The 72,089-nt window shown below is 36.9% G+C and overlaps 1 long non-coding RNA gene across 1 annotated transcript; it reads left to right on the top strand.

Annotated features, from left to right (window-relative positions):
- Window positions 1-29,778: 29,778 nt before the first annotated feature.
- Window positions 29,779-54,840, top strand: LOC144288369 (uncharacterized). The gene is made up of 4 exons (XR_013356312.1): window positions 29,779-29,844; window positions 32,047-32,104; window positions 46,962-47,041; window positions 54,789-54,840. It is a non-coding gene; the product is annotated as an uncharacterized LOC144288369 (long non-coding RNA).
- The last annotated feature ends 17,249 nt before the right edge of the window (window positions 54,841-72,089 follow it).

Here is a 72,089-nt window from a genome sequence, read left to right as displayed (position 1 = left end):
CTATTAAATTTAAGATGGTATTTTTTTTACTTTGATTTGGATTTAATTTTCACTAACAGCTGCTAAATATTTCATGTGTTTTTTAGCTAAATCACTTAGGTTTTCACATCTTTGAATTTCCTGTTGGCATCTTTGTCTAGCTTTCTATTCAATTATTTTTCATTGTCTTCAGGATTGATTTCTTGGGAGGAGATTGCATTCTTTAAAAATATCTCCAATTTTAACTCATTAAATCTCCACAAGGAGAATTTTTGCTACTCTATCAGTGGTATTTAGCCTCCTACATAAAAAATCTGTCTCTAAGATAGTTTTTTTTTCTTTTTAAAGAACTTAAAATGTTTATCACATATTAGGGGAAAACTTATTTACCAGGAAGAGAAAAATTGTTATTTTACAATATAAGCAAAAAAAAAAAAAAAAACAAACCCACCAAAGAGAATTTGGCACCATAACTTTGATTACTCCAGAGTTTCAGGACTCAAAACTTTCAGAAAAAAATACTGAATCCAGTCATCCCTGAAGTGATACATAACAGCACCAAGACTACTTTAATTTCTCCTATGTTCCCACATAGACACTAATATAGCTCATTAAACACAAATATTTCCTTTCTTATATACAGATTAATATATGAAACTAGTTTTTTGAAACAAGGTTATTAGTGCCAAAGAAGAGTAGACCACAAACGTTACTGATTTAACCAACAATTCCTTTTTTACTTAGGTTGAGATAAAATGTTCAACAATATTTTAAAGACTCTTGCATATAGGCTAACACATAGCCTATTTTTCTTTTGTGAGAGCAATGTATGAACAGTACCCTGTTCAAGTATTTAAAACATGATCAACTCTTCTAATTTTGCTTCTGTCATCTGTCTTTCGTAATCAAAGCATCCATCAGTGCAGTCTGTAAGGAATAATGCTAATAAAATTAGGGGAATCTCCCTCCCCACTTTTTATTTTTCTCCTGTGGCTGGTTGTAATGCAAGTTTCTCTTAAGGCTCTGGGGAATGGCTGACATAAAGATACAGGGATGCCCTAGTAGTAGGAGCAGGTCAATGAGGCAACCCCTGCTGTTCTTGCCTGTTGGCTGTTCTCTTAGCTCATTCTCCACTAGGTTCTCCTCCACAAGGGCCCTGGAGTGTTTCTAAGCCACATTTATTATTCATCAAATACTAGGGTTCACAGTCCCTGACTGGAATGAAATCAATCTACATGTATCTTCCTTTTACATTTTGCAAAGAGGTTTGATTTTATCCTTTAAAAAACATGTGGGTTTTGTAATGATAATAATTTACATGATTCAAAATTCAAAAGGTACAAAAGAAAGCACAAGAAAAAATTCTCCCTCTCACTTCTATGTCATCCATCTTCTGCAGGTAACCAATATCAATGGTTTTACATGTAATTCTAGCACTATTTTTATTTTTTGTCATATATATAATATCTTCATTTAAAAAAAGACATTAGCACTATATTTGCATGGATATGTACTGCAGTAAGTAGAATAATGGCCTGCAAAGATGTCCATCCCTTGGAACATCTGATGTCTAGGGACCTAGGGACCTTGGGACCGGCCCAGGTTAATTTACATGGTAAAAGGGACATTACAGATGTGCTTACAAGTCTGTACCTTGAAATCGGGAGACTTTTGGCATCATCCAGATGGGTCCAACCTGAACACTCGAATACTTAAAAGTGGAGAACCTTTCCCAGTTGCGATCAGAGAGAGAGAGAGAGAGGAGTGCCCACAGAGTAAGATTCAGAGGGTTTGATGTTTTTGCCTTTTAAGGTGAAGGAAAGGACCCATGGGGCAAGGAATGTGGGTGACCTCTACAAGTTGGCAAAAGCAAGGAAACAGATTCTCTCCTGGGCCTCCAAAAAGGAATACAATCCTGAAAATACTCAGAATTACTTGGGCAAGAACCCTACCTACAGTCTGACCAAAGAACTCTGAGATGATACATTTGTTTTGTTTTAAGCTTCTAGGTATTTGTTCATTTGTTACAGTACCAGCAATAGAAACCTCCCATAACACTTACCTTTTTCTTCCTAATTGTTCAAAGATGCATAATATCCCATCATATCAGTAAACCATCATCATATGAATTGAAGGCTAGAGAAGTCTTTTACCCTGCTATTCCAAATAGGACTGCATGGCATATCCTTGTACAAGAGCCTGTTCTTACACATATCAGTTAACATATAGAGCAGATCTTGAGAAATAAACCATTCAATGAGAATGTGCATTTTCCACTTTGATTATTATTTCCAAATTAGACTCCCTAGAAGTTGCTTCAATTTATATTCTATGTCTGAAAATCCTGTTACTACATACTTTTGCTAATTCAGTACATTATCGAATATTTATCTTGATCTACTTGATAGCAAATAAATAAAAACCTACTTTAAATTCTTATATCTCCAGGTGCCAGGGTAGTTCAGTCAAACTCTTCGTTTCAGCTCAGGTCATGATCTCAGGGTCATGAGCTGGAGCCCTGAGTTGGGCTCTGTGCTCAGCAGGGAATCTACTTAGAATTCTCTTCCTTTCTCCCTCTGCCCCTTGCTCCATTTGGGTGCATTTACCCTTTCTCTTTCAAATAAATAAATAAATCTTAAAAAATAAAATCATATATCTCTTGGAGTGAGGTAAGTTAAAAATCTTTTCATATTTTAAAAAATTATTTGTATTTCCTATTCTATGAATCCTCTCCCTTCCTTCTTTCTGTTTACCTATGTTTTTTTTTTTTTTTTCTTCTGGGTTGATGGACATTTTCTTATTGATATACCAATACTTTATGTCTCCTAAAGAAACAAATTATTTTTCTTTTGGCTTTGCTTTTGGAAGCTTGATCAATGCAGATTTTTAAAAAATGTATGTCATCAAATTTATCAAGGTCTATTTTTGGATTTAGAGTCTTATTCCATATTTATAAAGAATCTTCAACATAATTTTTTATACTTGGATTATTTGGTATTTTTATGATTTCAAAATTGGTATCACTGATCCATTTTCTTATGCTGAAAATTATGAAAAAAATTTACTTTCACTTTCTTCCAGAAGGGTATGTAATTGTTCTGACACCATTTACTGAATTCTACACATCTGGTGTTAATATAATTTTTAAAAAACAATTTCCTCTAAATCAGTTTTCAGGTTTAAAAATGGACATATTGCATATACTTAAAAGATTTTAGCCTCCATTTATTTTAGTTGCATTAATACTTATTACGCTCTTATAAAGGACTAATATAGTTTCTGTATTTTTATGAATGGATAGATAATTTAACATTTCTTAGAAAGAGATGTAGTAGACCTCAAGTGGGTTGACTATTCCTCTCACACAAGATTTATCCAGTGTCTATATCTGTCCTACAGATCTTTCTTTGGAGAGCCATTCTTATTCTCCCTGTTATTGTCCTGGTCTGATTGTACTGACAATCATAGTATCTTGTCACTCTAGACACAGAGCTGAAAATATAATTTATCTTGGCCTAGTCATTGACAGTAATTCATCGTCCTGGTAAACTATTCCTGAGCACACTCCTAGATGGTCTGAGATATCATAGGGATGAAAGCCAAGTATGTAAACTCCAGGACACAAATTTCTTTTCCCTGTCACTCCTTTTCAGTATATTATTAGAACAAGAGGGGAAGAAGGAACAATTTTCTTCCTTAATTTTGTTCCTTCCCTTCTCTTTCTTTAATTGGACTTGATGATTTGTCCAAAAAAGCTTGATCAACCTTCATAAGGAGACTTAAGCTTTTAGAGTACAAAACCTTAATCATCCAGTTTTGAGAGGTAGAAAGATTTTCTTCCCATCCTGGATGGGAGTAGGCATTATTTTATTACTTCCTGATACATTTCTCATGCCAGGAATGGGTAGAAGAGCTTCTTTCTAAAGTAACAAAAAGCAAAATAGGAGATGAATTATCAGCAATTCAAAAGCTAGCCACATCCATTTGTTGAAGCCTTTTTTTTTCTCTTCCTAAAAACTAGACCAATTTATCAACTTTGCTTCCTAAGGACCTAGGACAAGTACAGAGAAGATATCTAGTAAATGTTTATTTAATAAATTAATAAATGTTTATTTAATAAATTAATAAATGCATAGTAAATGTTTATTTAATAAATTAATAAATGCATAAATAATAAATAAATGCATAAATAAATCAAATGCAAATCCCCTAGTTGGAACTGTTTCCTCTGGGGGAACATAGCAGAGAAGACTGACTGCTTTTTGCTTAAGTAATTTATCATACCATCCTTTGCTATTAGCAGTATCCCTGGGAGATTTCAACTTCATGGCTCTCCTTATTGATGGCCGATGATTCACTGCATTCTCTATGCTGTGTCCTCCCTCCACTGCACAGGACATCAGTGGCCATCCTGAACCATGTTGTCCAAGCCATCCTGGGCTACTTTAATTAGAAGCCCTGAATGCAAAAAGAAACATGAGTTTAGCATTTTCTGATTTCCTGGAACTTTATTTAAGAAAATGACTTTTCTAATCTCTTTTGGGATTCTCCTTTTGCCTCACTATTTTCTTCCTAGATAGAACAAATAAAATTGGGTTCCAACCCTTTGGCCCTCCCCACTCCTCAGTGATAAAGGTAATAGCTCCTGAATATACACCCACCAGGCACAGAATTGCAATAAGTAGAACTCTAGCCAGAGGTCCTGTCACGTATCCTACATATGTATGCATGGCTGGGATTACTGCCTTCAGCATTATTTGTAAACAAGGACACTGGAGGGATGAGACTTGGATTCCTCACCTAGAGTGGAGGATTTTAGCTGTCCATGCAGCTTGTTCAAAGTCCTGGTACTAGCTCTGGCCAGAGCCTGAGCTAAGCATTTTGGAAAGCCTCTCATATGATTCTGATGGACATGCCTTTTAATCTTACTTTTGAGTGCTGTTTACCACAAATCAAACAGTTGATTTCAAGGGGTATCTTTGCCATCAAATTTTCTATTCACAGACAAGTTCCTTAACCATTATGATTCTCATTAATAAGCCGGAGAAAATACCAAATGTCTGTGAAGATTAAGTGATAGAATGTATCTACAGTGCGTAGCACATGGGAATTCAATAAATAAAAATATTATTGTTATATAACCAAGTGATGTGACTCTATTCCCAGAGAGAAGATGAAAAATGCATCTATTCATTATGGTAGTGAACAGGAATAAACGCCTTTTAGAGAAAGGTAGATCTGACGCTACTTTTAAAATATTTTATCCTGGAAAACCTCATTTGGTCAAAAGATGGTCTTAGAATGAAATCCAATAAAATACAGGCTAAGTCCATGGCAAGAGCTATCACAGAACCCAGTGAAATTCAATTTAATTCTTTACCTAAGCTTATAAATAAGTTCTGAAGTTGCCTTTCTCCATTTAAAGTGCTTTCAGCTAAGACAAACACCTCAAATCCTTTTATTTTCCTTTAGTCGCCCTTAAATGAACACCTTAGTTATTTCTGACATCTCTAACCCAACCTAGAGTCCTCCATACATTCTATAGCTGCTATTTATTTTCTCTAGAGTCTAATAGTTCCTGTCTTTCTAAAAGATGAATTCAGAAGTCTCTCCCAGATTTCTTTCTCTTACTTCAGGTCAGAGAATTTACTTCAAAACTCATGATGTTTCCAAGCAGTAGACCCAAGCCCCCTCATTCATAAAAGGGATATTAGGCTGGAGAAAAACTTGCCTCACTATTTTCTAAATAAGTGATGAAGCAACAATTATGGAGTCCATAGCTGGTGATTAATTGGAAGATCTTCATCTCACACTGTGACAGAGGAAGCATTATAGGAACAATAACTTCAGGGTGATTCAGACTTAGAAGTCTTCATGTCATAACCCAAGGAAGCCTTATATTCTCCACCTCATTACTGCATCTCAGAGCAGAAGCAAATAGGTAAGGAATGGCATTCACACACCAGAGCTGCAACTTAGAAAGATTCTTCTTACTTTGACAGATGCCTACACCAAATAATTCTTTTCTTTTTGAAGAATCATGGCTTTTTAAAAAGAACAGTAAGTAGTAGTATATCAATTGATTGGTAATAAATTAGAAGCAGAAGCAGTGTCAAACATACAGTTGGAAAAGATTATAATTTAAATGTGCTCTTTGAGCAATGGTAGATAGGACACTGATACTTCTATGAATAAATAGGAAGTTCTAACTCAATGGGACCACCTTGTTATAGATTAAATCATATAACAATAATATGATGCAGCGTTGAGGGGGGAAAAGAATGAGGATATACATTTCCTTTAGTCTTGTTTGGTTAAAGATTTCAGTAACTCTGTAATAATGAGAAATTCAATATATGCTATAATAACTATAATTTTATTATGTGTATGTGGGTGTATAGTAATTCTTTAACACATTCTATAGTATAGATATTCCCAACTAAATTCTCTTATTGCTTTAAAAATTCTCACCCCCAAATAACTTCCTTGATATTAGTCTGTATTTTAAAAATTGCATTAATATATACTCTAATTTAAAAATAACTCAAATTGTTACCTTAAACAAACAAATTATGTGTTGTCTTTAACAGCACTGTTTTTTAACCTTTTAATTTTTGTTTTTTTCCCTTAAAAAAACAAATCAAAGTAATACATCACTTGAATATTGCTTAAAATGTTAAATTTATTCAGTCTTTTGATAATTGAGTTCCTACTGTGAGCCAGCAATTTTTCTAGGCACTGAGAAATTCAATAATAATACAAAATCATTTTAAAAAACCCTATTCTGATGAAGCCTATATTCTAGTTGGGGGTTCAGATGCTACAGTTTTAAGAGCTATGGGAAAAATAAAATGAAAGAGGAAGCTGAGGGCTGTAGAGCACGGGAGGAAGGGGGAATATAGTAACAGGTACTATCCAGTAATTTAATTACATTTTTATTTAACAGACCAAGCCACAAGTATGCTTGGTCTTGAGCTCAGTTTGCTTTCATATTTCCCTCTTAATAAACCAATTCTGTATATTTTGTTGTAATTTGATTTCCTATATCCTTTCTAAAAAAGTGTCTGTAATATATAATGATGACTTAGTAACTGGCTTCTAATGAAATTAGCCTCTGTTTGTTTCTAGATAATATCTACCTTCCCATCTTTTCATTAAGATACCTAAAGCAAAGCAGAAAATGCTTCCTAAGGTTAATGGATTTCTTCAATCTCTTTTCTCACAGTATAACTGTCTAGTATGTACCAGACGTCAGGCTAAGCTATGATGAGTAAGGCCATAAAAAAACCTCCTGCATAGTTGGGAATATATCCTGGGTTACAATGCAGTATGATGAGAACCGTAATAAAAGCTGGAAATTCCACTAAAGTAAGAAGGCAGGAGTGACTTATTAACAGAAGTAACCACGGAAACAGATAATGCTTTAGAGAAGAGGGGAAATCTAAATTCTCTGGAATAATGAATAGTCGTCTAGGCTAGTATCAGAGGAGGATATTCTAATACATGCTGTGCACAAGGGCATAGAGCAATTAAATTGGTGGAGGCATCAGGACAATTCCAATAGTTCTACTGGCATTTGAAACAAAGAGTTTCTGAAAGCCATGAGTTGGTTGGGAGGGGAGCTAAGTGATAAAAAGCAACTATCTTGAAAACTTCAAAATTTCCAGGCTTTGACTCTAGTAGCATTGACCTTACCTGTATCCACTGTGTCTTGTCCACTGAAGGGGTGCTAACTTCCAGCACCTCTATTTCTTTGTTGAAGGGCTCTTCTGTCTCTGATGCCTGCTTAGCCATGAGTACAGCAGGTCAAAATGGCTGGGGAATTACTGCTCCCTGGGTTCACTGCTTAGCCAATACTCTCAGTAGCTGGTGTTAAAATACTCCTACTGCCTTGACTGTATAGTGAGACAACCCTGAGGAGCATATTCTACACTGGCTTCTAGAGTTCTTCCAGCTAGGTTAGGGTCTGGTTTCTCCCAGCAAAGTCCTCAGGATGAAGTGCCAGCACTAATGATGGTAAATGGGCATGTTGAGACCTCACAGTGATTAAGATGTTCACCTATGCTGAGCTGTGTTGGATATAGTTTAAGCAGATGCATTGCTTATACAATATCTCTAGTATTTGAGAAATATTGGGGTAACAGCAATTGTAAGATGTGTGAAGTCATGTGGTTGTTGCTAAAGTGTCACTAAAACAGTGAAAGTAAACAAATGACTGGCTTAAATCAGTCAACTCCCAACTCAAAGGCATAGTGGAAAAGCCAGAGGGTCTTTGAGCACCATTTAAAGAGAGTCTTATCTTTATAACCAGAGAGCAGAATGGATTGAAACCTGTATTTCAGATAGTATTATGAGATTAGTAGATTTTCAAGCAAGTCTGACTTCAGAGAGCCCTTGCTAGTCTTCTCTGCTCAACTCAGGACCCTGAAACCTGGGATGAGAACACTGGTTGGGTGTGGTTCAGAAAAGGCTACAGTCTCATGCTTAAATAACAAGAAATATTTTATGTTCCCTGTTAGAAGCATTTCCATCCCTGGAACTCTACAGTCTAGTGAAAACTAAAACTGTGGAAAAGGAAAGCACAAATCCCCCCCCAAAAGAATCAGTAGGAAAAATAATGAGATCTCCTATGCCTACCCTTCGGTTCCAAACTCATGTCTTCTGGTTTAAGGAACATAGGCCCTCCAAAGCAGGTTTTGTTCACAGTATATGTGCTGCATCTTGACCAGTCACATCCAATCCCAAAGCTAGCACTTCACCTGCACTTTTAAGGGGATATTTCAGTGTTCCACCAGCTGTCAACTTCTTGGACATAGGGTGGATTCATTGGATTCTCTGGTCATGCGCTCACTGTTGTATCCAAGCTCCAACATGAAGTGGGTTCATTAATCCAAGGCAACAGTATGGGAGATCAATCCCTTGCACCACTTCAGAATCAATTCTGACCCATGTTAAATTCAATCTGTTTTGTGAATGATGCTTTCAGTTGGCAGTCACTCACAATTTCTGGAAAAAAAAGGAAGGAAGAAAAGAAAAGAAAAGAAAAGAAAAGAAAAGAAAAGAAAAGAAAAGAAAAGAAAAGAAAAGAAAAGAAAAGAAAAGAAAGAAAAGAAAAGAAGAAAAGAAAAAAGAAAAAAAGAAAGGAAAGACTTATAAAATGAGTTGTAGTCAGGTAAGATATACCTGCAGCTACAGCTTCTTCTGAGGAAATGATGTTTACTCTCTTCCTTCTCTACCCATCATCATTGCCCACAAGTCCTCAGATCTTTATCCCTGAAGAGTCTAAGGCTTTGATTAGCATTCTTTGGTGAGATGTTGTTGCAGTTGGCCAGTCATGGTCATTACCAGTTATAGAAGCATCCAGGGCCTCTGAGGGAATCAATCCCTGAGTTCTATTCTCCACACAGCCTCCATTATATAGCAGCAAGTCTACCTCCTCATGGAAGTCAGGGTCAGCTTCTATTGGTGGTAATTCTGTTCTTTCTCTTCCTATCTGCTTGCAATACTAGAAATCATACTCTTTCTTTAAGGTGAATTTGCATACCTCTGCTCTTTTCCCTTGTGGTATAATTTATGATTTAACTATGAGAATGTATATTTTTTTAATTTCCAACTATTTGAGAAATGCCCTTCTGTCACCCCTATGTGCAGATCACAGTTCAGTATCACTGGAAGTATGTGTGGCTGGCAGGAAATAATTCTGGAGATGGAATTAGAAAACCAGTTTGCTAATTTAGAGTTTATAGAGCAGGCAATCAGATGCCATGGAAAGATTTTCAAGCAATGGAGAGATAGATCCACATATGTGATTCTGAAAGCTAATTACAATGGTTTGGTGGGCCAAGACTAGATGAAGTATTCAAGAGGATCTCAGTGGTTCCTTGAAGGGTAATGTGAACAGATAAAGGGGGTTGGGACAGATTTGGGAAATACATTCCAGAAAAAATGTTTAACTTTGGTAGCTAATTTCCATGGGGGCTAAGAAAGTAGGAAGAGTCCTAATGGAATCGGCTGCCTCTTTGAGGGTATGACATCTCTCAGCCTCTGCTGCTTGTCACTCAGTAAGCACTACAGAGAAGTCCCAGGACTCCAAAAAAATGGACAATTTGGCTATATAAAACAGGACATGGAAGGATGTTAAAGGAAAATATTTGCTGAGGTACCAGGATACAATAGAGAAATGCATCCAAAAAAAAAGGTGTGAAAGTCATACATTTTCTAATGCTTCAGCTAAAAAAGAAAAAAAAAAGTTTCATGGTTTTTTGATACATTTCCCACATCTTAGGAATAAAAGCTCCAGAAGTTGTTGAGAAACAACATTCCTAAGAATGAGTTTTGAAATTTGTTATAACCCTCATCACTACCACGGAGGAAGGAAATGTGCTGTATGCGGAGAGTTGCAGCTCCTCACCTCAAGACTGTGGAATGGTACTTCAGTGGACCACTTGGCAGAATTGCTAAGTGTCTCCTGAAGGTGGAGGTAGTACACTGACAGACTTGTCTTACATCCATGTAGAGATGAGGGATAAACTAGTTGACTGTAAACAACAGGGCAGAGGAGAAATTGCTGAGTTAGGGATGAGTCAACACTGCCTTCTAGGATTTGTTGGAGCAAATGGTTTGTTTCCTGTGGGCACAAAAGAGAGAGCCAGTGTGAGGCTGCCTTGAGACAGGCTGTTCCATTTGAGGGGTTTCTGAGACTTTTGTGTTTGGATGTAAAGAGGCAGTTGGAATTCAGTGTATGATTTAAAGATACGAATTCTTCAAAGCAATCAAAACAAGCAGAACTATTCGTTATGAGTCTCCAAATAAAGTATTGGGGTGCACTGACAACAACGCTGAGAGTGATGAGAGAAGACCTAGGTGAGAGTAGGGGGACAACAAACAACTCACCCTAATGGGGTTATATATCAACACTGATACAACTCCTTGTGGTTACCACCCTATTTTATTTTCTCTTCACAAGCAAACACATCTTGAAAGAGCTGCCTGTAGTTGCTACTCCTACTTATTTATCTATTAATCTCTTCTCAATCCACTCTGATCAGACTTTTCTCTGCACCACTCCACTGAAGATGTACTAATGAAGGCCATTAATGTATGTGCTAATGAAGACCACCAGGCTTATGAGTGTTGCCAGATCCAATGGTTACTTTTCTGTCATCCCTTATTTGAACTTTCGTTGGCCTTCAGCAACACTGACTACTTGTCTCTTCTCTTGGCTTTGGCAATCCACACTCTTATTTCTTTATCTCACTGCCTGCTCTTTGTCAGTCTTCTGACTGGAACCTCCTTCCTTTACTTGAAGTATGAATGCAGGAATGTACTGGGATTTGATCTTATCTAGTTTTCCATTTATGTTTACTCTTCATCCTTAGATCATATTACCTAGTACCCTGGATTTAGAGTGCCATTTATGTGCTGATGACTTGAAACTCTATCTAAATTTTTAAGAATGTAAAAAAACCCTGAATGCATCTGAACTTTATAGGGAAAGGACCAATGAAGCAAATATTAAACATAATAAAAGGATAAAGGATGACACATGATCCTAAATCACGAACTACTGGATCAGAGCTGCTGATTTTTATTAAAGGATTAGCCTCAGAAAAGGGAAAATGTGGAAGGTCCTGCCTTCTTTCCTATTTTCTTCCTTCCATTTCCCTCTCTAATCTTTCCTTCCTTCTTCCCTTTTTCTTTCTTTCATTTCTTTTTCTCCTTTCACAATTGCTGTTTTATTATTTCTATGGCAGCAGGTGCTGTGAAATAGATAGGAGCTTTAATGTGAATAAAACCAAAAAGCAAGATCTAACAATAGACAAGAGGGAAGAGAAATTGCCTTTGTGCCAAGGAAATTAGCAGCAGCATCCCTAATGGGTTTATTATTGCTACTCTATTAGTCACAAATAAGCAAAATGGACTCTGGTTGATTTAAATATAAAATGAGTGTGTTGGAATTGCAGGGGATATCTCGGAAAATCTACAAGGAGGCCAGATACAGGTTATAGCAAGAGCCAAACAAGACAGAGTCAAGACAATCCAGTCATCACCAATGGCTATCAACTGTGACTTCTGCAAGTGGCATCCACCTCTTATTATCCTTTTGTTGCTGGGCTGCAGTATTCTTAGCTCCTGTAACCACACCACAGGCCTCTAAACTCTATTTAGGAGCTGTAAAAAATCCTTCACTAACCTTTCCTTTTGCTTCAGTTCCTCAAGAATCAAACAAGGTACTGGTCATGCTCAGGTCACATAGAACCCGAGGAGGAAAGGAACACCTAAACTTTTCTTAGTTCTATATAGGGCAGTGGATCTGCCCCTATCTTTTTTGGATTTCCATACATATGATTATAGATCCTGGTCATCCCAAAAGTCAAATATACACTAGAAGCTGTTCCAAAGGAGGGAACTCATATGGTATGAAGGCAGAAGTGACTCTGGCTCCCCAGACTCTTGTTTATAGCTTTACCTGAATCACTATGTGACTTTGTCTAAATCACCCATACTCTCCAGGCCATTGTTCAGCTCCCTGTAAAATGTGGTTTCTGTTTCCAAATGTTTGCTAGCCCTTTCCAGTGCTGAGATTTCTAGATAGCTTCTTAAAGCTAAAGAAATACATCAGTAAAACAAGTCATATTCAGGTCTGCAGCATTTTATCACTTCTGACCCTTCTTGGCAAGCCCTTAGGGGGTAAGTAACATAGACTGGAATATCTTTACTGGGTATTACAAAGGTAGAAGAATACAAATGAGAAATGGTAAAGGTCAGGCACATACACACTGGTCAGATAAACTGAAGTGGGACTCAGAGAGACAAGGTGCCATTGCTGTGGTTATGTTTATGCTCCTGAACTAGGAGGAAAAAAAATGCCAAGGGAACCAGATTTCTCTCTTAAATAGTTCAATAGAAACAGGGAAAATAACACAAAATAAAAGGCAGGATATGTCAAGTCAACGCAAAACTCAGCTGGAGGTAACAGGCTAAACACAATTCAAGTTTCCATTCCACAGAGAGGTCTGAGCCTGGAAGTTCAGTTCAGACAGACACAGACTACAAATGATTCAAAATTCATCTCTGTGACATGATCATCAAAGGCCACAGAGGAAAACATCAGGAACGCTGAAAGTGCAGATTGCCCAGTATGTTTTTAATAAGTATTAGGAAAGCAGAAGACAATGCACTAGAATTATTTTTAGGCTTTTAGTGGTTTAATAAATACACTGGAGAAGTAAATTAAGTTAAACCTGAAAGGCAAAAGGAGACTATCTAGCATTTTATTTGTTCATAGCACCGGAGAATGTGATCACTCATGCTGGCCAACAGACGGGGTAGATAAATTCAAACTGTAACTTAGAATTTATCTGAGATATTATTGATATTTTCCAACATAAAACATGCAGATATCTAGAGGGAGAATCCTTTCTCCTTACATCAATTATTTGGAATAAGATATTCAATTTAAGAATTGATGAATAGTAAAAGAGAAAGCCAGTTAATGATGTACCAGGAGATGATCTTTTAGAAAATCACCTACAACCTCAGTTTTCTTACAAAATACTTATCTGATTTATAACTTTACAAGACTGCTTTCCTTTATATATGAAGACTAAAAAGAATAGTCTCAATAATTTCAGAGAGATAGCTATTTCAGTAGTATGTATTTTCTTGGCCTTGATTTATCCTTTCTTTTCATAATTTGAGAGTAGCTAATACATTGCATATTTTCACTCATGAATACATTCTGCAATACCAAATTCTTTTTTTTTTTCATTTGCATGACTCTTGTTTTTTTTTATAAATTTATTTTTTATTGGTGTTCAATTTACCAGCATATAGAATAACACCCAGTGCTCATCCCGTCAAGTGCCCCCCCTCAGTGCCCATCACCCAATCACCCCCCCCCCCCCGCCCACCTCCCCTTCTACTACACCTAGTTCATTTCCCAGAGTTAGGAGTCTTCCATGTTCTGTCTCCCTTTCTGATATTTCCCACTTATTTTTTCTCCTTTCCCCTTTATTCCCTTTCACTATTTTTTATATTCCCCAAATGAATGAGAACATATAATGTTTGTCCTTCTCCGATTGACTTATTTCACTCAGCATAATACCCTCCAGTTCCATCCACGTCGAAGCAAATGGTGGGTATTTGTCGTTTCTAATGGCTGAGTAATATTCCATTGTATACATAGACCACATCTTCTTTATTCATTCATCTTTCGATGGACACCGAGGCTCCTTCCACAGTTTGGATATTGTGGACATTGCTGCTAGAAACATCGGGGTGCAGGTGTCCCAGCGTTTCATTGCATCTGACAATACCAAATTCTAACAACAAAAAAGAAAGAGCTGTTTTTTTGTTTTTGTTTTTGTTTTTGGATAAAACAGTATTCTATAATTGATCTAAGGCAACGAAGGCTTTGGGAAATATCCTGTTATTCAAGAGAACACAAAGAGTAAAAAGAAAGTGCTAAATGCTATCATGGGCCTGGAACTTCCTGCTGGGGATCCAAACTTCAGCACAACCACATGCATCCTTCCATCATGATAGTCTAGTGGAAGAGCGTGAGGAGCTTCCAAAAATCATGGAGAAGTACTGGGAAGGAGTTTCCCTAGGGCAGGCTGGATACCACCATGGGAGGGAGACCCACCACAAAGGAAGCAGTCAACATGATCTTCCTAGAAGAGGTTACTCCACTAGGAGAACTTATTTTTAGCAATATGAAAAGAGACTATTGTTTCCTTTTTCATTATCTGTATTCCAGCATCAGCAGCTCTTATGGTTCTGGTCCCTGCATGTCTTTCCCATCAAATATCTTGTCACTGCTCGCTCATAGCCTACACTCCAGTCCCTTCTAACCCACCACACACTCTCATATCTCCTCACCTTTATATATTCCAGCCTCCTAACCTTGAATTCATTCCCCTGTCCCCACTGATCTGTGCCCCTTCTACGGCTACGAGCTCCCTGGACCAGGATGAAATACATCATTAGCACACATTGCAGTATCAGGTACACCGGAGGTTCTTGGCAAGGATTTGTGAAATACCTGAAAAGCTGAAAAAGGCAGTGTGGATAGTGGGCAAAATCAGGAGCTCCAGAGGTGGTGAGTTTGGATTCCTGTATATTTTACTTACTCTCTGGATGACATTGATCAAGTTATATAACCTCTCTGTTACTCAATCTCTGATTTTATGATAGGATTTACATGAAGATTAAATGAGATAATACATACAAGTCTCCTAGAACAGTATCAGACAAATGCTAATCCTAAATGTTAGGTATTCGTAACTAAAAAATTCTTGGATGGGTATTTGTGGCAAAGACAATAGTTATTCTCAAATACCTCAGTTGTTTTTTTAAATTTCCCACTACCTTTACAGTTAGGCAGGGACATACAATAAGTTTTAATCAACAGGCTATAATGAGAGAGCTAGCAGTAGATTCTCCAGGCAATCTGTTGCCCTGCCACAAAGACCACAAGGCATATGGTAAGATGCAAGAGCCTTGGAACTCAAGCAGCCTGAATGAATGTTGTGTTTTCTAACAATTGAAATTTTAGGGTTATTGTTCCTACAGTATAAAGTCACCTATCCTGACTAATTCAGGATCACCCTAAAGTAATACCAAAGAGATGATGGCCCACTTTATACGCTTACATTTACTTTGATGAAAACAAGTGAGTGAGTACAAACAGCACAAGCAGCACTGCCTGCAAAGACTGGAGGGATAAAATAAGAGGTTGTAAAAAGAGCTGTCACAGGGATGCGAAAAGAGAAAAGAGAGAGAAGAATGTTAATGATTCATTCTTGGTTCAGATATATTTGGGACAAGAAACACCAGGAACATAGTTCTCAAAATTAAAAAAAAAAAAAAAAAACTTTAAATAATAATCAAAGTAATGTCACATTCTTCCATTTGGGATGTGCTTTCTTTCTTTTTTTCTTACCAGGAGGACTAAAAAAATCAAGAATTTAGAAAAAGGAAATCTTACTTTCACTATTAGATTAAATTAGTAAAAAGAAATAAAACAAATAATTGTATTTCTTAAACTTTTTTCTGGAAATAGGTAGATTTTTGCAAGTATAGGTGGGAGTGGGTCACATAGTCCTTTGAAAATATAAAAAACTATGGACTTTTCCCTAGGGAAAAATGAAAGTGCCCAAATAAACATTTTCAAGTGCTCCTGAATCCAGAGTTAAAAAATTTTATGTTGTGGGTTTCACTTTCAAATTCTGATTTGAACTATCCAGAACTATCTCGAAAGAAATTCCCTAATGATTTTATTGGTTGGGCTACAGTTAATAACAGTATGAGCTTTGTGGGGAGTGTAGATGTACCATGAACTCTTTAGTATAAATGCTATGGAGGTCAAATAGTCAATATTCATCAAATTGAAAAAATTGTATGGTCTTAGCCAGCAATTCTGTGGCTAAGAATGATCTCCATAGACATGCTTACAAAATTATGTCATGATATACGTTCAAAGATCTTCAATATAGCTTTGTTTCCTATAGCAAAAATACTGGGAAATTAATGACCATTGACCAGGAACTGGTTAAATTAGATACAGTACACTGATATAGTTATACTCAGCAGCCATTAAATGAAATGAAATTGATATGTATGTAGTGATATGGGAAGATGCTCTATTTATTTAAATCAAGAAACATAGCTGATTTATGGTCTTGTTAGATAATTTTCTACAAGGATGTATGTGCATGCACATTCTCGCATATGTATATGTATTCTGAGAGAATACATAGGAAACCATTAAAAGTAGTTACTTAAAAAAAAGATTTTATTTATTCATTTGAGAGAGAGAGGTAACATGAGTAGGAAGCAGGGAGGAGCAGAGGGAGAGGGACAAGCAGACTCCTCCTGAACGGGGGCCTGACATGGGGCTTGACCCCAGGATCCTGAGATCAGGACCTGAGCTGAAGTCAGACACTCAAATGATTTAGCCCCAGGTGCCACAAAAGTAGCCATGTTTGATGAGGCCTATGCCCATATATGCCATATAAGAACACTTAATAAATATATTTGCATTTATTTATTATTTATTGAGTTCACAATTTCTCTGTGTGCAATACATTTTTCAATGCTTGGGAAATACAAAAGAATGTAGAAGACAGTCATTACCATTGACTTTTAATCTTGTTAATAGGAAAACCAGTTATTTGAAATAACTAGAGAAAATGTAAAAGACAATATAAGAACAAGTTCAAGTTGAAATGATAAAAACTGCATAATAAGTGCTAAACAATGTGTTCTTAAATTTGGGAGAAACTACCTTATCAAACAAAATATTTTCACCTTAGGCAGATGTTTGTGTGTTTGTGTGTGTGTTCACTTTGAAAAAAAAATGTGAATTATACAATTCACATAGAAAGAACTCAGGAAAGCACAACTTTAATTCCAAAGGGCTGAACACATGTGCGCGCACACGTGCATACACACACACACACACACACACACACACACTCACCCCTTACAAGGATATCACAAACTTCTTTCTCATAATTTTGATTATTGAGGGTAGAACAAGCATTGAAGATACTTACAACTTATTCATCAAGCATCAAAAAGGAAACAGTAAATCTGGAGTGCCTGGGTGGCTCAGGCAGTTAAGTATCTGACTCATCAGGTCATGTTATCATGAGATGTGAGACTGAGCCCCACATCAGGTTCAATGCTCAGCAGGGAGTCTGCTTGAGATTCTTTCCCTCTACGTTTTCCCACTGCTCGAGCACATGCACTCTCTCTCTATCCAATAAATAAATCTTCAAACAAACAAACAAACAAACAAACAAACAAACAAACAGCAAATCCAACTCGTATACCAGGTGGTATTTCTCTAGATTTGTGATATAAGTTCTTACATGACTTGAACATCTCAGACACCAACAAGCTATATTTGGCAATGTTGGCAGCTTCATTAAGATAGCTGTTAGCGATGCTAAGAAAATAAACTCATTTTCAACTAAGCCTGACATTTGATACATAGGCCATGTTGACAATTGCACCAGCTGGATCCTTCTGAATCCTTACAGTAGACAAATCTGTCAAAAAAAAGTCAACTAGTATGTGTGTGTACCTACACAGTCATAGGCATGACTGACATTTTTTCAGTGTTGCTAGGATCATACCTCTCTGGGAGAGAATACTGATTTTTATAGTACACTTAAAAAGAAGTGCTGGTCAAAACATTCTAAAATTCAGTAATATTTCTATGAAACAATGCACAGTTAAATTATTAGAACTACAATGAATAGTTAATTCACTTAATATTGTTTTGTTTCAAAAAAACACCCACTTTTTTTTTAAACACCCACTTTTAAACATTGGCTAATTGTGATAAATGTGGTATTTGTTTCATGTTGTTCTAAAATGATTCCAAAATTTCCTTAGTGAATAAAGTATTTCTAAGTAACACTGAGGAAGTCTGTTGGCTAGAGCTTACAGGCACAGAACTGAGAAAATACAATTACAGTAGTTTGGGACTGGCATTGGCCTATAATCCTACCAGCTATTGACAGAAGACAGGATGCTGGACTTTTGGTAAGATCCAAACACAGGCTCATATTTGCATATGAGGAGTAGGGAGGCCCACCCTCTTGACTATGACAGCAGAGTACCACTTCTGTAAAATTCCTCTCCATGGCTTCATTTGCTGTGCTAATTCGTGTGTAAATCTGCCTGGGAGGTGAGGACAGAATAAAGAATACTTTATTTCACTGGTGAGTGATTTGTTGGACTGCTGGTCTGTGACTGAGTTGACAGCTTTCTGTATTCCATCACTTGCTCGGGAAGTCTGAGAGAGAACTTGTGACAGTCAAGCCACTTGCTTTAGGATTGCCTTAATTACTCTACAAACCAAGCCAATATTATATCTTCTTTCTAAATTCTAGAGTCTCTTATTTAACAGTTCACCACTTCCATTCATCTTAGAAAATAAAGAACTACAATGTAGGTCATTAATTTAGATGATGCAGGATATCTGAGAGTTTCTGATAATTTATTGCTTATTTAGGAAAATGACTACTGTACTTGCCAGGAACTGCTGTGACCAAAAGGGATGGAATTTTTTAAGAAACAAAATACTATGCTATCTAAAATGCTATGGATTCTAAATGATAGTCCTCTCCTAGGATAAAGGGGAGGCTCTTCAGGAAGTACACAGATAAGCGAATCAGTGAACCACAGATTGCTCCTGGTGAGAGCAAAAGCATGCATTGTTGCTTCATAGAAAGATCACTCTTTGTTCTTGCACCTGGGGATGTCTATTAACGGGAGTTACCTAGATGTTGGTTATACATAATTTAAAAATAGGAATACAAATTACCGGGCTAGGTAGGTCTCCTGCAGAAATCAGCAGGTGATACAAGAGGACAGTTTTCTTAAATACAAATTCTTAGCGTCTATCCAGTGGAGAGTAAAATTGACAGAATTCAAGGATTAATTAAATCATTCCTAAAGTTCTTTCTTAGTTTCTAAATACAGGGAAAAAAAATCAACTTAATCATAGACAAACACTCTGAGAAATAGAGTTGTCTCATGCTAATTCACCTCTCTTACTTAACATCCAGCTACTACCTAGCAGCTGCCAAACATGTACTTTTTTTTTCCAAACATGTACTTTTTTAAAAAAATATTTTATTTATTTATTTGACAGAGAAAGAGAGAGAGAGAGCTAGCTCAAGCAGGGGGAGTGGCAGAGGGAGAAATAGGCATCCCTCTCCTCCCCAAGTAGGGAACCCAAAGTGGGACTTAATCCCAGGACCTGGGATCATGTTCTGAACTGAAGGCAGACACAATCAACTGAGCCTCCTAGGTGCCCCCCAAAACATGTAGTTTGAATAACAGATTCTGCCCTAAGTAAACAATTGTTTTCCCTAAGTAACTCATAATAGCTATACTTTAAAAAAATACAGGATTTCTCAAATTCAATGAATGGATGAGTGGTATGAGAAAGTCAAGAAGATTCTGGAGCTTGTTCTTAGTTTCGTTGAGATCTGAATTCAGATATTGCTAAGAGGTACTGGCAGATACTGCCTTATAAGCCTTTTGTGCAGCCTCATGAGGGAATGAAACCTCACCTTAAGCTAAGCTAAGAAGAAGATGCCTCAGAATGCAAAGAAGGATCCAGGGGCAGATAAGATATTGATTCCATGAGATAACATGAAATGGATGATAATAATGATATCAATAATAATAACAATAAAATGTATATATATCAAGTGCTACATATTTAGAATTGTATGTGCATTATCTCATTGATCTTAATAACACTCTTAGGAATTATATGATATTACAATTAATACCACCATTATTATTCATCCACTTTACAAGTGAGGAAACCAAGACTTTATACAAATTAAGAAAATTGCCTAAAGTCACTTTTCATTTAAATGCTAGAGCCCAGGTCTACACAGCTATGCTGCCCTGAGCTATCCACCTGTTGAAGGGAGCTTTGTAAAGGGACAAGAGACATCAAGAACCTGACTGAAGTCCCAAAGTAGGATCTGTTGTGGAGAGACTAAGTGAAGAACCATCAATAGTGAAAATCCCCTGATGGGAGCAATTGCTACTGTGCAACCTGCAAAGCATCACTGGGACATGATGCTAGTGACAAAGCCCCTAAACATCTTCTACTCAAAATGTGGTCTCCAGACAGCAATGCTGATGCTTGTTATAAACGCAGAATCTCAGGGCTCAGCCAGTTCCTGCTGAATCTGCATTATAACAGATCTTATGAATCTGCATAAGATCTCTAGATAATTTGTATACAAATTAAAGTTGGAGAAGCACTGCCAACATAGCATTCATAAAGTACTGTAGGGTGCCACCTAAGATAGAATGTTACAGCTTTACTTTCAATTTAACAAGATGAACTGGGGGGATGAGAATTACATATATGGGGATTTATTATTTATAGAAAGGTAATTACATTAGTATTAAGATAGTTCATTCAATTTAAGGACACGGCAGGCAGTACTATTCTCTATGACAGCCATCTATAAGGCTGCTTGTGTATTGCATGTGTGGAATTAGCTGCCAATCCCTGAGGTTCAATACTGTCTACTGAAAATCTTCTCTGAGGCAGCTGATACCATGGGGCTGTTTTAAGACAAGTCAGAGGTAAGATAAAGATGCACTTCCATATGTCTTCACGGAGCAGCATTCTAAAATGTAATTGATGAAAAATAATCTACCTACTTGGTAATTGTAGGTTGAAACATGGAATGGATAATGCTATAATAACAAATGCAGGGACGCCTGGGTGGCTCAGTGGTTGAGCGTCTGCCTTTGGCTCAGGGCGTGATCCCGGAGTCCCGGGATTGAGTCCGCATCAGGCTCCCTGCATGAAGCCTGCTTCTCCCTCTGCCTATCTCTGCCTCTCTGTATCTCATGAATAAATAAATAAATTCATAAAACAACAACAACAACAAAAAAATTCAGACTGAAAGTTGGTAGTCCCCATGGAATCTAGAAAAGTGAAAGTTAATTAAGAATCAGTCATTGTTTCTTTAGCACCATCCAGAGATGTCATCACCAGTCACCAGAAACACTCCCTCCATTGGACAGCTGTATCTATTTAGAACAGACAGTCTTACCAAACTTCCGGGGCTTGCCGAATGGCTGCTTAAGGCTGTTTTACTACCTATGTTCTGATTCCAAATTCATCAAGCAAAATTTTCTTATTCTAATTCACCTTCTCAGGTCAGTTCCCCAACTGCATTTACCAGATGGTATGTAAATCCAATCCTTGTTATAAATTATTTAAATGGCTTTCTGTTGCAAATCTCTTTAGGCAAATTTGGGTGGTGTTACTCTCTTTCATGTTGGTCTAAAGATTTGGCAGTTGCTAAAGGAAGACACTACCTTGGATGAGGAATAGCTGTGATCTAGTTCACCATTATGAAAGGGCTGATATAAAATAATCAACATTAATTGTTTAACCAACACAACTATTTTTTGGTCAGTAATAGTGTTGAGCTGAATTACTAACTACTGCACTTGATCCGTGCCTTCCTTTGGAGAGAAAATATGTTCCAGGTAAAACAGCTTCCTCTGCTTACCCCCCTGTCCTTGGCAACAACGGGGAGAGAGTTGGCAGCTCCAGATGTCATCATGTCTTAATACTAATGTAATTACAGTTCTATAAATAGTAAATCCCCATATACACAACTCCTCCCCCCAGTTCATCTTGTTAAATTGAAAGTAAAACTGTAGCATGCTATTCCATTTCCCCTACTGTTTCTATGGTGCCATAAGGAAATCCTCATGCTCTGGGATTAAGAAGAGAGTCAACACATGTTGTTTTCCTGATGAGACTATCCCCACCTCGGTCTCCCGTAATAGGAGACCATTAGAAGTTTGGAAAGGAGTGGCTATGCTTTCTACCTCATAACCGGCACCACTAAGCTGTGGAGGTGGAGTAGGTGTCTTCTTTGCTTCTGTCCTGGTTTACCTGGGACCTAAGAATTTTCTGGACTTGGGATTTTTGGTGCTAAAACCATGAAAGTCTGCAAATCTGGATGAGCTGACCATCCTATCTTGCTGCCACTTTTGGACCACCTAGTCTTCATATAGGCTACTGGCTTTCTCATGCCATCCTAGCATATTACTCATAACCCCTTGCTACAGTCAGCTATACCAGTGATTAGCAAACTTTTTGTGGGGAAGGACTAGTTTACTTTTTTTTCTTCCCAATCTATTTCAGATCAATAAATACAATAAAAATTAAATTACAGACAATGAAATAAAATGGGCATAAAACATAAGTTCAATTTATTATTATTATTAGATTTAATGGGTATTAAAAACAAACCTAATAATCTACTGAGAGAGTGTAAATGGCTACTCGCAATCTCTTCTCTTACCTCACTGGTTGCGTAGCCATTTGTGGACCACATTATGAGGAACACTTTTTCATGTAACCTCAGATTATTCTTCCTCATTCTTTAAAGATTTTACCTGCTGGTGTGCCGTTCTTTTCTCCAAAATTGCTTCTGTCAATGATTCTTGATGATTTTAATATCATGTGAGTGCTCTTCTCCTGGACGCTCAGATATTTGATCTCTAATAACCCTGTTCTTGCTGTTCCTGGGATTTCCAAGTCTGTGGACATATCTTAAAATTTGTCCTTACCAATATCTCTAATGAAGCCACTCTCTGAGTACCAGGAAATCCAGGCAACCAGGATAAGTTGCTTATCCTACTTAGATGCCATGTTTACCTCATCCACACTTGCTAAGAACAGAATCTAAGAGTAGCCATTTAGATGCTTTTTAACAAACTGATAGGTTTGTTTTACATATTCATTAAATCTAATAATAATAAAAATTTGAGTTTATGTTTTATGTCCTTCTCCAGGTCACTCACTCCCTCTATTACCTTTTACAAAAACTCCACTGAGATCCACAAGCCATTAATTACTACTACCTTTTGAAATTTTCATTAAACTTTATTTTTATTATAAAATATGGAGATAGATTTCTCAGGATGCCTGGGTGGCTCAGTGGTTGAGCGTCTGCCTTTGGCTCAGGACATGATTCTGGAGACCCGAGATCAAGTCCCACATCGGGCTCCCTGCATGGAGCCGCTTCTCCCTCTGCCTGTGTCTCTGCCTCTCTCTGTGTGTCACTCATGAATAAATAAATAAATAATCTAAAAAACAATCGATTTCTCAGTTCTGCAAATAAAACCTGAGTTGCTAAAATTGAAATGAAATACATATAATTTTATCATTATAAAATTGAAAATTTCTCTCTGTGACATGCTATATTCTCCACTTATTTCAGTTTTACAAAGTTCTGATATACTACATATTTCCTTCATTATTTTTTGATTGACAGTCATTTTTCCACTGGAGTGTGACATCAATGAAGGCAAGTAGTTTTGTGTGTTTTGTTCACTGTTGTATATACGGCACCTTAAATTGTGTATCTGATGCAAAACAGGCCTTTAATAATATTTAATCTTTACATTCATTCATCTGGTTGCCTAAACAAATTCATATGTACAGAATTCTAAGATAACTAAGAAACATAATCTGTTTTTAAAGATTTCATATATTTGGCTGACAACTGTTTAAACAAACAATTATAGTGTAAAGTGTAATATGAAATAGGTCTATACACAGTGATTTATGGGGAGCACTGAGGAAATGTATAAATACATTTCAGTGTGGGGCCAGACCAACTTTGAGGAAGATGTGCTGCTTACTCCAGGGGTGGGTGGTTGGATCTATTCAAGCAAAGGGAGAGATGATTAGGGGTATATCAAGGAAGTCCAAAGTACAGAGGCAGAAACCTTGGGGGGCCTGTTGGGGTGTTTACGGGGTATGAAATGTGAATTAGGAAGAGGAAGAGATGAGGACTGAGAGATATTGGTGCAAGTTTAAGAAGCCTGGATTTTTTTTCCTTTTTATGTATATTATAGGAAACCACTGAAGAGTTTTAAATAAGGAAGTAAAATATGTATATTCATACTGTAGTTAAAGGATGAGATGGAGCATGTCATAGTCCAGGGCATACACCATAACAAGTTTGAAGTTGAGCATGATTTATAGCAACAGAGAGGACAGAACAGATTTGAACGTTATCGGTACTTAGGAGGCATTAATGAGAGAACTTGACAAAGGCATGGATTTGGGTGGTAATGGGAAAGACTGAAGTTAGTGATGACCATTAGGTAAAAGCAATCAGTACAGTGACCAGGTCAAATTAAAAATGAACCAAAGAGCAGCTTTCCTATATAGAAAAGATGCCTTTCAAATGACAATAAAGCACAATACACCTAGGAAGAAACTTAACAAGAAATTTGCAGGATATGGGACTCCTGGGTGGCTCAGAGGTTGAGCTGCTGCTTTGGCCCAGGGCGAGATCCTGGAGTCCCATGATCGAGTCCCACATTGGGCTCCCTGCATAGAGCCTACTTCTCCCTCTGCCTGTGTCTCTGCCTCTCTATGTCTCTCATAAATAAATAAATAAAATCATTTTTTTAAAAAAGGACATTTGCAGAATATATGTAAACACAATTTAAATTTTTATCAGGACATGAAAGAAAATTCGAACAACCAGACAGTACTCCCTATGCTTGCATAGAAATAGTGGCATCAATTTACTGGAAAGTCAAATAGTAATGAAATATATCTAAATCAATTACTACTATGATTCTCATCTCCTCCCCTCCTCCTTCTCATTCTACTTTTCGATTTCAATCTTAAAGAAAAAACTTGCTAAAATTTAGATGTATAAATAAATGTGTTAGAATAAGAAGAAAAAGTCAAAGAATATTTTTTAATGGCAGAGAACTACTATGTTAAGTATATACTAAGCTGTACTAATTAAACAATGCAATAATGGCTTAGGGGTTGACAAATCAATGGAACAGAAAAGAGGACAAAAATAGAACCATCTGTATGGGATATTTAGTACATGATAAATATACGTTTCAAAACTCAGTGATGGAAAAACACAGTACTCAATAAACTGGATTAGGATAACTAGCTATGTTTTGAGGAAAAAGAGCTGAACTCTTACCTTTCTTAACAAAATAAATCCCAATTTATTCACTGTCAACAAAATTCAAAAACAAAACAATAAGCTCTGAAAAGTGTTTGCAATACATATGGCGTACTTTCCTTATTCTATAAATAAACAGTAATGGTTTATTTAAAATAAATAAGCAACTGCATAAAATGGGCAAAAGACCTGAAAAGCCATTTCTCTCTCTCTCTTTCTGTCTCGCACACACATTTCATATAAATGACTAATAATATACATAAAAGCTCACCTCACTTAATTAAAATATGCCAATTAAAACAAAATTTATCTGTTTTTCGCTGACTAGCAAGTATTGTAAACATTTATAAAATTCTGTTATTTAAACCATGGGGAAATCTGTACGATCATTTGCCTTTGCCAGAAGTTTACAGATGCTTCATACCAATTTTTGTAGGGAAACCACAAATATTAAAAATATAAAATATATATGTCATTTGGGATTTAGTCTGTGATAAGATTTACTCAAACAAGCTTCTTAAATGTACACTGCAATACAAAATGTGTTGAATTGGGTGCATATGGTGGCCTGATCCATCCAGCCAGTGCAATATTATGGAGCTATTAATGAAAAGTGAGTTATAGTTACAGCTATGGGTATTACTATAGGAAGATTATGCATAATTATATTTTTAAGTGAAAGAAGCAAGTTGGAGATCACTTTATGTTGTCTGATTACATTAAAAATAGTATATGCACATGCTTTTTTATTTGCATATGCATGCAAATATGTGCTGGAAAACTACATCCCAACCCGTTAACAGTAGTTACAGCTGAGAAAAAGAATGAAGGCAGCAAGCACTGTGTAGAGGAAGGAGATTTTCATTTTTTGTTTTGAATATTTCAATATTTTCTAAAGTGTTCTGTAATGAACATATACTGCTTTTAAATAAAGACCACTTAGTGCTGAATTAAATGCTGCAATATTCTACAGTTCTAACTGGATTTACTAGCAATATCAAATTTAGAATATTAGACATACTTCTTCCCAGTAAAGAATATCTTTTAGTAGACAGCTGAGCATATGTATTGTGGAGCCATTGAGAAACAGGATCAAGTGAGACAAATATTAACATGGCCCATGCATCCATCCATCCATCGTCCATCCATATGATTGCACAAGCACCCCCTCCCCCACCCCCTGCCATACGACTGACTTGCAAACTGCAAACTCAGTTAATTTTGTCAGGAATTTTTCTGGAGATGGCAGTAAGTGATTAACATAACCCAATATTGAATATTTAACAAAAAACTCCTCTTATATTCTACCTCTGGCTTCTTGTTCACCAGGCAAATTTCTTGTAAGTTGGCTTTCCAACTACTTCTGCTTGTGTTGTAAATTAATAAATTGATATTCTCGTTTATACTTCAGGCTCTGTGAACTTGATTAATGTGAGTTTCATCCTCAGCAATTGACCTACTCTTGGAATGCTGACAAAATCAAATTTCTGAACATGTGGAACCAATCCTAGGCACTAGGCTCCAGTATCCTCTCCAAGGCAATGCTAACTTTAGAAAGCTTTCATTCAAACAAAACAGACTTCTTCTGATTAAAATGTTCCATTTCTATCAGATTATAGCTATTATTAAAAGCTTGATCCAAACCTTACCTTCTACATAAAAACTTCCACCATTATAACAGGTTATATGCTTCTTCTAAATGTTCATAGAAATTGTTTCTCTTGTACTCATTGGAGATTTATCATACATTGCTTGCATTTTTGTTCACTGACATTGGTCATGTCCTGTACAAAATTGAGCTAGTGGTATATGTTCTATAATCAATGTTGCATAATCCTTTCCACTCACTGTGGTTCAAATTTAGTATATATTCATTGGTTTATGATTTCTTGATTGCCTTCTTCTGCTTCAATGTCTCCTCTAAATTTCTTTCCTATATCACCATTTAAACAATGCCTTATTGCATTTCTTAAATTTTATTTTATATTATTAACTTGCATAAGTGACTATCTTTCCTTTAGTTCACATACTCCTTGTTGGTAGAAAACGTTTCTTAGTACATGTGAAAGAAATGCTTGCTGAATGAATCTAAATATGTATACTCCTTTACATAACTTTAATGTGTTGTGCTTTTAAATAAAATAGAGTCCATCCATATGAGTGTTAAAGGGACAGATACCCATGTGGAATTACAGATGCTCCTAATAGAAGTTCTATGAATTAAAATGATTCAGGAATTTGTTTTTTAGAAAATTATTCTTACATTTATGCAAGCCTTAGTTGGAGTTAGGATCACTTTAAAGAGTGGTAGTAAGTAGATAATAAATTAGCCAAGAGGCATTTGCCCACCAGCTATGCAAAATTGTTCTATTTTTGTGCTCTCTTTCTGTTTCCAGAGTGAAGAAAAAATGTTCTGTGAGTTAAAATATATTCTTTTCATATATTTGAAAGGCTGTGTTAGCTTTTGTTAATTAACTTGATTACTGTGACTCAAGCAACCCTCACTTGCCTGAAATGTTAGTTAGGTCTGGAATAGAGCAGGGGAGGCCGGATGGAAATTATACCTCCTCTATAATCTGTCTGTGTTCTCAGTTTATTACTGTTTGGTCACCTTGCTTTATGGAGTTTGGCTATCTATGGCCACATATTAAATAGGTTATAAAAGTATAAAAGTGACACATTGAACCTGAATAAAGAAAGCATCTTTATGGCAAGTGTAGATTACTTCTAAAATTACTTCTAAAATTCTATTTAAGAAATTAGTTCTTATATTCATTGCAACTTACCTTGAGGGTATTAATTATCAGAGCTAGAATGAATCTATAGAAGTTACATTTCCTATTTATATTTGCATATATGATCTCTTCATCTATGTGTTCCTCATCTAGGCTATAATGTCGATTCATTTTTCCAGAAAGAGTCTTATATTTCTCAATTTCAAAAACTGTCTACTGTCTTATCTTATTCTTAGGCATTTCTGCCATCATTTTTTTTTCTATTTAAGGACCTTTCCAAACCATTCAGAAATGGTGGCCAAACTTGGAGCATGCTATCCTGCCACTGCCATAGCAACCTGTCCTCCCAAATGTCAACATGACAAATAATTGAGAGGTAGATGGCTACTTGATCTTCCTTAGAGAGGAAGGTTAATAGAATGAATTTCACAATTTGTGGGGTACCAATGTAGTGGGATCCTTCTTGCTTCCCTAATGGCAGTCTGCTACATAAGGCTTTGGGGAAGACAGAAGTGGATGGAGGAAAAAGGGGGAAGTGAAGTAAGAGGAGAAAACTATGATAAAGAGACAATAGGTTCTACAGCAACGTATACCATTCAAAATGGAATTATTAACTCCAACAAGAACTCAAATAACTTTCCATTCCTCCTCTCTTTCTCTTCTTTCTCTACATAGATATCAGAAGGGTCAACTGGGTGAACTTCACCTCAGGTAGTACGGGAGAGATGTGAGAAGAGAATAGGAAGGGAAAGGAAATATGAAAAATAAGATATCTCTGAATTTTTGCCTTGGAGAAAGTGGCTAATCTGAAAGCCACAGAGTTATTAAAAGGATGGAGGATTTGTCCAAAATTTGACTTTGTCAAAGATTTTGGTTTTGGCTGAGTAGGAAAGATTTTCTATTTCTTTCTTTCTTTCTTTCTTTCTTTCTTTCTTTCTTTCTTTCTTTCTTTCTTCTTTCGTTTTTCTAAAGATTTTATTTATTTATTCATGAGAGACAGAAAGGCAGAGGCATAGGCAGAGGGAGAAGCAGGCTTCCTCTTCTTGGGACTTGATGTGGGACTTGATCCCAGGACCCTGGGACCATACATTGAGCCAGAGGCAGATGTTCAAGCACTGAGCCATCTGCATCCCAGGAAAGGTTGTCTTAAGAAAAAATAATTACAATTCAAGTTATAAAGGAAATTAGAAAGTCAGAAGGTATGCCTGGTTCTAGGGCTACCAGCTAAGAATGGGTGTGTACTTTGCATAAAGCCACCACATTTAAGAGTTTGTCATTCATATCTTAAATATTTACTAGTATGTGGGATGATTTGAAGATTCCTGGCTTCCAGGCTGTGTCCATTTAGAAAAAAATCTCTTCCATATAAACCCATTACTGTAGGCATGGCTGTGTACACAGATCATACTCTGAGTTTGCACTAAGTTTACTCCCTTTCTTCACCTACTTGATATTCTTAAATGTTCTGGAATTCCCACTTACCGCCCCCCCCCCCCCCACCAACAGATTCGATCGTGACACAATAATCTGATTATCACATTGGCCCAGGGTAGCAGTGGTCTCAGACTTGAATGCTGTGTCTTGGGACCATTATATCTTACGTGAGTATAAGCTAATGGGAGTTGGTACAAAAAACTCAAACACACATATTTCCTCTCTAAATGTACCTGTGTGAGCATTAATAGATACCATAAGTTAATTATTCTAATCCTGAAAAATGAGTGAAAAACTACCTGTAGATAAATACCTGAAACTGAATGTGTGCCTTACTTTGTAGCACACAACTTGATTTAGCCTATCCAGTAAAGGAACACAGTAGGCCAGTAGCTTTGGTTTAATCAAAATGTCAGAAATGAATCCTTACAGTTCTTTTAAGCTTTTCTTTCTTCTGCTTTTTACTTTCAATCTGTCTCCATGTTCCATAAATTCTACTTTCTAAATACTTCTCCCTTCTATTCTTGCCTTTAGAATTCTACCACTAGATATTTCTTTCAAACCCTCATCATTTCTTATGTGATTTACTATATTCATCTACTAGATTATTTTGTTTATTAATCAATCTTTTTTTCTTTAAATGTTTTTTATTTGTTTGTATTAGAGAGAGGGAGAGAGAGAGAAAGTGGAGGGAGGGGAAGAGGGAGAAGAAGACAGAGAATCTCAAGCTGACTCCACACTGAGTATGGAGCCCTATGTGGGGCTCGATCTCACGCTCCTGAGATCATGATCTGAGCTGACACCAAGAGTTGGATGTGTAACTGAGCCAATATTTGTTTACTATCAGTCTTTGACACTCTGACACTCCTCAATAAACTTTTGAGACAGAGGGAAAGAGGGACACCAAGGGAAGGGGAAGAGAATGACTGCTTTTTTGTTCTACACTGAACTTCCATCATGTGCTACACTGTTCAACATGCAGTAAGTGAGCAAAACATATGTTTAAAGAATACACATATGAATGAACAATGAATAAATGAATAAACTATTGCATGCATCACTGGAAAGGTGTATTCAGCTTACCATCCTGTAGGCTGTAGTCATAATAATTTTTCAAACTGTAAATCTAACATGTCACTCTCATCTTTGATTTTTGTTTTTTTTTGTTTTTTTTTACTCCTTGGCCTTAAATATGAAGCCTACATGATGTGGGATAAATTTAGGAACATATTTTATGCCAGCTTTCACCATTCACCTGATGTTTAGTCCATCCTCAATCATTTGACTTTTTGCCTTTCTCTGAAAACACTATTTCTCTCATCTCCATATCTTCATGCACAACATTCTTTTTGTTCAAATTCCTCCATAGCAATTCTTTAGACTTTTACTTTGAGAAGGAAACTGAACACTCTGCTTACTTCTATCACAGGGTTACTAAGTCTGTTGTGATTTGGGGTTCAACATTGCTCTCCCACTTTGGAAAGTGAGTCCCTCCAAGGTAGGGATAGAGTTGTTGTATGCCCAGGGCTTTTTTTTTTTTTTTAATTTTTTATTTATTTATCATAGTCACAGAGAGAGAGAGGCAGAGACACAGGCAGAGGGAGAAGCAGGCTCCATGCACTGGGAGCCCGATGTGGGATTCTATCCTGGGTCTCCAGGATCGCGCCCTGGGCCAAAGGCAGGCGCCAAACCGCTGCGCCACCCAGGGATCCCTGCCCAGGGCTTTATACACATCCTTGCTCTTAATAGATACATAATATATATTTAGTGGATGGGGAAAAAAATGAACCATGATACACAACAAAAGGTGCACTGGTGCATTCAGATGCTTGTACAAGGTTTAATTTGGGGTACACATCTATCATTGGATTGAAAGTATTCTCTTTTCTTTTTGGTACCCAGTTATTCATAGGTAAGGAATCTAATCATAAGACTTAAGGGACTTGAGATTTAATATTTTAACCTTGATTTCAATTGATAAATAAAAATTATAGGTTTTTCCAATCAAGGTTTGGGACAACATAGCTGCATTTTTTTCCCCTCAAAAACGACAGTACTTACCGCACTCACTTGCATGCATTTGAATTTGCACATCTTACTCAAAAGTTATACTGATGGTTTTAGAGACATTCAAATTACAAACTAATAATCTGGTTCTACAAGGATGTTGACGATTTTAGGAATTCTAGTGTTTTATTCTACATCCGTATGAAATTTGACCAGTCAATTAACTTATCAGAGCCTCAGTTTCCTTGAATGTAAGCTATTGACAATAACATCTAAGTCACAAAGTCAGTGATGATGATGGTGATGATGATGATGTTAATGCCATTTATTTAACATTTACTATGTGCTATCTTCTATTATAGGCACTTCTGTGACTTATTTAATTCCTAAAACATGTGAATGAAATATCGTCTTCCTTATGTGAGTATAAAAAGATAATTGCCTAAGATTTTATAGCAAATGATAGAAGCAGAATGTAGGTTAGTCAGATCCCAAAGTAAACTTCCTATGACAAAGTCTTCCATGCACAATATACCTAATTTCTAGGTAATTGTGCATATTGGGGAAAAAAGTATTGATTTTTAAATAGAAATCCCTGCTGAGAAGCTAATAAATATGATTCATGAATGGATTGTATAACTGCTCTTATCTCTTCTCCTTGAAGAGGGTTATTATACTGATTTCTTTCTTAATTTACTACAGGGAACTAATATTCTATTATTTATTCAGTTCAGATACCACAATAATGTAATACCATAGAAATAAATTGAAGTATTCTGAGTAGAAAGCAAATAATTAACATTGCTTCAGCTGTGTTCCACAGGGTGAAGGAATGTTTCATGACTTAAAAGCTCGTTTGGCTTTTAAATATATTCATCTCCTGAAATGCAGTGGTATTATTAACAAATTTTCTCTTCCTTTGTTATTTCTTGAAGCAATCTTAAACTGGGTTTTTTTCTACCCATGATAAGGGAAATAGGTATGTAATGTTATTCAAAAATAGGCCTTTATCTCCTTTTAAGGTCCCCCTGAGGTATACTAAAAATTTTTTATCATATATAATTTCTTTTAGTTGGGTACTATTGTAAATCAACATCATCATCATCAGTATCACCATCATCATCATCATCATCAACCCATCTACCTTGTAATGAGTTTTCATTTTTTTCAAATTGTATGGATTCCAACCTAATAGTTGACTCATGCATATTCCTGAACAAAGAGCTGTGGACAGACCTTACTGCCTTATGTAAAACAATGCTTACTCTGGATTTTCTTGAGTCAAAGAGGTGGTGTGGGGAGGCAAGTGAAGGGACTAAATTAGAGAGGAAGAAAAATGAGAAGAAGGAAAAGATAGGATAAGTCAGAAATACTAATTCCAAACACATGAACATTCTCCACTTTACTACACAACCTACCTCCTATCAACTTTTTTTAAAGGCTGTCTACTGTATATTTCATATATATATTTTGCCATAAAGTTTCCAATCACACCAAATGAAATTGCGAGAAAAGGGAAAATTATATTTGTAATTCCACTAAAAGGATAAAACATTAAAATTACAGCAAATCTTACTATCTCTCCACAATCACATCAGAGCTAACTATACTTGTATATCAATCAGGATAGACTAGATAATAAACTATGCCCTAAATGATAGTCATGCAAAAATAGCAACAGTTTATTTCTTACTTATGGTAAAAGTCCATATAGGTAGACACTCATAGACCCAGAATACCAGAGTAGCCACCATTTTGAAGTTTTATAACTTCCATGCTAGTAAGAAAAGTGAGATTTCTGGAAAATCTCACAGGAACAACTAAATGCTTTACCTGAATAGAAATGACGTTACTTCCAACTACATATCATTGGATACAGTAATTTATCTGGTCCCATTAACCCAGAAGGCATGAGAAAGTGTAGAGAGCTACCATCTACTTAGAAGGCATAGTAACCAGAAACACTGGTGAACAGCAATAATGACCACTTTATCCTGATATTACTGTTTATCTTCTTCATGAATACATGCATGTGTATTTATCCACTTTCCAAATATATTATATAGTTTATGTTTTTCATTCTTTATAGAAATTATACTTTACTATGTTGTACTTCCTGAGACTTGTTTTTCTTTTTGATCATACAATATGGTATGATCCAAAATGATACATGTAGCTCATATTTGTTCATTTTCATTGCCTTAAATTATTTCATTATCTACACAGATCACAAGTTTATTTGTCCAGTTTTCTATTGATGGATACTTGTGCTATTTCCTTTTTTCCCCTTTTCTTGATCATTACAAAAACATAAAAATTCTCATACAACGGGGATCCCTGGGTGGCTCAGCAGTTTCGTGCCTGCCTTTGGCCCAGGGCGCAATCTTGGAGTCCCAAGATCGAGTCCCACATCAGGCTCCCGGCGTGGAGCCCGCTTCTCCCTCTCCTCTGCCTGTGTCTCTGCCTCTCTCTCTATCATAAATAAAAAAAATAATTTTTTTAAAAAAATTCTCATACAACTAGCTATGTAAACTTGTATGAGATTTTTTCCCTGAGTATATAATTTATGATATTATTTGTGAGTCCTAAAATATTCACTATTCACTATTCCTTAAAAAGGTCAAATTATGCTTTAGTCTACTTGGAACTGATTTTTACATATTTTATGAAACATATTTAATTTTAAAAGTTTACACATAAATATCCAACTATCTAGAAGCATTTATTTAATAATTTGTTCTTTCCTCATTAAGGCAATATCTTTATCAGATACCAAGTTTACTGTGGTTTTCTTCTTGAGATCTTTTTATTTATACATTGAACTATATATCTCTGTTTCCATCAATGTCACACTGCTCTCACAACAATCATGTGGTAGGTTTTGATATCTGGATTGAAGTATTCCTACTTTGTTCCACTTTATCAGAATTACCATGGTGGCTCTTGGTCCTTCACGGCACCCATGTAAAATTAGAATCACTGTTAAATTCCACAAAACAGGGGATCTCTGGGTGGCTCAGTGGTTTAGCACCTGCCTTTGGCTCAGGGCATGATCTTGGAGTCCCGGGATTGAGTCCCGCATCAAGCTCCTTGTATGGAGCCTGCTTCTCCCTCTGCCTGTCTTTGTGCCTCTTTTTCTCTGTGTCTCTCATAAATAAATAAATAAATAAATAAATAAATAAATAAATAAATAAATCTTAAAAAAATTCTACCAAACAATCAGAATTTTATTTTTTTATAATAAATTTATTTTTTATTGGTGTTCAATTTGCCAACATACAGAATAACACCCAGTGCTCATCCCATCAAGTGCCCACCTCAGTGCCCATCACCCATTCAGCCCCACCCCCCGCCCTCCTCCTCTTCCACCACCCCTAGTTCGTTTCCCACAGAGTTAGGAGTCGTCATGTTCTGTCTCCCTTTCTGATATTTTCTACCCATTTCTTCTCCCTTCCCTTCTATTCCCTTCCACTATTATTTATATTCCCCAAATGAATGAGAACATATAATGTTTGTCCTTCTCCGATTGACTTACTTCACTCAGCATAATATCCTCCAGTTCCATCCACATTGAAGCAAATGGTGGGTATTTGTCATTTCTAATGGCTGAGGAATATTCCATTGTATACATAAACCACATCTTCTTTAACCATTCATCTTTCAATGGACACCGAGGCTCCTTCCACAGTTTGGCTATCGTGGCCATTGCTGCTAGAAACATCAGGGTGCAGGTGTCCCGGAGTTTCACTGCATCTGTAGCTTTGGGGTAAATCCCCAGCAGTGCTATTGCTGGGTCATAGGGCAGGTCTATTTTTAACTCTTTGAGGAACCTCCAGACAGTTTTCCAGAGTGGCTGCACCAGTTCACATTCCCACCAACAGTGTAAGAGGGTTCCCCTTTCTCCGCATCCTCTCCAACATTTGTTGTTTCCAGCCTTGTTAATTTTCCTCATTCTCACTGGTGTGAGGTGGTATCTCATTGTGGTTTTGATTTGTATTTCCCTGATGGCAAGTGATGCAGAGCATTTTCTCATGTGCTTGTTGGCCATGTCTATGTCTTCCTCTGTGAGATTTCTGTTCATGTCTTTTGCCAATTTCGTGATTGGATTGTTTGTTTCTTTGCTGTTGAGTTTAAGAAGTTCTTTATAGATCTTGGAAACTAGCCCTTTATCTGATACGTCATTTGCAAATATCTTCTCCCATTCTGTAGGTTGTCTTTTAGTTTTGTTGACTGTATCCTTTGCTGTGCAAAAGCTTCTTATCTTGATGAAGTCCCAATAGTTCATTTTTGCTTTTGTTTCTTTTGCCTTCGTGGATGTATCTTGCAAGAAGTTACTGTGGCCAAGTTCAAAAAGGGTGTTGCCTGTGTTCTCCTCTAGGATTTTGATGGAATCTTGTCTCACATTTAGATCTTTCATCCATTTTGAGTTTATCTTTGTGTATGGTGCAAGAGAGTGGTCTAGTTTCATTCTTCTGCATGTGGATGTCCAATTTTCCCAGCACCATTTATTGAAGAGACTGTCTTTCTTCCAATGGATAGTCTTTCCTCCTTTATCGAATATTAGTTGACCATAAAGTTCAGGGTCCACTTCTGGGTTCTCTGTTCTGTTCCACTGATCTATGTGTCTGTTTTTGTGCCAGTACCACACTGTCTTGATGACCACAGCTTTGTAGTACAACCTGAAATCTGGCATTGTGATGCCCCCAGCTATGGTTTTCTTTTTTAAAATTCCCCTGGCTATTCGGGGTCTTTTCTGATTCCACACAAATCTTAAAATAATTTGTTCTAACTCTCTGAAGAAAGTCCATGGTATTTTGATAGGGATTGCATTAAACGTGTATATTGCCCTGGGTAACATTGACATTTTCACAATATTAATTCTGCCAATCCATGAGCATGGAATATTTTTCCATCTCTTTGTGTCTTCCTCAATTTCTTTCAGAAGTGTTCTATAGTTTTTAGGGTATAGATCCTTTACCTCTTTGGTTAGGTTTATTCCTAGGTATCTTATGCTTTTGGATGCAATTGTAAATGGGATTGACTCCCTAATTTCTCTTTCTTCAGCCTCATTGTTAGTGTATAGAAATGCCACTGATTTCTGGGCATTGATTTTGTATCCTGCCACACTGCCAAATTGCTGTATGAGTTCTAGCAATCTTGGGGTGGAGGCTTTTGGGTTTTCTATGTAGAGTATCATGTCATCGGCGAAGAGGGAGAGTTTGATTTCTTCTTTGCCAATTTGAATGCCTTTAATGTCTTTTTGTTGTCTGATTGCTGAGGCTAGGACTTCCAGTACTATGTTGAACAGCAGTGGTGAGAGTGGACATCCCTGTCTTGTTCCTGATCTTAGGGGAAAGGCTCCCAGTGCTTCCCCATTGAGAATGATATTGGCTGTGGGCTTTTCGTAGATGGCTTTTAAGATGTTGAGGAAAGTTCCCTCTATCCCTACACTCTGAAGAATTTTGATCAGGAATGGATGCTGTATTTTGTCAAATGCTTTCTCTGCATCTAATGAGAGGATCATATGGTTCTTGGTTTTTCTCTTGCTTATATGATGAATCACATTGATTGTTTTATGAGTGTTGAACCAGCCTTGTGTCCCGGGGATAAATCCTACTTGGTCATGGTGAATAATTTTCTTAAAGTGCTGTTGGATCTTATTGGCCAGTATCTTGTTGAGAATTTTTGCATCCATGTTCATCAGGGATATTGGTCTGTAATTCTCCTTTTTGGTGGGTCTTTGTCTGGTTTTGGAATTAAGGTGATGCTGGCCTCATAGAACGAATTTGGAAGTACTCCATCTCTTTCTATCTTCCCAACAGCTTTAGTAGAATAGGTATGATTTCTTCTTTAAACGTTTGATAGAATTCCCCTGGGAAGCCATCTGGCCCTGGACTCTTGTGTCTTGGGAGGTTTTTGATGACTGCTTCAATTTCCTCCCTGGTTATTGGCCTGTTCAGGTTTTCTATTTCTTCCTGTTCCAGTTTCGGTAGTTTGTGGCTTTCCAGGAATGCGTCCATTTCTTCTAGATTGCCTATTTTATTGGCGTATAGCTGTTCATAATATGTTTTTAAAATCGTTGTATTTCCTTGGTGTTGGTAGTGATCTCTCCTTTCTCATTCATGATTTTATTAATTTGAGTCTTCTCTCTCTTCTTTTTAATAAGGCTGGCTAATGGTTTATCTATCTTATTAATTCTTTCAAAGAACCACCTCCTGATTCTGTTGATCTGTTCCACAGTTCTTCTGGTCTCGATTTCGTTGAGTTCTGCTCGAATCTTTATTAACTCTCTTCTTCTGCTGGGTGTAGGATCTCTCTGCTGTTTTTTCTCTAGCTCCTTTAGGTGTAAGGTTAGCTTCTGTATTTGAGTTCTTTCCAGTTTTTGAATGGATGCTTGTATTGCGATGTATTTCCCGCTTAGGACTGCTTTTGCTGCATCCCAAAGATTTTGAATGGTTGTATCTTCATTCTCATTAGTTTCCATGAATCTTTTTAATTCTTCCTTAATTTCCTGGTTGACCCTTTCATCTTTTAGCAGGATGGTCCTTAAGCTCCACGTGTTTGAGGTCCTTCCAACCTCTTGTTGTGATTTAGTTCTAATTTCAAGGCATTATGGTCTGAGAATATGCAGGGGACGATCCCAATCTTTTGGTATGGTTCAGACCCGATTTGTGACCCAGTATGTGGTCTATTCTGGACAAAGTTCCATGTGCACTTGAGAAGAATGTGTATTCAGTTGAGTTTGGATGTAAAGTTCTGTAGATATCTGTGAAATCCATCTGGTCCAGTGTATCATTTAAAGCTCTCATTTCTTTGGAGATGTTGTGCTTAGAAGACCCATAGAGTATAGAAAATGCTAGATTGAAGTCACCACGTATAAGTATATTATTATCTAAGTATGTCTTAATTTTGGTTAATTGATATATTTGGCAGCACCCACATTTGGGGCATATATATTGAGGATTGCTAAGTCCTCTTGTTGGATAGATCCTTTAAGTATGATATAGTGTCCCTCTTCATCTCTCACTACAGTCTTCGGGGTAAATTTTAGTTTATCTGATATAAGGATGGCTACCCCTGCTTTCTTTTGAGGACTATTCGAATGGTAAATGGTTCTCCAACCTTTTATTTTCAGGCTGTAGGTGTCCTTCTGTCTAAAATGAGTCTCTTGTAGACAGCAAATAGATGGGTCCTGCTTTTTTATCCAGTCTGACACCCTGCGCCTTTTGATGGCGTCATTAAGCCCATTCACATTCAGAGTTACTATTGGAAGATATGAGTTTAGTGTCATCATGATATCTATTCAGTCCTTGTTTTTGTGGATTGTTCCACTGAACTTCTTCTTAAAGGGGAATTTTGAGAGTCCCCCTTAAAATTTCTTGCAGAGCTGGTTTTGAGGTCACATATTCTTTTAGTTGCTGCCTGTCTTGGAAGCTCTTTATCTCTCCTTCCATTTTGAATGAGAGCCTTGCTGGATAAAGTATTCTTGGTTGCATGTTCTTCTCATTTAGGACCCTGAATATATCCTGCCAGCCCTTTCTGGCCTGCCAGGTCTCTGTGGAGAGGTCTGCTATTACCCTAATACTCCTCCCCATAAAAGTCAGGGATTTCTTGTCTCTTGCTGCTTTCAGGATCTTCTCTTTATATTTGAAATTTGCAAGCTTCACTATTAAATGTCGAGGTGTTGAACGGTTTTTATTGATTTTAGGGGGGGATCTCTCTGTTTCCTGGATCTGAATGCCTGTTTCCCTTCCCAGATTAGGAAAGTTTTCAGCTATGATTTGTTCAATTACATATTTCGGACCTCTGTCCCTTTTGGCGCCCTCGGGAATCCCAATTAAATGTAGGTTTTTCTTCCTCAGGCTGTCGTTTATTTCCCTTAATCTATCTTCATGGTCTTTTAATTGTTTGTCTCTTTTTTCCTCAGTTTCCCTCTTTGCCATCAACTTGTCTTCTATGTCACTCACTCGTTCTTCCACCTGGTTAACCCTCGTCGTTAGGACTTCTAGCTTGGATTGCATCTCATTCAATTGATTTTTAATTTCTGCCTGATTAGATCTAAATTCTGCAGTCATGAAGTTTCTTGAGTCCTTTATGCTTTTTTCTAGAGCCACCAGCAGCTGTATAATAGTGCTTCTGAATTGGCTTTCTGACATTGAATTGTAATCCAAATTTTGTAACTGTGTGGGAGCGAGGACTGTTTCTGGTTTTTTCTTTTGAGGTGAAGTTTTCCTTCTAGTCATTTTGTTCAGTGCAGAGTGGCCAAAAACAAGTTGTATCGGGAAAAGGAGAAAAAGAGAGAAAAGAAAGAAGGAAAGAAAAGAGAACAAGAAAAAAGAAAAAAGGAAGAAAAACAGAAAAAAGAGAGAAGACAAAGAGAAAGAAAATGAAAGAAAGGGAAAAAAGGGGTAGGGGAAGCAAACAGAAATCAAAAAGCAAAAACAAAAACAAAAACAAAAACATGGGGATGTATCTTCTGATTCTGTATACTGTAAGTCCGTTGACTTCCCCTGGAACTTTCCAGTGCTGCTTGGTCAATAATTTGTTTTTCCCCTGTCCGTCTAGCTGGTCTTCTGGGGGAGGGACCTGTTGTGTTGATTTTCAGGTGTTAGACCTTGGGGGAGCTGCTCTGCCCCTGCCTGGTGCAGGGCTCAGTGGGGGTTGTTTACCCTGTGAGGCCCCTGGAGCAACAACCGCAGTGGCGGGGCCAGCTCTGGAGCCCTGGAGTCAGTCCCTGCAGTAGCTCCGGAGCTCTCCGTCTGCAGGGCCTGGAGGCTCCGGGCGGGGCCGCTGATCTGCTCAGCTCGGGGCAGGAGCATCCTTGGGGTCCTGGGCCTTCCCGGCACTGCCTGTCCCAGGGGAGGCCGGATCCTGGGCTGTGTCCCGGCGCCCTGTTCTCCCGGGTCTGCGCTGTTGGATTCGCGCTCCCCCGCAGCCCCCTCCGCGGAGCTGCCCCCGAGCCCCCCGAGCTGCTCCCGCCCCGCAGCCCCCTCCGCGGAGCCGCCCCCGAGCCCCCCGAGCTGCTCCCTCCCCGCAGCCCCCTCCGCGGAGCCGCCCCCGAGCCCCCCGAGCTGCTCCCGCCCCGCAGCCCCCTCCGCGGAGCCGCCCCCGAGCCCCCCGAGCTGCTCCCGCCCCGCAGCCCCCTCCGCGGAGCCGCCCCCGAGCCCCCCGAGCTGCTCCCTCCCCGCAGCCCCCTCCGCGGAGCCGCCCCTGAGCCCCCCAGCTGCTCCGGGTCCCGCCGTGCGCTGCAGCCCTTAGGGAGCTCGGCGCACTTTCCTGGGGCGCAGGTGTCTGTCAGTGTCCCCGGGAGCCCGAGGGCATCCCCGCCCTCCTGGGTCCTGCTCCAACTCCCCGCGAGCCCCTTTCCGCCCGGGAAGGTTGGTGCAGCTCCTGCTCCTCCTGGTCGGGGCTCTCCTGTCCTGGGGACACTCACCCCGGCCTCAGCCCGGCTCCTCGCGGGGCCCCTCCCCCTTGGAGGCCTTTGTTTCTTTCTTTCTTTTCCCCCGTCTTCCTACCGTGATAGAAGCGCGAACTCTTCTCACTGTAGCATTCTAGGTGTTCTCTCTTTAAATCTCAGGCTGAATTCGTAGATTTTCAGGATGATTGGAAGGTTATCTAGGTAATTTGGTGGGGACAGGTGACTTGGGGACCCTACTCTTCCGCCATCTCGCCCCTCCTCTCACAATCAGAATTTTATTGTAATTAAACTGAATTTATAGATTAATTTGGATAATACTAGTTTCTTTACAACATTGAATTTACTTATCAAGAACAGTAGATATATCTCCTTTAGTTAAAACTTTTTTGATGTCTTTTGATTGTAATTTTTTCCCAAACAATGAATATATTTATCTTTTACTCAAAGATCTTAAATATCTTTTGTTATAATTATCCTTAAGTATATTCTATATAGGGCAGCCCTGGTGGTGCAGTGGTTTGGCGTTGCCTGCAGCCCAGGGTGTGATCCTGGAGACCCAGGATCAGTCCCACATGGGGCTTCCTCCATGGAGCCTGCTTCTCCCTCTGCCTGTGTTTCTGCCTCTCTCTCTCTGAATAAATAAATCTTAGAAAAAAAAGTATATTCTATATGTTATTGCTAGTATTATTTACATTCTGGTTTTGGTTACATTTTCTAATACTTTGCTACAGATATACAAGAATGATCTTAGTTTTTATATCAACCATATATTCACAGAGATTGCTGATACTCTTATCAGCTCTATTAATTTGTAGAGATTTAAATTTTCTACATAGGTGATGTTACAGTTTTTCAATATGGCATGCCCTTTCTACGTTTCTCTCTTTAAAACTATTCTTCTTGTTACACTACGCTGCCTAGAACCACAAGTACAGTATCAGATAAAAGTAATGATTCTTATATTTCTCTAGAGCTTTCTGTTCTAATGTTTAACCCTAAAGTGTAATGTTTGCTATTGCATTTTTATAAATATTCTTTATCAGCTTTTGGAAATTTCTTCCATAGCAGATATTTTAAGGTTTGTGTTTTTGTTTCATTTTGCTTCTTTTTGATAGTTTGGGTGCTGTATTGTTATCAAAACTATAAGACCTAAATCTAAATTAACATAGCTAAGAATTGTCAAGGTAAACATTTTTTATTAATTTTTTACTCCAAGACTTCATCACAAAAGAGAAAAGTTTCCTTGACTGAACATCAAATTTTAAAAAATCATTTGTCTTTTATTAGAATCAGTAATCTCATTTTTAAAAAACTAAGACATAAGTAGCAAACTGTATATTCACATCTTGCTAAGAAATCATAGAAGCCTAGAAACTTGAGGATGAAAAGGAAGACTTTAATTAATTAAATCTCATTTCCTGCCTTTTTTCCTAACTTTATTGATGTATAATAGACAAAATTGTATATATTTAAATACATTTTATTGTATATTAAAAATATATTAAAATACATATTTATGTATTAAATATATTAAAATGTATTAAATACATATTTATATACAATGTGATATAATTTTTAAAGATATATTTATTTATTTGAGAGAAAGAGAGAACACCCGTGGGGGAGGGGCAGAAGGAGAGATAATCTCAAGCAAATTCTCCACTGAACATGGAACCCAAAGTTGGGCTCGATCCCAGGACTCTGAGATCATGACCTGAGCCAAAATCAAGAGTCGGATGCATAACTGCCTGGGCCACCCAGGTGCCCCAATATATAGTGCGATATTTTGATATGCATATACAAGTGAAAAGATTACTACAGTCAAGTCAATTAACATATCCCTCACCTCACATAGTTAACCATTTATAGGTATATGGTGAGAACACTTAGGATCTACTCTCATAGCACACAGCAACTATGCAATATAGTATTATCAACTATAGTCACCATGCTGTACGTTAGATTTCTAGAACTTATTTATCCTGCACAACTGAAACTTTGTCCCCTTTGACCAACATCCTTCCATTCCTTCCACTCCCACAAATAGATTTTAAAACTGTTTATTTCTAGTTTTTGTTTTTATTGAGATTGTGACCATTTGAGGATCCAGGCTTTATCTGTGCCACCCCTCCCACTTACCCAACTTGAATTAGCTCCAAACTGGTCTCCTATTTTTTAATTCATGCTAAAACCAAATCTCCTTTTCACTGAGATTGGCAAGTAAACAACTGAATATATTCCCAGTTTACCATGCTTGCTTTCTGCTTCCTATTCTTTTTTTTTTTTTCATTTATCTTGATATATCTACTACTTTCTTCTGAGTTCTGACATACCTTTAGGAAATGAATGGTATATTACATCCATAATTGTTCCATGCTTCACAATAAAGTTCAAAAATGGTATTAATGTAGTTAATTATTTCTGTAAAATAGTCTTGACACAACCTGGATGAGACTAATCACAGTACGAGATAATTTGATTTGAAGATTGTTAAGAGAGAGGTAGTAGGAAGGGGAAGGAAAGAAAAAATGAGTCAGTTTCTGGGCTTTCCCCTTCTTGGCATTCATCTATTTATTCATTCATTCATTTGTTCAGTAAGCAAATATTGAAGGTTGGCCATTAAGCAATAGTTTTTAATAAGGATACCTGGTTGGAGTTAAATCTGAGCAGACATCTGATAAAGGAATGAGAGTTAATTAGAAAATCTAATAGAGGAGAACAGGGGCAAGAAAGAAAATTGTAGATAAAGTATCTTAAAAGTCTGGAGATTTGAAGGTTAACAACTCCATAATTACTTGATTTGCCTTATAAAGTATATCTTTGTTGTTTTTGATTCATTGTTTTACTTTATTTCAAGAAATTCAATAATCACTTATTTTATTTATCCTATGATACCATTTTATAAGACATTGAAATATGTGGACTTCTAATTTCAGATTTACTGCCTCAGAGATTTAGTAGCACTATTTTTTTTTAGTATCCTTATTTTTTGCTCCCAACTAAAATTAACAGGCAATTTTTTTGTCAGTTTACTTCTAAAAGAGTATTAAAGTATCAATATAGGTCTTATGTCAAACACCTGCCTTTCAATCATCTGACTGAATTTACACTTTGGTTATCTCTATTTGTATGTTTTCTAATATATTTAGATGGATATGTTTTCCTCAACCTAAACCTATAATTAGCCATCTTCACATCAATCTCACAGATCATGCAGGCTTCCATTATGCTAATTCTATCAAGAACTATATTTTCTCTTCATTTGGCAATAATGTGTCCCCCAAAAGAGGGATACATAGCAACTCTCAAGTGCAATGTAAATTGGCCCTCTCAGCTTCAGGATTTTGTACTGAATTTATGTCTCAGGGGTTGTACTCTATTTTTGGGCTCCATCTATATAGCAAGGCCTTAAATAATTATTCAAAGAATGTCCAAGTTTGTTTGGCTTAATCATTATACCAACAGTGTGCAGGAGTTTGGAAAGCAATTTAAGAGTGCCAGAAAATATATTTTCATGTTAAAATATTAAAGCCTAAATATTTGTATAAAGCAAACCACAAGAATTACCTGAACAGAGAATGAGAAAACTTTTAAAATTATAATGAAGGACGTAGGAGATGATCTGAATAAATGCAGAGACACATCATGCTCTTGGGTGGTATAATTTGATTTTATAAAGATGTCTATTTTCATAAAATTAATTTGTAAAATTTTCACTGAGATTGTTTTGTGAAATTTGATAAACTTATCATTAAATATTCATGGAAGAATAAAGGTGCATGAACAGCTATCTAAAAATTTAGCAAGAGTGTTTTCCAGATGTTGGCGAGGAACTGATTCATTAAATCTCCCTGGCCTTCCACCTAACACTAACACAAAGAGATATTAGATTAATGCATTTTAAAACGAACTATAGGTACACTTAAGGTAAAACTATGAGGTTAACAGAAGAAAATGCAAAAGAATGTATTTGGGGTTTTCACCTCTTCTTTCTAATTTCACCCTCTTCTCATTTTGATTCTAATCCTCTATCTTTTCCTCCTCTTTCAGCAATTGATTTAAAAAGAGAACTAAAAGGCACCTCCTAAATCCATTTTCAATGTCAATCTTGACTATATTTTCAATGAGTCAAACACATGTGTTAAGGAGATCCTGGAGTTGGAAACAATATATTTATAAATGTCTATGTAAATGTTTAATCTTAAAAATTAAAATTTGGGGGGGCTCCTGAGTGGTTCAGTTGGTTGAACACTGGACTCACTTCGTAATCTCAGGGTCCTGGGCCTGTGAGCCCCAAGTCAGGCTCCATGCTCGGTGCAGAGTCTGCTTTGTCCCTCTCCCTCTGTCCCCTCCCGGTATTCACATACACTCTCTCTAAAATAAATAAATATATAAAATCGAAAGAAAGAAAGAAAGAAAGAAAGAAAGAAAGAAAGAAAGAAAGAAAGAAAGAAAGAAAGAAAGAGGGATCCCTGGGTGGCGCAGCGGTTTGGCGCCTGCCTTTGGCCCAGGGCGCGATCCTGGAGACCCGGGATCGAATCCCACGTCGGGCTCCCGGTGCATGGAGCCTGCTTCTCCCTCTGCCTGTGTCTCTGCCTCTCTCTCTCACTCTCTCTCTGTGACTATCATAAATAAATAAAAATTGAAAAGAAAGAAAGAAAGAAAGAAAGAAAGAAAGAAAGAAAGAAAGAAAGAAAGAAAGAAAAAGAAAAAGAGAACGAATGAACTATGTTGCTTTTGGGGCACCTGGGTGGCTCAGTCAATGAAGTGTCTGACTCTTGGTTTTAGCTCAGGTTATGATTTCAGGGTCCTGAGACTGAGCTCTACATCAGGCTCTATGCACTCAGCATGCAGCCTGTTTGAGATTCTCTCTCCTTCTCCCTCTCTCACCCCGCCCCCCCATTCATGAGCTTTCTCTCTAAAATAAATAAATAAAATCTTTTAAAAAATCACCAAAAATAAAATTTGATTTTTTTCTCTAATTCTTACATGCAGTTTACATCATACAACTACACTGATTATCTAAAATGAAGTGAAATTAAACCATCCTAGTCACATGAGTCTGAGTACAAATTAAGTGAATTATTCAGGAAAACAATGACCTCTTTGCCAATACATAAATGAACTTGTGTGTGTGTGTGTTTTCTGATGGAGCGACAGAGTGTCAAGTTATTTTTCCAGTACAATAAAGCTCCTCTAGCTCCCTAAGAGCTGTAGCATGTCAGAGGGCATGAACAGAATGAAATTAAATTTGTCCTCAAAGGAATAAACTTGTGACCTTGGCCTCATTAGTTGTGTGGTGTGCTCTGAGTTAACAAGTTGTAACCTAAACAATTCATTATTGTATTCATACACTATAAATACCAGAGTAATTTTGCACATAAGGAAAAACAAATAGTTCTGGTCTCCCATCTGGCTCACTTCTATGACCCGAAAGGTGTTTACTGCCATTCTTTGTGTGGAGAGAAGTCAGGGGCTGTTGGTCCAAATACCGACTTGCCTTCAGTGTCTTTCTCACTTTTCAGGAACTTGAACAAGTCTTGGTTTACTCATCTACTATAATTTTGGTTATAGAGAATGCTCAGGCTATTGATTATCAAAAATTCAAACTCTGGGCAGCCCCGGTGGCGCAGCGGTTTAGTGCCGCCTGCAGCCCAGGGTGTGATCCTGGAGACCTGGAATCGAGTCCCACATTGGGCTCCTTGCATGGAGCCTGCTTCTCCCTCTGCCTGTGTCTTTTCCTTTCTCTCTCTGTATGTCTCTCATGAATAAATAAATAAAATCTTTAAAAAAAAACAACTCTTAAAATTATTAAAAAAAAAATCAAACTCTGATTGAAATGTCTTCCTCACTGTGTAGCCTCAAGCAATGCTGAGTGATGGCAATTCTCCATCTCAATGACAATGCAACACAAGTCACCACTGAAGCCCAGTCCACAGGTAACTGCTCAGCAACCACTTGTTGAGGGATTACAGCATTCAGTGTTCCATTGACTTTTATGCAGGCTTTGCTTTAAGCTCTGTCACTTAAACCACGTGTTTTATATTCTTTGTACATTTCACAAGGCATGGCAGAGAGACTAAGAGTTTAAGAACCAATTCTGTCAGGAAGTTTTGGGACTCTGCCTAAGTCACCTAACCTATCTGGGTCACAAATTCTGTAACTGTAAGATTAAAGTGTTGGACTAGGTGACCTTGAAGTTGCCTTCAAGCTCTGATATTTATGATTTTAAATTCAGGGTGGGGGGGGAAATCCCACCAATGTCCTTATAAAAACAAATTTTGCTCAAGATCTCTATCAGAGTTTAGACCGGGGGTAGAAACTTTAAGAAAGAACCTACTGCAGTGGTTGCTAAGGAAACTGGCTGCAGAGTGATTCAGGTTATTAATCAGTAATATCTTCCTAAGTAGTTAGCCATGGTGGCAGAAATACCACCATAGAGCAAAATCCTTTTGATGGGATTGCATGTATAGTGGTTTCTGATTAAAATGTAAATCCACATGGAGGTATTAATATATTGTTAGCTATTAACAATTTATTACATCAATTTTCAAGTGTAGGGACCAACCAGGTACATTCTGAAATGAGAAAACGAAGAAGGGAAGATCTAGAGTATGGCAAATCTGATGGAGGAGAAAAAGAGAAGATGTAGTTTCACCGGAAGGACTGTCAAATAGGGGGAAGCTTACACAGATTTTCAGGAATCCAGGGGAAAGAAGCACCATGATGAGGAAAGAGAGATGGTAAAACTAGAAGCAGGGGAATGCTGAGGTTAGCATGTTTGACAGTGGTGCCCTGTAAGTGGGGTGAGTAGATAGAAAGAATAACAAAATTCATTGTCTAAAAACTCAGAATATTATTTTCTTCTAATTCAAGGTCTTACACAGAGCATGTTCTTCTAATTCAAGGTCTTACATTCTGATTCTTAATATTATGTTATTAAGATAAAAACAAAGAAAATTTCTTAGTGTGAGAACAAGGCTACATTTCAATGTTTATTTCATTAAGAAACCATCAGAGTTTAATATCAGCATGCCTAAAGGAGATTTAGTTCTAATTTTTGAATCAGAGGATATAAACGGGAAGTTTAAGTAGTCATGCCCACCAGACATTAAGACCAAGTAGTTTGTTTTATCTGGTTTTACTTTTTCCCAAGTCTTATATTAAATTGTTCTTATGAAAACTATTACACATAACCAGGTAGCTCAGGCTCAGTTTGGAGTTGATGTTTCTTGGAACTAATAGAGATTTGAAGGTTTTATTCTCTGACATATTTGGACAAAACTTTTTAGAGTATTTCAGTAAGTTCATTAATTTTCTTTCACTGCATAAATAAACTAAGTGGAATTTCTTCAAATAAAGTGTTATACCAAAGAATAAAATGACTCAATACAAGTTAATACTTATTTCATATCTGTATCACCTTAAGTATACATACAGTGTTCTTTGGTCTTATCAATTTAGAAAGTACAAATCTAGGTATACCATTAACAGCTTGGCCTGAGATCATTAAGTACTCTAGAATATATAAACTACATGTTACATGAAGACCTCCTGACATCTAATGTTGGGAGTAAAACATCAAGTTTATGCATTTGGAATGCACTCTACATATGAGAGAAAATTATAAGGTTGATCCAGAACTTTTGTCTGCTTCTTGTTTTCAAGTACTCTAAATTTTAGTTCTCTTCCAAGATTATCTCCCTAAACTTCAGACTTGTTTATCTCAATATCTACATGAGACTGTCTAAAGGACATCTTAAATAAAACAGTCTTTGCTTTACATGGTCTCAGTATTCACAAATTTCAGTCTCTACAGTTTTTTTTATTTTTATTTTTTTGAAGATTTTATTTATTTATTTGAGAGAGAGAGTAAGAGAGGGAGAGAGAGAGAGCATGAGTAGGCTGAGGGGCAGAGGGAGAAGCAGACTTCCCACTGAGAAGAGAGCCTAATGTGGGGCTTGATCTGGGGACTCCGGGATCATAACCTGAGCTGAAGGCAGGTGCTTACCCAACTGAGCCACCCAGGTGCATCCAGTCCCCACAGTTTAGTTAAATTATATCAGTCTTCTGAAAACATGTTCAAATTCCAGTTACCATAAAATATTAACTCTAAGTAATTGCATAAAATATAGCCTTTACTGCTATCTCTTTAGTCCACAAATAGCTACATGAATGGTAGATACATTTTATAATCAATGACCAATCATGGCCCTTCTTTCCTTTTTTTTTTTTTTTTAAATATTTTTTTCTTTATTTATTTATGATAGTCACAGAGAGAGAGAGAGAGAGAGAGAGAGAGAGGCAGAGACATAGGCAGAGGGAGAAGCAGGCTCCATGCACCGGGAGCCCGACGTGGGATTCGATCCCGGGTCTCCAGGATCGCGCCCTGGGCCAAAGGCAGGTGCCAAACCGCTGCGCCACCCAGGGATCCCCATGGCCCTTCTTTCAAATTCAATTGTGACTGGGTGCCATGTATTTGCACAGACAGCAAAGCACGTGGTTGCATTACCTCCCCAAAACAAACCCATGTTATATTTTACAAAAAGGGATAATTGACAGAGGATATTGACTAACAATGAAGAAAGTGTAGCAAAGAAACAAAAAATGAAGGGTGCCTACGTGGCCCAGTTGGTTAAGCCTCTGACTCTTGATTTCAGCTCAGGTCATGATCTCAGGGTCGTGAGGTTGAACCCCAAGTCAGCCTCTGTGTTCAGCTAGGAATCTGCTTGAGATTCTCTCTCTCCATCACCCTCTGCTCCTCCCAATGTGCACTTGCTCACAAACTCCCTCCCTCTCTCAAATATATAAACAGATGAATATTTTTTAAAAAAAGATACAAAAAGTGATAGCTCATAAAACTAGAAATGAAATTAGAATACAACCAACATGAAGTTACAGAAAACAGAGCTGATTTTGTGAATGTTAACATTCTCCCGCTTTGAGACACTATACATATGCAGCCAGAGGAGCTTAGTGAAAACAAACATACTGACATAAGTGTGGAAAGTGGTTGTAACAGAGGAGATGAAGATGTCCCAGAGAAAATGATGCCAGTGAGGAAATGCATATTAAAAAAGTTTCCAGAAATTTTACAATATTGGAAGCTCAAAAGATCATAATTTGGAAAGGAATAGGATAATCTGTCAAGTCATGATAGAGATACTTGTTCCATATTGCAAGCTATATGCTAAGAAAGTAAGCACTGTTCAACTTGCTTTTGATAAGCCTCTTTCCTATAGGAAATAAACATTCTAATTTTCAGTATTCTTTTTTTTTTTTTAATTTTTATTTATTCATGATAGGCACACAGTGAGAGAGAGAGAGGCAGAGACACAGGCAGAGGGAGAAGCAGGCTCCATGCACCGGGAGCCTGACGTGGGATTCGATCCTGGATCTCCAGGATTGCGCCCTGGGCCAAAGGCAGGCGCCAAACCGCTGCGCCACCCAGGGATCCCTAATTTTCAGTATTCTTAATGTTTTAAATTTTAGTGTACTGAACATTACTTTTGTACTTTTTCATTTCCCTATATGTTTATAAGAGTAAGAGAGTTTTTAAATATTTTGATAAAAACTTTTAAAGGTGGTGACACAATTGTAATTTCCCCATTGGTTTTAAAATTGTTTTGCCTGCTTTCAGCTAACATGATCAGTTTAAGGTCCCACATTACCACGTGAAGAGAGGACTGCATATATTAACAGTTCCAAAACTGAACTTCTGAGCTTCTCCTAAAAATTCACTCTACCTGCAGTGATTTCCATCTTAGGTCATGGCAACTGCATCCTTCACTGCTACTTAGATCCAGAGCCATGGAGCCATCCTTGACTCCTCTCTTCCATTCATATTTCAACTCAAACATGCCAGCAATTACTGTTGGCTCTACCAGCAAAATGCATGCAGAATTAGATGTCTCTTCACTTCCTCTATTGTTACCACTATGATCCCATCACCATCATCTCCATCTCTTACATGAATTATTTTTTTAAAGATCTTATTTATTTATTAGAAAGAGAGAGACAGAAAGAGAGATAACAATGAGGGGGAGCAGCAGGCAGAAGGAGAGGATGAAGCAGGCTCCCCGCTGAGCAGAGAGCCCAACAATGGGGCTTGATCCTAGGACCCTGGGATCATGGGCTGGGCTGAAGGCAGACACTTAACCGATTGAGCCACCCAGATGCCCCTCTTATGTTAATTATTGCAAGAAAATCAACTGGGCTCCTAACTTGCATTCTTGCTACTTGCTTCCAGAGTCTCTTCTCAAACCAGCAGCCAGAGTGACTTAGTTGAAACATAAATCAGATCCTGTGAGTCTTCCTAAGAACAAACCAGTGGCTTTCCAGTTCTCTCACAGTAAAAGCCAAAGTCTGTCTATTTCAGACTAGAAGGTCTGAAATAATGTGTACTCCCCACCCTAGACTTCACCACAGCCATGCTTCTTCTCTGATTACATTCATTACCCCTTCTTCTCAATGCCCTGCACCAGTCACACTACCCTCCTTGTCTCTGAAACACAGTCCTGCCTAAGGACTTCACACCTGTTGTTACTTTTGTCATACGATCCCCCCAGATATCTCCTTCATCACCTTCATATGGTTACTAAAATGACACTTTCTCAGTAAAGACTGCCCTAACTACTCAAATTAAAACTGGAAATCTCTGTCCCTGCCTAATTCTACCTTACATTCCCCCTGCCAAAGCACCTACCTATCACCTATTACACACTGTAAATTTACCTTTTATTTTATTACCAGTCTTCCCCTCCTTTTCTGCAATAGAATAGAAGCTCCACAAAGGCAGAGACTTTTGTTATTTTCACTTATGCATTTCCAAAGCCTTAAACCATGTCAGGCGCATATTTGGCACTCAATAAACATTTGTTGAGTAAATAAATGTAATGAATGATGCACAAAAATATATGTTGTCCCTGTACTCTTAAGAAAAAAGAAAAAGAAAGAAAGAAAGAAAGAAGAAAGAAAGAAAGAAAGAAAGAAAGAAAGAAAGAAAGAAAGAAAGAAAGAAAGAAAGAGGCTATATATTCCAAGGGCTTTTTCTTCATAACCCAGCTCAAGAGGTGTCAGAGGAAATGTTGCTTAGGGCTGTGAAAGTAGAATCTCCAAGGTAGGTGGGTGGGGACGAGGGGTTTGACAGCAGAAGACTGATTATAATGAGATGAGCAGTTCTCTCAGATTATCCTGAGAGGAGAAGAGTCTTCCCAAGGAGCTAAGCATAAGGACTGTGTGATTACCGAAGGTGCAGAGGAGAAAGAGCACATCAGAATAGTCTGTATTTGAGACAGCAGTGCCGAAGGAAGAGAGATGTCCTGAGTAATTTTAAGCAGGTACAATTAGCAGGAAGCTTCTTGGAAGAGAGATGTTTAAGCAGGAATTTTCAGTTTTCTTGTCAAGTACATGCTGACACTTTAAGAAAATCTACATTAAAAATTTGCATTTTTCTTCATAAATTCTCTAGGATTCTGGAGGAGTCAATAACTCTTGTTTCATTAATGCAAAACTGTAAAGTTCCAGGCCAGGAAGGGAGTTGGATAGAACCTTATTTTGTTTATAATCACAGAATCACAAACTATATCTGTATTCAGAGCTCTTCTCTCTCCTTCCTGATCAATATTTTTCCATAGTATCCTCTATTCAATGGGCAAATCAGACATCAATCCTAGGAAAAATGAGGAGGGATTTAATTAATGATTTAAGGAAAGTATCAGACAAAAGTGATATCTTATATTGGATGGAAGATAAATACCATGATCTATTTTATTTAAAATTTAATTTTTCTATTCACTTGGCTGGAATCCCTGGTTTATCTTGAGTATTTTATTAAACATCATTAAATAAGTCTCTGTTGCCACAACCTCTGGGACACAGTATATAGAACTACCCATGTGAGAAGCAGCTAAGTTACAAATCAGCAACCGAATTTAGAGGATCGCCATCAAGGTTTCCAATTTGGAGTTTGTAGTTGAAACCACTGTTAGTTTTCTGTTCATACTGTCATGATTTATATGGATGTCGCTCTAGGTCAGAAGGCATTCCTTGGTAGCATATTTTTCTTTTTCTCTTAGTTTTTTAATATAGTTGACACACAGTGTTACATTAATTTCAGGTGTACAACATAGTGATTCAACAACTCTATACGTTATGCTGTGCTCACTACAAGTGTAGCTACCATCTGTCACCATACAACGCTATTACAGTACCATCAACTATATTCCCTATGCCGTACCTTTCATCCCCATGACTTATTCATTCCATAACTGAAAACCTGTACCTCATACTCCCCTTCATCCATTTTGCCCATGTTCTCACCCTCCTCCTCTCTGACAACCACGTTTGTTCTCTGTATTTATGAGTCTGCTTTACTATTCATTTCTCTGAGGTGCCTACTAGGATAACCTGAAATAGAATCAGGAGCACCCTACACGTCCTATTCTAGAAACCTATCATGCAAATTTGGTAATTATCCATCCAGATGTTTGAAGTTGATTCAAGAACTGGAAAAAAAAAAAAAAACCCAGACATTTAATTTTTAATTTTGTTTTCACATTTGGGATATATTTCATTATACCCGAAACCAAAAATAAAGTACAAAGAATTTTTCAGAATACCATTCCAGTTGGTAACGTTTAGAAAAAGAGTTCCAAATGACATACTGATATAATCTTTACAAATACACACATACATATATGCCTTATTTTATGATGACAGTGAAGATCCGTGTTTGAGTGTATGTGTCCATTCATAAAATATGTGAATTATTTCACTCATTATTTATTTATTCCACTAATTTGTGTAAAACATTCAGTCCTGGGAGATAAATGTGAGGACAGCAACAACTATCTGCCCATGCCCGAATCCAGATTACAGAGAAGATAGCCGGGAGATTCCCAAGGACATAGAGGGATCAGATAAGCTGAGGATTTCCACTAAGCAGAGGAGGACAACAATCAGTTGACTCTAATGCTTTACTAAGCGTCCAGAGGAGGGAGCAGTTTTATAAACTATTTTCATTATGAAGTTCCCTAAGGAGGATTCTAGCATCCATCCCTCTTCCCACAAGTCTGGCATTGTTCTGTGTCCAGCCACCACCGGTGAAGGCTGTTGTTCTCCAACACCAGCAGAGAGTGAGCTGCAGATTCTTTATCCTTCTACCTCTCCCCACTCCATATTTCTGCTCCTAATGTTTTCTTCTGGGCAAAAAGGGGAAGAAATAATAATGACACATTTGAAAAGCCACTAAATTTCTACCTTGGATCTTTGTTCTATCTTAATTGACCCTTGGCATAAAACTCTCTGCCATGGAACAGACATAAAGAACCATATTTATGACTTTAAAATTCATATCCAAGAAAATATGGCACTTAAATATTTCCAGTCTAATGCGATTTTCATCTCCATATAAAATTTAAAAGGCATCATCTTTCAAACATAATTTAGAAGGTAGTGGGCGATGGTGAAAAGGTAGGACTTTTGCAGTATGAAAGACCTGGGTTTAAATTCCCACTCTGTGGGAAGTTGGACTCTGTGATACCTGGCAGATTCCCAAGCTGCTATAGTTATCAGGTTCCTTATCTGTGTTAAGGAACTAATGAATCTTGAATATAGAAGAGAGAGGAATAGATTTTAAATACAGAATAACTTTTCAATGATTATTTATTCCTTCCTATTGAACAGATATGAACATGATCTTTAATTTCCACATTCTTTAAACTGAGGAATGAGAGGTAATAACATTTATTGAAAACTTACTATGTTTCAGGCACTGGGTTAAGTGCTTTCATAATCCATTAATTATACTAATTACATTACATTAATCCATTTAATTCTTATAATTAACTTTATAAGTTAGGAAATATTGTTATCTTTTTTTTTTATAGTCAAGGAAAATGAGGCATGTAGAGTTGCAGAATGTACCTGAAGTTGAAAAGCAGATGACTGGAGTCTGCCTGGCCCATCTCTTCTGTGTTGACATCTACTAGACTATAGCCCTCTTCACTAAAGCAGACTTTTAAATCAGTGTTATATGAAATTTTAGGGAACGATTTCCACCTAAAATAGTGAAGCACTTCATTAAAATATTCCTATCCTGTTTATCATTTAAATTATTATTGTTGAGTTACAGCAAAAGGTTATTTCAAGTAATAAATGAAAAATCCTGAATTCAGATGGTAATACTAAAACTGAGCTGACTGCCAGACTACCAAATGTCACTAAACTCTACCTGTGATCAACTCTTTTCTAATTTTCTGCATCTCTGGGTTAGATATGCTTAATTATCAAAGTTAATCTCAATATTTCCAAAGTATTTTGCTATAAATAAGTGACAGATTTTTATTTAGAAAGGTGCTATGCAACTTTCTATCTCACTAAGACTTAAAAATAATTATATTTTCTTTTAGGTGGAAGGCCACACTTCTCAAAATAAGAAATTAAATATACTTAATTTTCTTTAAAGAAAATCAAAGAAGATGAAGATTCTAATATATCAGGTCTTTGGCAAAGGAAGATAAATAATTTATTTACTCTGAGTAGTAACAAGCTACCTTCCTGTAGTTGGAGACATGTGGTATGCGTGTGCTTGCATGCATGTGTACATGTATGATTGCTGGAGGTGCAGCGCATTGGTCATGAAGCTCCTTAGACTAAGTCTGATCTGGTGATTCTCATCAGGCTCCTCCAGCCATCGGCCTCAACAAATTTTTGACAATTCTGATGATTGATTGTATTTCTGTCCAGTAAGCTGCTACATGTGAGGGATATGACTTTCTCTGAATCCCTTATCATTTTACACTCTGAGGCTTTCCTTTATGTCTGGCACCATCATTGGACTTTGGTCCTTCAATCATCACCTCCGTGTTCACATTCAAAGCTCTTACTGAAGTTTCCAAAATGTCACAAAGAAAAAATGTGTGAATATATGGAGGAAATGGAGAACCCTTGGTTCTATTTGTGTTCACTTTCATCTTGCCAGTAAGAAGAGAATGACATACATTACATTCTGGCTGGCAAACTACAAGAAAAGGGCATTTTGCCACAGAAACACTATATACTTTTTCTCTGAAAGAATAACTGATTTAATCTCTTGAGAATCATCCTTGTTTGTGTGTGTGTGTGTGTGTGTGTGTGTGTCAATAGTAAATTTTGATTTAAATAGATCAGTGTTGGTTAATTATCTGATTTTCCAAAAAATTCCTAATATATATCCTAATGACAAATATTATTTTTGAGACAGAGGTTGATTGGGTTTTACTATAACACATGTATTTCAGGATAAATCATACTTTGTAGTTTTATTGTCCTGTAAAGTCTCAGTAACAATTGTTTGTGATTTATATACTTCATTTGAGAATGCAACCCAAAGAAGAAAAGACAGAGACTGGTTGGGTTTTTTCACTGTCTGCCATGGCAATTCTTGTATCTCTCTTCACTCTCTTCAAGCTTCGAGGGGTATTCTCATGGCATGTTTGTAATGTTCTCTAGGGTTGATGCCAGGATATTAAATCCAGATCTTCCAGGACTGGTTGCATCTTGATAAACTGTCCCTATCTAACTTTATTTTCTTCCTGAGCCTCTTGCTCCAGTCCCTTCAGACTCCAATCTCATATGTACTCTTATGATTCCTGTCATTCCTCCCTTGGCAGATTCAGCTTGTTTCTGACCATTTATATTGCTTTTCAAACCATCTGATACATTTTACTGATTGGTGCAGCTACTTTCATCAGAATACCATTCAAGTTTACCATTAATGATAATTTTAAGAATTACACCATTACCTTGTTCCAGGGTATATCAATACTCCATCTTGCTGCCAGTGATGGGGTCCTCATTGCTAGACAGGTGCTGTGTGATCCAGCTCCAAAATTTTATCTTAGATTCTCCTTTCCTTAACCACTTTCATTACCAACTGCATCAATTTGGCTTCCAGGAAAATAGACTCCAAGACACACATTAGCATGCAAGAAGTTAACAGATCAGTCTCTCGGAAACGACCTGTGTAGGGACAAAGGAGAGTAGAAATAAATGGAGTAGAAATTAGGCTGCAGTACAGTCATATCAAGGCCTCAGCTGACCGTGGGAAACTCGAAGTTGGACTGGCTCTTAGGGTTGTCTCATGACAGGACAAGAAGGCTAGACATTTATACTCCCATGTCAACCAGTCATGTCTCCAGGAAGAGTGTGTTTCTTTGGGGAAAGTGATTTCCCTTAGCAGAGGGCAATTAGTTGAGAAGATGAACATCTAAGATCTATTATCCAGAACTGGAAGAGAAGTCTTTCAGTCTTGAAGGAGGATCTGGATGGTAGTACACAGCATCTACTAGTATACCTGGTCCATACTGCTTATGTGGAAAATTCACAATCAATTTCTCTCACTTGGAGAGATTATTACTTCTATAGACTCTCCTCTTTTTAACCCCATATCACACACTATGCATTATTATGGCATTTACTACCATATATTCTTCACATTGGAGACAGCCAAAAATTTTTCCTCCTGTTTTAGTCATCTCATGAATCCATGCATAACTTTAGAGAAAACTCACATCTGGATGAGCACTTGAACTGAGAACTGATGACTTATTTGGGGCATGGAGCAGCATTCAGCCATGCAATTTTCTCTATGGAATGTATAGACATGTTTTGGCTGCTTAAGACTGGCCTCAGTTAAAATGAAAGAGTACTTTGTCTTCCCCAATTAGCAGGCAGAAATTTGGAGTCAGATCTTTCTTTGTGTGCGTTTCCTCTATGCTCTCCTATATTAGCTCATGTTATTTAACAAATGATGTACTGATAGAAATTTGTGATTTTTTTTCTTACACAATTTAGGCTTCTCTCTATTTTGATTTTAATTTATATGCATTACATTTTTATAGTTATCAGCTTTGTGGGTGACAGAAATGGGAAAAGATCCTAGTGATATCCTCATGATGCTGAGAGATATTATTAAAAGCTTATAACAAAAGCTTATAAAGAGAAGACAGAGATAAATGCTAGAGTATAGTCACCAAGTCTCTCCTTTTATTGTATTCAACACACACACACAATCACTTACATCCATTTATGCATATCAACCAAAGATTGGCTTCTTAGTTAGAATCTTGATATATCTGAACCTAATTATCAATCCCCCTTTTTATTTGTGGATTTACTTATTTAAATTTTTAAAAAAGATTTTATTTATTTATTCATGAGAGACAGAGAGAGAAGGCAGAGACATAGGCAAAGGGAGAAGCAGGTTTCATGCAGGAAGCCCAATGCAGGACTCCATCCTGGGACTCCAGGATCACACCCTGAGCCGAAAGCAGACCCTCAACCACTGAGCTACCCAGATGTCCCTAAAATTTTTAATTTGTAATTTCTATTTTTTGAGTTTATAATTTTTTAGAGTTCATAATTATATATCTGTAGTATTCTTTATTAACTCATTTATTAAGGCCTAGAATACACAGTAACAATGTTATAATGTATATTTTTGGCTAAGGTAATTAATGAATGAAGGTGATTGGTCCCCATGTCTCCAATAAAATGCTAGGAAAATATGTTTTTGGCTCTCAATTGGAATTGTTTCCTGAACATTTTATTTTGAGATATCAGACCTGTAGAAAATTATGAGATTATTAAGAAATCCCATGGACCCTTGGATTTCCCAAATGTTAATATTTTATAACTTTTACTATATCCATCTCTCTCTCTTGCTTTCTCTTTCTCTTATTGTCTATTATATATATATATATATATCTATTTTTTTCTGAAGTATTTGAGAATAAGTTGCAGATGTGATGTTCGCAGGGCCTGAGAACAGATAGCATTTGGGATATAAAATTTCAAAGTAGGAGAAAACAATGTGTTTTCAAGGCTCTAGAGAAGATGCCACGATGGGATTATACAGTTAAGACATTTCTCAGAAGAAATGCCAGTAAGAAAAAAGAGAGATAAAGAACATAGAGCTTATAGGCAGTGATGGGGTCTGTGAAAGAAGGGGAAAAATGAGGGATTGTTTGCAAACAGTATCAGACCGCAGTAGAGTCCATGTGCCAAAGTCCTCCATAAGAAAAGTTCCAGATCAGGCAACAACAGACTGCTTTGGTGTCCCTGCTATAGTTTTGCATTGACTGAAAGCAGTCAATGAGAGGTATGGCCTTGATCATATAGAGTGGTGGATCCAGAGGACAGCAGCTGGCTCAGGTCTGTTAGTCAACTCTCCTCCCAGTAGTAGATAACTGATACCTTTCACACAGGTAATTTCATCTGGTTCTCCTGCGTCACTCCCTTAGGTACCCCAAGCATGCTAGTTGTCAACATGATGGGGATACAGTCAAGCCAATAGGGGATTTGAGCTCTCACTGAGTAGACTTGACAAACTACAAGGGCCTCATAAATTACAATTGAATAAATGTCACTATTGGCATCTATGTTCCATATGGGTTTCTAGGTGGTACAGAAAATTCCTAAATCTCCATACTAGCATTCCTATTTATGTTAAAACATTTGAAGTGATAGGCAATTGCAATTATAAAAGTAGGTATATAAAATATCAGAGAGACATTATAGAGTTGACCTCAATAGCTGTATTTACATGTGTGTATATATATATATGTATATATATTTAAAACTCTTTTTAAAAATATATTTTTAAAGACTTTATTTATTTATTTATTTATTCATGGAGGCATAGAGAGAAGGCAGAGACATAGGCAGAAGGAGAAGCAGGCTCTTCACAGGGAGCCCAATGTGGGGCTTGATCCCAGAACTCCGAGATCATGCCCTGAGCTGAAGGCAGATGCTCAACCGCTGAGTCACCCAGGCATCCCTCTTTTTAAAAATATTGATGGATCTTTCTATTTGTTTTGCTAGTTTCCTTATATCAACAAAACTTTATTTTTGCTTTTGTCACAACTTATATTAAAGTGAAAATACACATTTGAGGCTATTATCTGCATGCAAATGCAGCCTTCTTTCAGAATCTGTGAATATTTTCCAGCTGCTTTGTGATAGGAAGCCAATTATGTACAATATATCATAGAGAGGAAGCAATTACATTCATTTTCTTGGGCACTGAGAAATTTGATAAGGTTGACACTTGGCACATTGAGCTGTGATAACAGTTAATTTTTTAAAAGGCATAAAATATAGGCCAGTTGAATTGAAGCCATTTGTTTTTAAATTGTTGGAAATTGCGTTACCTTAGATGCTTTTGGATGACAAGAGGGAGTGAAAAAATTAATTTAGAAATCTATTCTAAATGCAAAATGAGTATGAGGTTCATTTAATTAAAACAAAATACTTCATTCTAAGAATAAACCAACTCCTGGAACCTAACAATTAGATTCAAATGGGGCTGGACCTTTGTGAGACTGTGAAGAAGGGAGTTCTCTCACTGTTCGTAATGTTTTACTCAATGCTTTTCCATGTTAAAATGATGCTCCTTTTCCCTTTTTTCTGAAAGCACCCAGCACTCACATTTCTTCTCTTTCTCTTCATTAAAGTATTCTCTCAGGAATATTAGATAAATTTAATAATACTCTGGGATAGATGACTCACAATTCTAAGTGCATGGAATGTGTTTCTACCCATTTATTCATTGGGCATCTCAATACAAAGTCTATTGGTTGGACAAACCTATACAATCTAATCTCCATAACATGTGAGCATTGAGTGGTCCTGTGCTAAGCACAGTGGTGCACAGAAAGGGCTTCTCTTGAACTAGGACTTGAAGCAAATTTGTCATATGGATGTACTGAATTGGAGGAAGAGGGATGCAATTCAGTCAGAAGTAGCATGATCAGTGATGACGTGTGGACACCGAGATTGCATTTGGGAGATTATCAGAGATGCATGAACTCTGGAGTAGGTGAGGTGGTGACAGCATATTCTGCATTTCCTGGGATCATTCTAGTTAGCACCTGTTATCCTGGCATAGTTAATAAGAACATTAACTTGTGGTCTTGAATATCTGAGTTTGGACATTATATCTAATGATTATGAGCACAGAAGAAAATGTGCAAGAGATGGATGATGAGGTAGGGTAGGGACTGTATTATGGGTACATTATATGCCAAAGCAAGGCATCTGAATTTTATTTAAAGCAGTAGAAAGCTTTTTCATCTAAATTAAAAAAAAAAAAAACTAAAACAAAAAACCTACAGAGGTCTAACAAAAAGTGTCAGGCATTAGTAAAATGGGAGAAGCATGACCTCAGGATCATTTCCTGATAACATAAATTCATGCCACATAAATAATGTTGCATCTGAAACACTGACTTTCCTACACCTAAATATATCTTCACATATAAACATTAAAGCCTGATAGATTGGCAATTGGCTTTATTGTTTTAAACATCAATGTAAACAAAATTTTTCTTGGAATATCTACTAAATAAAAAACATTTCTTGTGTATTGTTTTCAGATATATTATGGGAAGGATTATGTCTCTGTGAATTGTTAAAGAGCATTAGCAATTGATTTAAACAGCCATGGAATATTTTATACAATTCACTTTTAGAAAATACAAATATTTAAAATAGAAAAATTAACACACATTCACAGGATTTTCCTTCCTTCTTCTAAGATGAAATTCTGCAGGTGTGTCACATAAGTTTACAGGTCCCCTGAGACCAGGAATCCTTGGTTGTCTGGGCAGAGAACCATCCTTCCCTGCTGTGAAAAATATCCCCTTTCCAGTGACTCCACAGAGTTCAGTGCAAGTACTGGAAAATGAATAGGATAAATACTGAGGAACACTGACCATTTTTATAACAATACCAGTAATGTCTCACTCACTGCACATTTGAGTTAAATAAACACAGTCTGCTGATCCATGGCAGAAATTTTGCTACAAGAACAATGAATTATACCTGTGTGGACAGACAACTGTCTGGGAAGAATAGGAAGCCACAAACACATGTGGAGATATACAGAGCTCATAATGAGGTGGAAGAGTAAGACTGATTTGTATTTTATTTCTTTGGATATCATAACAGTATTTCACTTGTTCTCTCAGGCACAAGCTTTAATTTTCTTCCATAAAATATATATTATTATGGGCTTTTTAAACAAAAATTCTTTGCACTGAGATAAAGACGCATGTTATCTTGAGATAACTTCTGACTGTTTCTTGAGTAGAAGAATTGCATGAAGAGAAGGCAGGATAATGGTGGTAGAGTGCAGGTTAGCAGTCTGAATTTGGCCAAGAATCATTCCTCAAAGGGCAGTTGAATTGCCCTCCAATTACTTAGTCCATTGTCAAGCTTCATTAGTCCACATCTACTCATGAGCATTCTCTTTATTCTACACACTTTTGTTTGAGAATATTTTCTTTGCTTTTATGGATGATGTCTACCTTGAAAGTAGCTTGTGTGACATGGATTCTATAGAACACAGATAGGGAGCTAAAAATATAAAGAGCTAAATGAAAAAAATCTAATGATGATGTCAACAAGTGCCACAAATTAACACTGAAAATAATACAGATCCATTTCTATAGAGAGTTAACTATTCACACAAGTTACCAGATGTTCCTCATTCTACGATTTCAGATGAAATAGAGATGACCTTCTTTCTCGGGGGCAGCCATGCTTAAAATATAATCAAGTAAAATCACATATAAAAATTATTAGAAACATTAAACAAACTAAAAGTAATATTTAAACACACATACTTGTATGTTACTTTCAGAATATAAAGAATTGATAAAAAGAAGCAGAACACTAACGCCTCAATAGAAAAAAAAAGAGTCTAGGCTGAAATAAGATGAGGAACAAATTCCTAATAAATATCTAAAATATGATAAATAATAAAAGAAAATCAACTGAAAACAACAGAAGATAAGTTTTCACCTATAAAGTCAGAAAAGAGAAAAATAAAAATAATAATGCTATGATGGATGGGCAGCCCGGTGGCTCAGCAGTTTGGCGCTGCCTTCAGCCCAGGGTGTGATCCTGGAGACCTGGGATTGAGTCCCATGTCAGGCTCCTTGCATTGAGCCTGCTTCTCCCGCTGCCTGTGTCTCTGCCTCTCTCTCTCTCTCTCTCCCTCTCTCTCTGTGTGTGTCTCTCATGAATAAATAAATAAAATCTTAAAAAAATAATGCTGTGATGGTTAATTTTATATATCAACTTGACTGGATCGTGGGGTAATTATTTCTGGCTGTGTTCTTGCTCTCATTCTCTCTCTCTCTTTGCCTGACTGAGCCAGAACATTGGTATTCTCTTGGCCTCAGAGTGAGACTGGGTCTTATACCATCAGTTTTCAGACTTGGGTTAGAACTACATCCCTGGCTTTCCTGGGTCTTCAACTTGCAAATGGCAGATCCTGGGACTTCTCAGCACCCATAATCACATAAACCAATTCCTTATAATAAATCTCTCTCTCCATCTCTTTCTCTCTCTCTCTCTCTGTCTCTTCCTCTCTATATATAGATATATAGATAGAGAGATATTCAATGCTAGTGAAGGTGTCTTGAATTGGGTACTTTCATACACCGCAGGAAGGATAAAATATAATAATAAACTCTTATATAATAAAAACTAGAATGTGCATATCCTTTATCTCAATAATTATATCTCCAAGAACCTATTCTAAATAATAATCTAAAAAATAATAATATGAGATGTGTACATTTATAGATGTAAAAAGCAATCATTGTATTATTGGTTACATATACAACAATTTTACTCAACCAAAAATATCCAACAATAAGAAAATCCTCAAAAAATGATCTTTCCATTCAATGAGAACCTTATGCTGCTATTATATAGTTTGTGCAGATTTGTAGTGTAGAAAATTACTCATAAAATAATATTATTATAAAAAATAGCAAACTATAAAATAATATATAAAGTATAAATCAAGCATTAACTTAATATAAAAGAGAGAAATTATATCAAAACTAAATTTGTTTTATGTTGGTTAAAGAAATATGAGTGCCTTAAATTTTCCATTTCAAAATTTTCCCAAATATCTCATCTTTGATAATGGATACATATTGTTTTTTATAACACAAAAAAATGTTGATTCAAATAGAAAGTGCAATCTTGACAATGATAATAAAACATGTTAAATGTTAAAAAACATTCACAGATGTTCCTGGCAGCCCACAGGCCTCTGAAGAGTGTATTTAAATTTGGAAGAAAGAAAAATTAATGATAATCTCATAGATACCACTTGACTTTGCCCTTCTTTGGTTGTTTTTCCTATTCTTCTTATGAAACCACATGCTCACTGTATCATAAATGATTCAGATTTTGGAATGGGATTTTAAACTGTAATAAGCTCTTTACATTATTTGATTTACTCTACTAAATAGAATTGTCTACATTTCTGACTCTTCTAGTAATTTTGCATTCCCATAATTTCTGTTACTAACTTTTAAAATAAGTTTAGAAACTCTAAGTCTTTAACTGATGTTTAGTTTGGTATTTCAGGAAACTTTTCATTCTATTCTTCAGATTCAATATTTTCTGAATTTCATCCACAATCTACCAAATTACATTGGCTTTCTAAGGTAGGAAGAAGAATAACTTGAGTTTTTTGTACTATAAAAATTAGAATCAAGAATAATGACACTTAAAACAATTATTAATAAAAATGAATTTGTATTTGGTTAACAGAGTGGAAAGTTTTAAATGACAAAAGAAAGGAAAAACCTTAATAATTAATTTTTAAAAAGGTCAGAAGTGACAAATGCATCACTGTCTAGGGAGGAAATATTATGATGTCTAGAAAAAGAGTATCACCCAGAAATAATCAGAGGTTAATAACACTTTTCTTTTAAAAATACCCCAAGGCTGAATGACTTATTCATTATATTATGGAAACTTGATAGAAACATCCCTTAATAATACTTAGCCTCTCTTGTTCTGATTCTATATTCATACGAAAATTAAGATCTAACCTAATTTGAGAGCTATGTGCAGATGAAATTATCTATTTACTGGCAAGTTATCAAATAATGAATTAGCACCTGGATCAGGAGTCAATCTCCTAAGAGTTTGCCTGTAATAATTTAGATTCTCATGGACATTTCAAACATGCATATACTGATACAATTAAGTACAGTCTAATGGTTAAGAGGGCCAGCCCTTGAGTCTGACTGCATTAGTAGCCTGCCTGCATACTAGCCACATGACCTTGGGCAAATTTGGAGACAGTTCCTTCACCTAGAAAAGAAGGATAAAAATATATACTTCAAAGGTTCATTCTGAGCATAATGTAACAGAAAAAATAAATTAGTACATATAAAATTCTTAGAAAAGTGGCAACATGGTAAGTGCCCAATAAAAATTAACTGGTGTTTTTGCTACTAATACTACATTATCATCTAAACTTGTTGATTTGCTTATGATAGCCAGAAAAAAAAATAGCTTTGATGACTGTCAGCTCAAATAGCCTGTTAGTTTTACCAATACATGAGTAAATGGAGTCTAAAGTAGAATAAGATTTATACTTTGATAAACCTATACATGTGAGGCTTTGCTGTTGGGACAGTTATTAAGGGTCTTGCTCTGATCAAGTTTAAACTATTATATATAGAAAATGCACTCAAATCACAGTCTAGTGCTTATTTATTTAGTGGCATACGTTTTGGATCTGTAACCTAAGCATGAACCAATACATATTCTTTGGCACCATCCGAATATTCTATTCTTTCTTATATTAGAATGGCAATTAAAATGAAACAAGCAAAAGTAAACACATTGTATTATAATCTGAGGTCACTTTCTTGAGACTGGCACTTACTGAGTATTTTATCACAATAAAAATGCAGACAATTTGCTTTAATTTATGGCAGTTAAGAGAGTATTCTATATTTCAAGCTTTAATTAAGGGCGTTTATCTCAATAAATGCCAAAAAAATGCATTCCAGTGTTTTGCAAAATTAACTCATTTCTACTCCTAAGTGAGAGGTTTAAGTCAAAATGTTTCTGTTTCAGTGTTTTGGTGTCCTAATTATTCACATATTTCTGGCCTAAAAACACTGGATAAGGCCACACAATTAAGTTATTTGCAATGCCAGCAAAGCAGCGTCCCAGAGAATGGGGATCCCAAGAGACTTCTTCCATTCCACACTGCTGCCCAATCAGAGTTATCTTTCTCTCACATTTCCTGATAATTGCATTGAAATATCACTCACTTATAGTGTGAGGCTGTGAAGAAGAAAGGTAATTGCATTGTGCTACCATGGACTAGAACTAGGGTTTGCAATATTAACCTTAAAAGGAAAGACATTCTAAGTTGGTTCATGTGCAATGAAATAGTTAATAGGCAAAATTTAAAAAGATAGGCATTTTAAAAACCTAAAAAACAACCAATTCTATTTTTAAACAGATAATTGAATTCTTAGTGGCCAATACATTCATTTACTCACTCAAAACATTTTGTTTTATTTCAATCCAGGAGATCACCAGTTTCAAGGGCCAAATGTGAGCTTGGGAAATGATAGACACCAGAGAGTTGAGCAGAGGAGGCCATCACAGAACTTTGGGTCTAAAGGCATTAGGGAACTATTAAACAGTCTAAAGTAGGGTGATAACTCAACCAAACAAGCTGGTAGTGAAAAAAAATTGAAAAAATTATTTTATTTATGGGTTTAATGCATTTCACTTTAGTATTTCATTTTCAAACCTAGGTTAATTAGAAAGTTAGTTTTTTATGTAAAAGAGTCAATGACACATAATCCATATGGAATGTATGCATCAATATCGGCATTTATTCCCTTTTTTATTTGTTTATATTAATATTTGCCAAAATCTCATTAGGGTCCCAGCACTGTTCTAGGTGAAAAGGGCAAGAACATCGCCTGAGGACATCTGGCACTCTGAATCTTTCTGGCTCACTACATACCCCATGGTGGCAGCTAACTATATTCCCAACCCCATGGTTAGGAATCTGGACTATACCTGTGGTGATTACTACCCCACTTTTCCCCGCAGAGGATTTCCTTGCAGAGTCTAAACCAATAGAACAAACATAAGTCAGTATCTTCCTAGTGGACAGCAAATGATTTTCTGAAGAGTTATTCTTGATACTAAAATTTGTCATTCATTATGTATTGTATGTGTAACATTTCTTTCCTACCAACCAGATGCTGGCTTAGCTTTTGGAGATGGAAAGATTAAAAATAAAGTGTCTTTATGAAACTCCCCTGGTAAATGCAAAGTGAAACACCAAGATGAAGCAACCTATATGCTTCTTCATGAGAGACAGAGAGGGGCAGAGACACAGGCAGACCGAGAAGCAGGCTCCATGCAGGGAGCCTGACACGGAACTTGATCCCGGGTCTCCAGGATCCCACCCTGGGCTGAAAGCAGCGCTGAACTGCTAAGCCACCAGGGCTGCCCTATATGCTTCTTTAGGAGACTGGGATATTACCCTTCCTGAATATGCCTGTTACCCAGGATATAGTAAATGCTGTAATTGAGGTATCCCCCCTTTACATGAGCATCCAATGTGATTCATGGCTACAAAATTGAAGGGTAACTGCAGAAGCCTTATCTGATTTGCTCTCAGCTTCCCTGTATAGGTCTGATTCCAAGAAAATTAAAGTACTTAAGAAAGAGGGAAGAGCCAAAGGGAAGAGTTAAGGGGCTCTACTCAGCAGAGTAGAAGTTTAGATGGTGAGAAATTTTGATGAGTAATGTATTCAATGATGGAATTGTAATAAATGTGTTGATGCAGCAAAAAAAATAAATAAATAAAATAAAGTATCTTTGTTCTCATGGAGCTCATTTAATGCACAAACTCATACCTAATATGTCTGCCTGCATAAATGAAACGTATTTTGATTAGGTAACACAATGAAGGAGGAAAATTTAAATTACTGCCAATTACTTTGTTTTAGCTCAAACATTGTTGATCAACTCTGAGCTGGACTCTTCCTGGGGTACATTGGATATTCTGGAAAAGTTATCAAAATACTTCTGATCTCTAACAATGATGAAAAATTGAAAAAAAAAAAAAGCTGCCAATCCAAAATCTATGAGACTATAACTCTCTCACAGTGATAATCATCAATGCAGAATAAAAACCAGCACTTATAGAGCAATTACTAAATTCCAGGCATTTTTTTCAAGTTATTTATTTATTTATTTATTTATTTATTTATTTATTTATTTATGAGAGAGAGAGAGAGAGAGAGAGAGGCAGGCTCCATGCAGGGAGCTCGACGTGGGACTTGATCCCGGGTCTCCAGGATCACGCCTGGGAGGAAGGTGGCGCTAAACCGCTGAGCCACCCAGGCTGCTCTCAAGTTTTTATTTAAATTCCAGTTACTTAACCTACAATGTAATATTAGTTTCAGGAGTAGAATTTAATGATTCATCACTTACAAACACCACCGGATGCTTATCACAACAACTGCCCTCCTTAATGTCCATCACCCACTTAACTCATCCTCCCACCGTCCCCTCCAGCAATCCTGTTTGTTCTCTAGAGTTTGTTTCCTGGTTTGCCTCTCTCTCTTTTTTTCCCTCCTATGTTCATTTGTTTTGTTTCTTACATTCCATATGGGAAAAATGTACACATAGCAACACACAAAAGAATGAAACCGGATCACTTTCTTACACTACAAAAATAAACTCAAAATGGATCAAAGACCTAAATGTGAGACAGGAAATCATCAACACCTTAAAGGAGAATACAACCTAGAGGTTACAAGTAGTAACCTCTTTGACATTCTGTAGCAACTTCTTCCTAGATATGCCTACTGGAACAAGGGAAACACAAGCAAAATAAGCTATTAAGACCTCATTAATGTTAGGAGTTAGTTGGATAGTTAGGTAGTCAGGGCCAGAGTCTCCAACAAGAAAATATGGAGTCAGGACAGCTAAAATAGAATAGCACTGACATCCTGTTTTGCAGCTTAGACAGGACTGCACTGGCATTCTTCTCTGCAGCCTTTGCAGAAATGACTTCTACAAAACATCAGAAGCCCCCAGGTGTCAGCAGAAAAAGACCATCGGCATGTGGACATTAACCTAAGAAGTAGATTTGTGACCAAAGCCCTGATCGGCATGACTCAGCACACCTTGATTGCTTAAGATATTTCCACAAAAGAGCTCATAAAAACCCCTAATTTAGAAACTCCATGGGCAACCCTCTTGGGTCCCCTTCCCTTTCTGGCAGCTTTATACTCTTGCTCAATAAACTTTACTTTGCAGCCCACCTTTCTTCATCTGGTCTACCTCTTCATTATTCAAAGCGGTATGACAAAGAATGGCAGGCACTAAGGGGACACAAAATCCTATAATATCAAGATAAAAAGCTTCTGCACAGCAAAGGAAACAATCAATAAAACTAAAAGGCATTCTTCAGAATGGGAAAAGATATTTGCAAATGACATATCTGATAAAGGGTTAATAGCCAAAACATATAAAGAACTTACCAAACTCAACACCCCAAAACCAAATAATCCAGTTAAGAAATGGACAGAAGACACAAACAGACGTTTTTCTAAAGAAGACAACAGACACATGGAAATGGCCATATCAGAAAGGGGGACACAAATGGCCAACAGACACATGGAAAGATGCTCAACATCAGGGAAATACAAATCAAAACTACAATGAGGTATCACTTCATTCGTTGTCAGAATTAACAACACGGAACAACAGGTGTTGGTGAGGATGCAGAGAAAGGGGAATACTCTTACACTTTTGGTGAGAACTCAAACTGGTGCAGCCATTCTGGGAAACAGTATGGAGGTTCTTCAAAAAGTTAAAAATAGAACTACTCTACCATCCAGCAATTGCACTACTAGGTATTTATTCAAAGGACACAAAAATACAGATTTGAAGAGATACATGAACCCTGACGTTTACAGCAGCATTGTCGACAACAACAAAATTATGGAAAAAAAGCCCAAATGTCCATCGACTGATGAATGGATAAAGAAGACATGGTGTATACATACATCGTAATCTTAGTCATCAAAAAGAATGAAATCTGTCCATTTGCAACAATGTGGATGGAGCTAGAAAGCATTGTACTAAGTGAAATAAGTTAGCCAGGGAAGGACAAATACCTATGATTTCACTAAATTCCAGGCATTTTTTAAGTACTTTACCTGTATTTCCATACATAAAATTCATACCTCCAACTGAGGCAAAAGTTTCTAAATATTTCGTAGTTTTCAAGGTTTATCATCATCATCATCATCATCATCATCATCATCATCATCATTATTTCCAGATGGTAGGGTTTTATATGTTTGCTCACTTTCCTTGGTCTATAATGGTGTTATCAATTTCCAGTTTCCTTAAACGATGAGCACATCATGACATCTATACTATTTCTACTTTAGTAAATTGGTTAATTGATGGCTTACTTATCGTCTTAACATGAGGTAGTTTTTGTGAATGCTTTAGGACACCTGAACATGTTAGGAATATTGTAATGATACTTCTATTATTATACATTTTATAAACTATTTCTGAAGGTGCTTTGCCTTGAGTTTACACCTTGGTCTTACCTCAAGGTTTGTGGTATTTGGCCTTGCCCTCAGTATCTATTCATTAGACTCATGATTTGATTTTTAATTATCCTGGCTAATTTTTCTTTAGATACATTTGAAGGGAGACAGATCCAGATACTCTGAAAGCTCATCCCTCAGCTACCACTGAGGTAGCTAAGTTAGAAGCTGGCTCAGGACCTGAATTATCTTAATGAGTTAGAATACATATTTATGTTTACCAATAATTTATCTGATTGAATAAGCAAGTTGATGTCAGGGTAGAGCTCTGGAAGCCCTCATTGAAGCCACTTCCTTGATTATAAGCTCCCTATTCATCCCCTCCTTTCTCTATATGAAAGCAATATGGAGCAAGTTTTCGCTTCTGAAACCCTTTCCTTGGTGAGTCCAATACAGATGTATTCCTTGCCACAGTGTGCCAAGAAGATGAGGTCTGATGCACATTGTTTCTTGTTTGTGTTTTCCCAATATTTCATATTTTATTTACACTTATAGAAGGTAGGGCTAGGACTGTGTGTGTCTACTTCCACATGTCACGACACTCCCCTTCTGTAAATACATATCTTCATTGTGCAATGTGAGCTAAACTTAATCTGGACATTTGCATATTATGATAATAAATTTGGCTTATCTATTTTTTAACTTGTAGATGGATTTGATCTACATATTAGGATCTATCCGTTTTCCTTTTTTATGCTCCTGTGGTTTTTCTTTCCTTTCTCTTCTTTCTTTGCTTTTCCTTCTTGCTTTCACCATAAGATGGTGTTTGTTTTGTCTGTTCTGTATGTATGTGCTCTTTCAGAAAATTTTGGTTTGTCCTTTTTGTGGCTAACTATAATACTAATATTGTTGTGCATAATTCTTCATTTTTAGTGAATATATTTGCTTCTCCACTCTACATAATGATATAATTAGTGTACTTTCAATGCCTTCTACCCTCCTTCCCTCCCCCTTGTTGTAACTATTACATTTTTAGTCCTCTAGAAGTTTCCTTATTTATTGAAAATACATAATTATATTTATAATGCTCAGTTTATAAACTCTTAATGTCACATTTGCTACTCTGTTCTTATATTTCATCCCTTTCACTCTTTCTATATTTTCAGAGCATAAACTGTAAAATGTTATAAATTTATAAATTACATAATTTTCTCATGTGAGAAAAATTCCCACTGATATTTAGGCTTAATCCTATATTTAAAAAAGCCTCAATGCTCACTCCGAGTCCTTTGGCACAGCTTTCCTATTCATCTCTTACTTGGCTGGGTCTTTTCAAGGAGGATTCAAGGCATCTTGAATGAGTAAAGATATTGTCTATTCCCCTTTCCTTATTATATGGATATAAAATTCTAAAGGATTCATACTCTCTTTCCTTGAGGACTTTGAAATAATTAACCTACCATTTTTCATTTCCTTACCAAAAATCTGATTATTTTCCCCTTGGGTGATTTAATATTTTTGTCTAGATGTCCAAAGATTTTTTTTAATCTCTGAAATTCCATATCTTTATT

The sequence above is a fragment of the Canis aureus genome, chromosome 18 (assembly GCF_053574225.1).
Source record: "Canis aureus isolate CA01 chromosome 18, VMU_Caureus_v.1.0, whole genome shotgun sequence".
NCBI lineage: Eukaryota > Metazoa > Chordata > Mammalia > Carnivora > Canidae > Canis > Canis aureus.
This window is presented reverse-complemented; position numbering and strand designations above follow the sequence as displayed.